Source organism: Bidens hawaiensis, unplaced genomic scaffold (assembly GCF_021521415.1).
Source record: "Bidens hawaiensis isolate Kalapana, Puna unplaced genomic scaffold, B.hawaiensis_p1.1 tig00010169_1, whole genome shotgun sequence".
Taxonomy (NCBI): Eukaryota; Viridiplantae; Streptophyta; class Magnoliopsida; order Asterales; family Asteraceae; genus Bidens; species Bidens hawaiensis.
This window is the reverse complement of record NW_027491772.1, coordinates 531443-603531: the sequence shown is the minus strand read 5'-3', so window position 1 is coordinate 603531 and position 72089 is coordinate 531443. Positions and strand designations below refer to the sequence as shown.

General features: G+C 35.4%; 5 protein-coding genes across 7 annotated transcripts; 1 reads left to right on the top strand and 4 right to left on the bottom strand.

Annotated features, from left to right (window-relative positions):
* Window positions 1-15538: 15538 nt before the first annotated feature.
* Window positions 15539-18926, bottom strand: LOC143534527 (disease resistance protein At4g27190-like). Its single transcript, XM_077028994.1, has one exon. The coding sequence runs from the start codon at window positions 18389-18391 to the stop codon at window positions 15539-15541; it is 2853 nt and encodes a 950-aa protein (XP_076885109.1). The 5' UTR covers window positions 18392-18926.
* Window positions 18927-22670: 3744 nt separating this feature from the next.
* LOC143534526 (putative disease resistance protein At4g27220) lies at window positions 22671-26624 on the bottom strand. Its single transcript, XM_077028993.1, has one exon. It carries the CDS (start codon window positions 26030-26032, stop codon window positions 22997-22999), a length of 3036 nt encoding a protein of 1011 aa, XP_076885108.1. The 5' UTR covers window positions 26033-26624; the 3' UTR covers window positions 22671-22996.
* Window positions 26625-39478: 12854 nt separating this feature from the next.
* Window positions 39479-39928, bottom strand: LOC143534519 (uncharacterized). The gene has a single exon (XM_077028986.1). It carries the CDS (start codon window positions 39926-39928, stop codon window positions 39479-39481), a length of 450 nt encoding a protein of 149 aa, XP_076885101.1.
* A 3368-nt stretch (window positions 39929-43296) lies between these two features.
* Window positions 43297-52780, top strand: LOC143534525 (uncharacterized). 3 transcript variants are annotated; one of them, XM_077028991.1, is made up of 20 exons: window positions 43297-43408; window positions 44551-44639; window positions 44754-44863; window positions 44965-45019; window positions 45650-45738; window positions 45917-45983; window positions 46084-46146; window positions 46228-46380; window positions 46471-46564; window positions 46657-46736; window positions 46821-46896; window positions 47431-47474; window positions 47638-47705; window positions 48371-48456; window positions 48556-48713; window positions 49394-50609; window positions 51382-51665; window positions 51963-52157; window positions 52250-52406; window positions 52503-52780. In XM_077028991.1, the coding sequence occupies exons 1-20, from the start codon at window positions 43297-43299 to the stop codon at window positions 52778-52780; spliced, it is 3474 nt and encodes a 1157-aa protein (XP_076885106.1). The 3 variants fall into 3 exon arrangements, with proteins under 3 accessions (XP_076885106.1, XP_076885105.1, XP_076885107.1); XM_077028990.1 differs by having other exon boundaries at window positions 48371-48713; XM_077028992.1 differs by lacking the exons at window positions 43297-43408; window positions 44551-44639; window positions 44754-44863; window positions 44965-45019 and having other exon boundaries at window positions 45690-45738; window positions 45917-45979; window positions 48371-48713.
* Window positions 52781-53415: 635 nt separating this feature from the next.
* LOC143534503 (polycomb group protein FIE1-like) lies at window positions 53416-58377 on the bottom strand. The gene is made up of 13 exons (XM_077028973.1): window positions 58201-58377; window positions 56276-56341; window positions 56027-56149; window positions 55877-55957; window positions 55709-55801; window positions 55528-55603; window positions 55198-55277; window positions 55040-55111; window positions 54716-54775; window positions 54312-54408; window positions 53924-53987; window positions 53776-53835; window positions 53416-53672 (listed from the first exon to the last, which is right to left on the bottom strand). The coding sequence occupies exons 1-13, from the start codon at window positions 58375-58377 to the stop codon at window positions 53609-53611; spliced, it is 1113 nt and encodes a 370-aa protein (XP_076885088.1). The 3' UTR covers window positions 53416-53608.
* Between the last annotated feature and the right edge of the window lie 13712 nt (window positions 58378-72089).

Below are 72089 nucleotides of genomic sequence, written 5' to 3'. Positions count from 1 at the left end.
AGTAAAAGCTATGAGACGACTTTACTTCCTATCACCTTTCGGTCTCTAAGAAGGTGCCTACCCGTTGAATTCAATCAATTAACACACCCAACTAAACCCTACGGTTGTACACCCCGCAAACAATCTGTAAACACAAAGTAAAGAATCAAACAAGCAAGGATCAATCAAAACTAATACAATTAATCAAAGCAAGGGGTTTATGAGTATAATTAATCAAATCACAGCCACTAAACACAACCTAATTCAATATTAAACCAAACTTTCATTAACAAATCAAGCCATGATGATCAAACAATCCATAAAACTCACTAAAGCCTAACAATATTCATTAACCTAGGTAGAACTAACAAGTTTAGCCTAACATAACTTTTGGACAGCAGCTATATCTTAATGTAAACACCATATTAATCATCACAAACATCATTAAAATCATTCAACAATCTATGATAATCAATAACAACCCAAACCCTAACTCAATTGCAAAAGAATTCAAGTTTAAAGTTCAAAATCAAAGAGTTATGAATACTAACAAGAACACAAGGTTTATTAATGTTATACTCAAGATTAGTGCAGAGATTAGTGATGAATATTAACCCTATTTGTTGTCCACAACTGTCTCTAATGATCTTCTTCTTCCTCTAGCCGCCACTAGCTTCCAAAACCCTTTTTTCTTTTCTTTTCTTGGCTGCAGATTGCGATCGGAACTATGGGGGCTGCTGATTTCGAGATTTAGGGCTGGTTAGGGTTTTTTTTTGTTGTTTATTATATTATAACACATATGGGCTTCACAAAATGGATATGGGTCGGTCCTTAAACTTGATTGTTCAATAATAGTGCATAAAAGGCCTCTAAATCTCTTTCAAAGCTCGGTTTCTTTCTCGTTAAACCCGTAACCTACAAAATACATATTAATGTAATATCATATTAAAACAAGTTAAAAACATTAAATATTATATAAATAAGTGATTAAAACAATGATAAATGGTGCGGAAAATAAGTGTGTTTTACAACACATCATAAAGGCCTCATATGTCTTCCAAATCCCGAACTTTTTCTCTTTTAAAACTTGTAACCTACAACAAATATTAAACTTTGTAAGATCATGCAAAAACAAGCCATAACTATTATTTATTATATGATTAAGCACTTAAAATATGATAAAAAAAGGTGCGGATAAAAAGTGTGTTTTACAACACATCATGCATCAAGGAAAATATGTCGAAGACATGCTAGAAAAGTGCGGCAACCCCTATGGCGAAAAGACCTCTTCTTTCATCTGATCTTGATGGGAATCCCGTAGATCAAACGTACTATCGGTCAATGATCGGATCCCTGATGTATCTCACTGACCTGATATCATGTTTAATGTCTGTCAATGCGCTTGTTTCCATGCTAATCCTAAACTTTCTCAATTAATTGCTGTTAAACGTATTTTTAGATATCTGAAAAGGCAATCGAAGTTAGGTCTTTGGTATCCCAAAAACTCAGATTTTGATTTATATGCTTTTGCTTATAGCAATTATGGTGGAGATGACATTGACAGGAAATCTACGCCTGCTAGATGTCAATTCTTGGGTGATCGACTTATTTCATGGTAGTGCAAGAAATAACAAACAGTGTCCACAATCACTGCTGAGGCTGAGTATGTTGTTGCGTCTGCCTGCTGCTCACAAGTTATCCGGATGCAACATCAATTGTTGGATTATGGTTTGAAATTTCCGGATACTCCAATCTTTTGTGATAACGATGCTGCTATTGCTATTGTTAAAAATCTTGTTCAGCGTTCAAAAACCAAGCACATTGACATCAAAGTTCATTTTATATATGACTGTTACGACCGAAAATTAATTCAACTTGAGCAAGTTCACGCTGATAATAATGTGACGGACTTATTTACAAAACCGTTCGGAACAACCAGAATTAATGTGCTTATATGGTTTCTTAAAATGATTCATTTCGATGATTGAGTCTTTTTTAGGTTAAATTTGAACATAAAATTTTTTCAGTTTTTTCTTTCTGGTAAAAAGTTTTGCACAGATTTAGGGGGGAGAAAATTCAAAAATTCAAAAAAGGGTGTGTGGGTTCTTATAAAATCTTATTAAAAAAAATCTTTATACTTTCGCTTAAAAATATGTCGGTTACTTAAGTTTGAAGACATATACTTGTGTATATTTGGTCCCGTTATCTACTTGTAGAAATACAGGATGGCCATTCACCTAAAGACTGAAAGTGATTGGAGCGATTATGGTGTGTTTTGTTTAAATTCTTTCGCTTAAAATAATGTTGGTTACTCAAAGTTCGAGGGACATGTATCTTTATATATGTTTGGTCCCGTTATCTACATGTAGACATACAGGATAGCCATTTACATGAAAGCATAAAGTGGCTGAGTTTAAAATTGTTTTCTGTAACACATTGTGGGAAGTGATATGATTATTCTGTTAAGTGCCTTTTAGAAGCTAAATATATTTTCAAATGAAAATTGATCCAACCTTTGGAATATGAGAGTAAAACTGCTTATGTGTGCCTAACGTGTGAAGTTACTAGGCTTAAAAGGCTTTTAAATAGTCATTGATTTGTAAGGTAGCTTTCCATGATGGGTAAAAGTTGAAGTGATATAAACTAAATCTGCTAAACTTACTGTGGAGAGTCATTTTGAAGATGTGTGCATGTCTCCATATATATCTCTCTGAATGATAGGCAGAAATGTAATTACCTAGTCATACACGAGCCCGTTATTGTCTTGATCACCAAAAATATTTTGTTTCTTAGTTTAAAAAAAATAATATATATATATATATGCATATATATACATATATATATATATAATATTGTGTTATTAAAAAGTTTAAAAGGTCAAACTAGAACTACAATGGTGAGGCATTCAAATAAGTCCTAAACACTTTGAATGTAAAGCATGTAAGTCCGGATGGCTTGTAATTCCAACGTTCAACCTTGAAGCTTAAAATTTTGTTTGTATAAGAAATAAATACTTTTGCTCAAGAGCTAGGGGTTGGAGTGAAATTGGGGTGATATGGAGAAAACCAAATAAGCTTTGAGAAGAGATAGGAGGCATCACATGTTCATAAGTGATGTATATCTAAGCTTTATGCCTAATTGAACCTTTATCATATCACTAATACAATGAAAATCATGCTAAGTATCTTAATACCCACTATCAACATGCCTCTCCATGTCATAATAATGTTGAAAATGAATCATTGTGAAAGCATCTTAATCAATATGATTCCATGTTCAGATCTTTTCTTAAAAGGCTGCTTGGTTATAGACACTGAAATCTGATCCCAAAAAAATTTTTTACAAGAAGACCCTTGGTTAAATCTTTTGTATTTTTATTTTTACTTGTGTTTTATCTTTATTTTTTTATTATTATTTCTTATTAGTTTTATTTTTACCTCATGCTTACTCTTGTCGAAACGAATGCTATAAGAGATTGTTTTTAAAACATGGATCAAGCCCATGATTGCGCTTATGAAAATCTGCTATGTGAAGATTGGGTTCTCGGCCAGTCATAATGTCCTATAAAGGGATTTGTGATGAAAATGGTTTAATACTGATGGTCTAGCCGGGTATACTCGTGTTCTCGGCCCATCAGGTTTTCCAGCACAGACATGTAGTTTTGAAGTTTAAAAGGCATTAGTGTGCATTATTGGTGTTATTATTCTGAATATGAAATCCTCTAATCCACTTAAATCCGAAAACTCCAAGTCTTTGATTCATACATCCTTGCCTTCATCAAAATTAGACTTGATCATCCAAATCGTTGGTTACTAAAGGTATATGAAACTTTGAGGAAATTGTTCTCGGCTCACTGTGGAAACTCTTTGGACGGAATAAACGTTTTGGGTTAATTAATTTATTAGACTATGATATCTGACTAGGAGGAATGTTTGTGATGATTGAATGTTGTGTGTTTAATTTGTTATGAGTTCTCTTGAAGTTGGAAACAATTGTGTTTTTGGTGTTCTAGGGAAGACGACACGATATTCAAGGCAGAACCCATGGTCTTCAGGTCGAGATCTACTGAGATCTCAAGATATAGGGTTCTCGGGGATGGTTGACCAAAAACCCTTGGTCAACCAAAGAACCCCGTGACCAGCTGAGATCCCAAGAGTTCTCGGTCAAAGTCTGACCGAGAACCCTTTTGGTTAACCGATAACTCTGGTTCTCGGCTGTACTGGGTCCCTTATGAGCAGTATTGGACAGAATACTTGACACTTGGACCGAAAAACTCTTATATTAGACAGAGAACTTAGTTCTTACATCGAAAACTACCTTTAATCTCTTAAAATTGACATTTCTTTATAAATAAGGACTCACATTATCTATATTTGTATTTCTGGTCCCTTTAACCAAGATGTCAATTATCCATATATTCTAAATAATAAGTGAATATCCAATTAAATGAGCATATTATTAACTTGACTCATTTGTTGCAGTTATGGTTGATCAAGCACCTCTGAAATTTGTTGATACCCACAACATAGCTGGATGTTTGTATGATCCATCTCTTATCCACTAGGAGTTCAAGTCAATGCTCGTGGGGCTTAATACATGCAAGATTTCTCACGCTTTACGAGAAACTCCTATCATTTGCAAGAAGATGATTGCTGATTATTAGAATCACGCTTCCATTAATCAGAGAGGTGTTGGGGAACTGTGGTGATTGAATCAAAGATCCAAAAGAAGCCTATTATTATCTCATAGGCTATTATTTGTGAGGTATTGCTGTTCGGTGATCAACCCGATTATCCAACAGAATACTCCACTGATGTTGTTGCTAAAATAGCTTTGAGTATGGGATATGAAGGATCCTACCCTCATCCATCAAGAAGCTAGGTTCTTGATTCACACATTCTTCACGTGTGTCTCGGGACCAAGGGGGGGGGGGTTGATGAAATAAGCCACATTTAGATGTCGGTTGTGGTTGCTTTGCTCATGGACTGGAACTACAGTTATTTCAAGTTTGTGTTTGATGAAATGATAAGTAACCTCAAGGGAAAGAAGAAGGAGATGTTCCTAATGTACCCGAGGTTTCTATAAATGATATTTGACTCTCACTATCCTGACCTCGTCAAATCTATAGAGATGCTTGATCTTAAGGCCATGGGTCCTAATACGTTTGGATTGATGAAGAAGTCAAGAAAGGGTGCTAAAGTGGTCTACAAAGGCTTCATAAATTGGTCAAGTTTGGAAGATTTGCTGAAACTGAGGCTACCACTGCTGGTGCTAGTCCCTCAAATGTTAATGAGCATGTGGCCCCTGCTCAGAGGTTCACGGCTGCTTATGAGTTGGTTTTTGATGTTGATGATGATGATGAGCCTGATAATTATCCATCACAACACATGGAGACTGAACACCAGGAAGAACGATCAGTACCTACTGCTGATCAAATAAAAGAGTTTGAGGCATATAAAGAAAAGCTCTAGTCAATTTCATTGAAGCCTCCTTAATCAGTCACTGCGACACATTATGGTGATATCGAAGAAGAACCAGCCACCGATCTCATTCTAAGAAAAAGGCGAAAGAAATATCTGAGACCGGATGTGCTGGTTACTAAAACTACACCAACCAATCAACCTAAAGATTCAAAGCCCAAAACAATTGAAGCTCAAGTTGATCAAGGTCCGTCTACTACTGATCAACAAACTCAAGAACAGACGTTAGATGACATTGCACAAGAATTTAAGTTTGAAGAGCATATTAAGTATATCAACGAACCACCGGGATCGTCTTAACCGACTGGTCAACAAAGCTCAAGCACCGCTAAGAAAATTGCTTATATCTTGGATATGCAAGATAAATATTTACAAGACAATTGAAAGGGATTGCTTTTTGAGGCTGAACCAGTTGATGTGCAATCCTTGAAACGTCCAGTCTTTGAACTTGAACAAGACTCTATGGTGAAGGATGTGCGAATCCAAGAGCTTGAGGCAAGTAATACTGAGAAAGACACATAGATACAAGAGCTCAGGCTAACATGGGTGGTCTTACTGCACTATATTTAGACCTTCAACAAAAACTGATTTAGAAATTTGGAGATGAATTTAAAAAGTGGTGATGACTGTGGTGCGAAGACAACTAATGGCAATCAAGGAAGTGGTTCTAGTGTGCGTCCAACTTCCAATATTGATGCTTCTGAGCCACTGGAACAATATCTTGCTGCTCCTCCAAATACATCCGAACAAGCTAAGAGGATCCAAAAGAAGATTTCAAATCAGAATGTGGAATCTTCCGATCACCTGAAAAATTCATTGTTGAATTCAAAAAGGGATTAAGTATGGTGATCGATCAGGCGTCATGTCATGGGGATTTGATATTGATAAATCTCTGTGGTGGGTGAAAAGGAGGTCTGGCAATACTGAATACTACAAGAAGATGAAAGACTTTGGGTCATGAACAAAAGTTGATCTAAGTGACTTGATCAACGCTCATTTTCACAACCCCAAAGAAGGCGGCCACCCCAAAGAAGACTTTTGGAACTTTCTAAGGAATCAAGTTGATCGAGGATTTCCATATATGACCACAGCCGAATCATTTTTAAGAAAGTCAAAGGGGTCCGAGATCCAAATACTGGGAAAACGATGGTTAATGTTATGTGGTCGGCAACTAAAAAGGCGACACACATTCTGCTCACCACTAGAATTCCTGATGGGGCGCTAGATGATAGGAAGTTTTGGACATACAATGGTGAAACTGCTATTGTCATAATTCGTTTAAAGAAAGGGAACTTTCATTTTGTCAATCCACGTGACTTATTGAAATTCGGTGAGAAGGATATCAAAACTCTTAGCAATTTTTAGATCATGGTTGAGCCGTTGTATGAGCCAACTGCTAAGGAGTATATAGGCATGGTTGGATCAATCATTCGCACAGGTTTGTGGGCTAGTACATACAAGGAAGCGGATGCAAATATACTTGAGCACGATTGATGTTGAAGATACAGACCAAGGGGGAGATTATATGGTTTGTACTTTGGTTTTGGGCTTACATTATGAACCGAGATCACATGGATCTCGGTGGGCTTTTGGGTAGTGTTTCGCTTGTGTGTAGTCTCTATATAAACCTTGTAACTAGGTTAACTTGGGGGTAGACGTCAGAAAGAGAGAAGAGAGAGAAGTATTGGTTGTTTTGTAACCTATTGTGCTTAAGCACCCGACGTGAATATACGTGTGTTTTAAAGCAACCTCATTGTGTTCTTATTGTGTTTTACTCACTTTATATTGAATATACTCGTGTTAGATTTCGCCTAACCATGAGTTTAGGTGATATCACATTGAAAGATCCGTTCACGGGACTTACATAAACCTTGCTCGATCCACCAAAATACTTGGTTTTAGCTTGGTTTAGTCAAGGTTTTGCTCTGATACAAACCTTGCTTGACTAGAAGAACAACCTTGCTTGATGAAGTGTAGTTTGATCGAACTAACACTTAGAAGACTTCTAGAAGATAACTTTGCTTGAAATCAATATACCTTGCTTGAATAAGTTCCTGGCTTACTCGAAGGGCCAAGCTTTCTCGTATTCCATACTTAGCCATTTCTGAGGAGGTTAAGATGATTCCAAGGTTCCTTTTGTCGAATCTTGATCCCAGAACTTTTGGGAAGCATACCCAACAAAATAACACTCATCGGCTTTCCCAGCCAACTTAGGAACAATATTGACACTTGTATGGACCAACGTGCATGGACATCCAAATGTTTTCTAGTAGTTGACTTGCGCCTTGGTCTTGTAATAGACTTCATAAGGAGATTTCTTCAAGAGCTTGTTAATTAGCACATGGTTTTGTATGAAGCATGCAGCATCTGCTTCGCCCTAGAAGAACAGTGGAAGCTTTGAATCTGAAAGCATGGTTCTAGCTGCCTCAATCAGTGTTTGGTTGCGATGTTCAGCAACCCCATTTTGTTGAGTAGTATACGGGGCACTGAATTGTTGGTCTTCCCTTTTGTATAACAAAAATATTCAATAGTTCTGTTGCAGAACTCGGTTCTATTATCACTTCTGATACACTTCACTTTCTTATCAGTCTGTTTCTCCACAAGAGTTATAAACTTGATTAGATATTATGCAGTTTCATCCTTGTGACCTAGAAGAAAAGTCCAGCTGAAACGAGAAAAATCATCAGTAACAAAGAGACAATGGGCTTTTCGACCGTTTCCAGGGTATGAATTAGACCAAAAGATCCATATGCAACAGCTGAAGAATGGAGTCAACCGAATTGATTGTTTTGGGCATGTTAGGAAGTTTGTGATGTTTGCATTTTGAACATGAAAGACATTTCTCGATGCATGAAAAGGTTTTAACATGTAAACCCCTCACATGCTCACCTTTGACCAATTTGTTCAATTTCTTAAAATTGACAAGACCTAGACGTCGATGCCAAAGTGATGAGTCATTCTCTGAGGCCTTAGATAATAAACATGAAGCAGTTTGATGATAGTACATACTACGCATGCCCGCTATATAAGCATCATTATGCCTCGGAGTATGCACCAGAACATTAGAACAGAACTGATTAAACTGATTGTTCACTTCCCTCTATTTTTGGTGCCAGTTCTTGCAACGTCTTGCAAGGTGAGATGGGTTACCACATACATAATAACATTTTCTTCTAGATACCATATAGAACTCATCAGAACTATGATACACTTGTTGTGGTGGGAAAGGTGATGCCTGGAAAGGAACATGAAAACCATATGATCTGTAACCTATATCATCAAAAGCATTTGTGTAAAATGAATCAACATATTTTGTTGATGAGGACCGTAGTAGTTATTATCAAAATGATTGTATAGTTGATAAGTTTTCCAATGATTAGTTGTTTGAGTAAATGAGTGTTTGCGAGGTGGAATATATTTACCTGAAGTACTTTCCCTTGCATTTTCAAAAAATTTCCTTTTGTTTAAGTTATCCTCAACTTTAGAATCTGTGGATGAACAAGTTATGTTCATCTCATTAACCAAATTTGTATTCATTTTACTTTTAACAAAAGTTTCATCATAAATAGTTTCACAATCACTATCTGAAACAAAACCGTCATTTTCATTTAAAGCATTTTGAGAAGTGATGACATCAACACTCTCACAAATTACATTATGTCAATATAATTTTCATGGATCCAAAGTATTATTATTACAGACCAAGTTGACAAATGATTGTTTTAGATTCATATTAGAATCGAAATTTGAATTAAAATGCTAATCTGTCCACAACTCATGTCCTTTTCCGCACACCGACCTGTTGAAGAAGATAAATCATCATTAGAACTAACTAATATAGGAATGGGATCAACAATTTTGGAGGCAGGAGGAACTAGTATCTTTGTTTTTAATACATGACCAATTCCATATACCATTCCGTCCTCTAGTGGGGTATTGAAACTACAATGGGAAGGTTAGTGTAGTTCTCTTTGAATGGTGGAGGAATTGCTGTGTGATCATAGCCTAAACCTGTTCTTTGTTTCACCCCAATTTGTGCCCCAATAATCCCATTCAGTTTATTAGAAGCCATTTCTAACTTATCCACAATTACCTTTCTTTGGGCAAGGTCTAGTTCTAGCTTTTCAATTTAGCATCCAGCTCAACTACTTGTCTTTCGTGAAACTCAGCTAGTTTATTAGACTGAAACAATTTTTCATTTAATTTGGCCATATCATTATTATGGGTTTTAATTCTAATGGAAAAAATCTTCTCAGCCTTTGTGTATTCATCATTCTGACATTTAATACTTACGTTTTCATCAGTCAATGCAGCATTGTGAGTTCTATATTTCTCTAGTTTATTAATACAAGCTTGAGAGCAGAGTTTGTTTACCCCGGAATTGTTAGAGAAGGTTTGGTATTCTTCTGCAGTAGAGCTTGACGACTGTTGATCTTCATTCACAAACGCCATCCCAGCGAAGGTAAATGGAGTTATCAGCTCACAGAATTGGCCATCCTCCAAATCTGGTTCAGTTGCAGCAACTGATAGAGTGACCATGTCCTTTGAGTTTAAGCTTGATCCACTGTTCCCTTTTGTTGGACTGCTTTGACCTATTCAGGGAACTCTTTGTTTTAAGGAGGTTCTCTGGTTAATTTGCCACTTCTCATTCTATCTACCACCTTCGTTGTCATAAACTTCTGTAATCTTGATGTCGTTTTTAGGCTTGGATGGATTTGTGCATTCCCTCGCGAAATGGAGGTAGAAGCTTTCCAGCAACGACTCCTCATGGCTTGGGCATGAAACAACGTGACATGTGATTCATCAACCTGAGAAGTAGGGTATGATGAGTTGTTTGCAGATTTCTTGATCTCATGAACTTTCAGTGCTTGTTCAACTGCCATGTCTGCTACTTCTAGAAAGGATTTTGAGCTGGATGGTGCTTGCTCACTTATAGTGGTTTTGAATGCAATATTCTTTGTTGGTTGAGCAGAAAATGTCTTCAACCCCATCAATGGATGAACGGTGGGATGAGCATGACTAAGGAAAGTTGTCGACACCTAATCCAGTAGATATTCCAGCATGCTTCAAAGAACTTATATGATTACCCATCTGAGCTTGTCATCCATTTCAAATAACTTTATGGTGGAAGTCAAGTCATATAGAGGTGTTATCGGCAAATTGGTTGTTCTTTTGATGGTGATGATGCTACTGTTCCAGGTGTAGGGTAAGAAGTTTAACAGCTTGTCATTGTCAATCCCAGCACTCTTCATCTTGGTGATCAAAGTTTCAAACATGTGGATGAGAAATACAACAGTTTCTCCTTATATATGATTAAACATATTAAATTTACCCTTCAACATTGAATTTTATTGTTTGTGGTTACCAAATTCCCTCAAATTTGTTAACCAATGCATCCCATAGACCTTTTGTAGTGTTGTGATCTCTTAAAGTTTGAGCGATTTCAAGTGAGAGGTTTACACACAAGACATCAAAAGCCTTCTGATTATCACTAAGCATCTTTTTTTCATCGTCGGTATAGGCGTTACGTGTTTGGGAACTGTCCATCAGCCGTATCACTAGTTGGAACGTGAGGACCATTCTCAATTGATCTAAGAAGAGCATAGTCAGTAATTCTTACAAAATTCATGAAACGCCACTTCAAATATAAAGTAGGTTTTTGTAGGTCCCTTGTTTGGATCTAACAACACAACACTAGTCTACTTGGATCAGCCTCTACACTAGCTAGCGGAAATCACTAGTGAGGACCGAGATCTCGAATCTTGTTTGATTGTGTTTATTTTTGTGAGAAAAGAAGAGAGGAATGAGTAGAGAGAGTTTGTAGATGGATAAGGTTAGTAAAAAGACAAAAAGGTTGGTTGTGCATGAGATACACACACTATAAATAGTGTGTGCTCATGCACTTTGATTGTATTATTCACGGCCCAATAGGCTCTAACATACATGGCCTTGGGCCAAACATACAAGGAAACAAATTCCAACTATATAACGTACATAAACGACACGTTACAATCAAATACGAAAGACTAATACAAAAAGGGCCTAACAGTTTTCAATGCCTCAGAATCCGTCGTCATCTTGCAAAACATTAATCATGTCAACAGTCAAGTAACAGTCTCCACAAAGAAGCTCTAAGTAAAACGGATTGAATTTGAAACAGATCGAATTAAATTTTGAATCAAATCAAATAGAAATTTGAATTGAATCGAATTGAAAAAGATATCGAATCGAATAGAAATTGGTTTTTGGATCTCGATTTGATTGGTTTTCAAACTTGATTCGACTAATTTTGTTGATTTGATTCGAATGGTTTGTGAATTTGATTCGAATGCTTTTTCCAAAAAGTAAAACTTCATTTTATGCACGGATTTTCACAAAAGTACACTTTAGACAAATATGGAAACTCAATAAATCTACCAAGAAATCCGATGAACACTTGTAGATCTTTAAACACAAACTTTTAAGCTTAACCTCACAATCTTCTTGAATACAAACACTTTCAAGAACACACTTTTTCAAACATGTGGCACATTTCTAGTGATTAGTCTTTTGTATTTGCAACATGTATTTTGTGTATATTATGTTTAATTTATCTTTGTATGTTTGGGCCAAGGCCATTTGTACTTGTAGCCCATTGGGCCTTTTATAATGAAATATGTGCATGAAAACACACACACCATATATTGTGTGTATCTCATAAACAAGAACAACCTTTTTGAAAATCTTATCCTTAACTCTCTCTTTATCTCTAACCCTCATGGCAATAAACATACGCATTCAAGATCCGAGATCTCTGTCCTAACTAGTTGTTTCCACCAACTAGTGTAGAGGTTGATCCAAGATAACTAGTAATAGTTGATGTGTTGTTAGATCCGGTCAAGGAACCTACAAAATCCGAATACCTTTTAACACTTTAACACTCTTATTTCAAGCTTGTAAATACTACTGTAACAACAAGTGAACCCAAAAAACCCACTTTAACACTTGAACACAAGTCTTAAACACACAAACAAGCCCAAAATCCAAGGTTGTGACCCAGGTAGTAGGGCCGAAAGCTCTGATACCAATTGTAGGTCCTTAGAACGGATCAAAAACAAGATTTCTTGAATCAATCTCACTTACTAGCTAGCTGAAATCACTAGTAAGCAACCGAGATATCAGATCTTGTTTGTGTTTGCGTATTTTCCCGAAATGGAAAGAAGAGGGAGTAGAGTGAGAGTTGGTGAGAGGATAAGATTTTGTTTTTCAAAAGGTTTTTTAGCATGTGCATGCTTCACCTTTTATAGGTGAAGAAATGTCATGCTCACTTCTATTATAAACAGCCCAATGGTCTTAGCATTACAAGGCCTCATGCCCAAACATACATTAAACAGACAGACAAGCTAACTATTTGTAGATCTTGGGTCACAATCTTAGATTTTGGTCTTGTTTGTGTTAAAAGATAGATTTTCAAGAGTTTTAGTGGGTTCAGGTTCATAAAAGTTCAAGAAAAGTGTTCAAAAGTTCATATAAAGTGTGTTCAAGATTCAAAGTTTCAAAAGTTTGTGTTTAAAGTACAAGAATTTTGGGTTAAAGTGGTGTTTGATCTTCATAAAATGGTGTTAAATGTGTGAAAACTTTGGGGTTTGTGTAGATCCATAAAGGGTCAAGTTGAAAGAAGTGGCATTCATCAAAAAGGTATTCTTGGAAAAAGGTGGCAGACTGTACTTTCCTAAAGTACAATTGTATTCGAATCAAACACTCAAGTGTTGATTCGAATGGAATCATCATTTTGTTCTAATACAGGTTGTAATCTTATCGAACTAAAGATTAATCGGATTGAATCAAGTCAGCATTCGAATTAAGTGTCCATTCAAATCGAATTATCATTCGATTCGAATACAACTAATGATCTAATCCTATCTCCTTAGCTTTCTAATTTAACCAGATTACATTCTAATCGAATACAATCCTATTCGAATCGAATACACATTAGATTTGAATAATCATTTGATTAGCTTATAATCTCATTCGATTAGATTCATCGATTAGATCAAATTATCAAATCATTCGATTGTTTCATACTTAATCATTTTTCAGAACTGGTTCATTCGAATACCTTGCATTCAATTACTTTACATTCGAATACTCATTGTGTACTTGTGTTTCAGTGTGTTTGTGTTTGATCTTAAAATTGTTTGAGCAATGGCCAACCGAAGTTCAGAAGTTAGTAATGAAGCCGTAAGGAGTTGTGTGATGTTTGAAAAGGAAGCTTGGACTACAACGAAGCCTCCAAAGCTAATGACTTGGGAAAGTGACTTTGAAGAATTCAAGTGGAGATTCCAAAACTACCTCAAGATCATTGATTATAATCTTCTTAGACCATTTGAGCAAGGTCCACATCAACCCACAGCCACCACTAATGGTGTTGATGTTCCAAAACGTGTAGCTGATTATAATGATGATGACAGAAGAATGCTCAATGAAGACAACAGGGCTTTTGGAGTTCTTACTGTGTGCCTCTCACATGAAATTGCACTAACCTTGAGAGACTACACCACAGCTATGGAGCATGAGAATACACACACTATGAATGCCGTGAGACTACAAATTGCACTAACAGGAGTTTGAGAATACACACACTATGTGCAACGACTTTGATCCCATGATCCCATTGGGCCTTTTATAATGAAATATGTGCATGAGAATACACACACTATATATGGTGTGTGTATCTCATACACAAGAACAACCTTTTTGCAAATCTTATCCTTAACTCTCTCTCTCTCTCTCTCTCTAACCTCATGGCAATAAACATACACATTCAAGATCCAAGATCTCGGTCCTAACTAGTTGTTTCCACCAACTAGTGTAGAGGTTGATCCAAGATAACTAGTAATAGTTGTTATGTTGTTAGATCCGGTCAAGGGACCTACAAAACCCGAATACCTTTTAAACACTTTAACACTCTTATTTCAAGCTTGTAAATACTACTGTAACAACAAGTGAACCCAAAAACACACTTTAACACTTGAACACAAGTCTTAAACACACAATCGAGACCAAAATCCAAGGATGTGACCCAAGTAGTAGAGCCGAAAGCTCTGATACCAATTGTAGGTTCTTAGAACGGATCAAACAACAAGAGTTCTTGAATCAATCTCACTTACTAGCTAGCTGAAAACACTAGTAAGCAACCGAGATATCGGATCTTGTTTGTGTTTGGGTATTTGCCCGAAATGGAAAGAAGACGGAGTAGAGTGAGAGTTGGTGAGAGGATAAGATTTTGTATTTCAAAAGGTTTTTTTAGCATGTGCATGCTTCACCTTCCATGCTCACTTCTGTTATAAACAGCCCAATTGGCTTAGCATTACAAAGCCTCATGCCCGAAAATACATTAAACAGACAGACAAGCTAACTAAATACAACGTGATCAGGCTAAACAAATACAAAAGACTAAATAACAAAACGGGGACCTAAATTAACAAACTAAACTTTCTAATCTGACACATTTAGTCCTCCAGCTTCTGCATGCTTAACAAATCAGACTAAACATCACAAACTATGAAGACTTATCAAAACAAGTCCCTATACTTATAAGAACAAAATATTGAGTAACATTTATCAGCTGACCATGAGTTGACTGGTCTTTAACATCTCACAATTATCTTATAGTTTCAGTTATGAGATAGTACCTATACTGTTTCTGGTTATGATGCAATATACAATTGTTTTGATCCCAGCTAAGAGATAGTACCTATATTGTTTAACGCCAAAGGGCTTTTGGCGTCTTTGGAGGTTGATGGTTCAAATCCCACATTAGATGGATTAAGTGATTTAGCAGTAGATTATTAGTTGTTTATTTGAAAAGAACCTATATTGTTTCGGCTTATTATGCAAGATACAGTTGTCGTGATCCTAGGAGAGAGGTTGGGAAAAAATGAAAGTATATTTATTCTAGCACGAAATTGGTATATGAAACTTAAATGTAGAACAAGTATGTTTTATTGATGCTTTTATGCATATTCTCATATCAATGCCAGCAACACATAGTAAAAAATAATCAACAAAAGGCAAAGACAACACTCTAAATAATTTTCTTACTTGTATTTTCTCTTTCTCGAGCAGTTCTTCTCCCTAGTACCTTGAAAGTGTTGCTGAAAAAAGTTCTTAGATTCATCATTATCCCATCTTAAACTATTCCACCACTTGATATCACCTTCAATCTTTTTCAGGCTGCATGAATTGGAGATTGAAAGAGGAAGTTTCTTCAACCCGGAGCAATGCAAAACTTTAATCTGCTGCAACACTGGTAAAACTGATGTGTCATCACAGATTGATCTCAAGTTAACCATGTTGCTTATCTCTAGTACCCTTAAATTAGGCAGAATTTCTTCGTGCTCCCTTGATTCAATGACGCAAGATAGATTTTCACAACTGCTCACCTTAATCTCTTCAAGCTTTTTAACATGACGAAGCATTGCATAAGATACCGCTTCTTTTAACATTGGACAATCCAAAACTTTTATTGTTGTCAAATTTATGAGGCATTTGCCTGTGGGAATTATCCCCTCAACTATAGCCTCTAAACTTTGTAAATGATCAAGAACCAGGTGTTGTAGATTGGGAAACATTTCCCTTGAACTTCTTTCCTTGCTTATTAAATGTGTAACCTCATTGGAATTTGATATGGTGAGTGATATCAATGATGATAGGCTCAGCCAGTGTCTTTGTGTCATGCCTACACACGTTAACAAATCCAGAGAACTTGTGTCGTGTAGAAGATCTTGAAGGTCTTCTTGCGGGAGATCAACTCCCATAAGAACCAATCGTTTGTCATTGTGTTTAGCAACATGATGGTTTGAGTCATGGCTCCATGGACTAACATGGATATCAAATCTTGTTAATTTCTTGAGCAAAAAAGATGCAGATTTAAGATATTTAACTGAGTCCAGTCTTATCTGAAGGGCCGATAGGTGTTCCATTGATAGTAACTCATCAAATGTTGCCTTTTGATTTGCACCCGCCTTTGGATTCCAGTTATAAGAACTACGATACATATCTAGAGTCTGGAGGCTTGATAACCCTGATATGCTTCCAGTTACTATTTTATTCAGAAAGGATGTGCAAGACAGGTTTAGTTCTCTTAAACAATGTAATTTTCCAAACCCATTAGGAAGAGCTTTTATTCTGGTTCTAGAAAGGTCAAGAACTAATAGTTTACCAAGAAATTTAAAGGAAGGTAGTGTTTCTATCAAACAGTCCCTCAGAAAGAGAGCACGCAATTCACTCAGGCAAAGAAAAGATGGGGGCAAAGAAGTAATTCGGGTTTTGCTTAAATTCAGTACTCTTAAAGACTTAAGATTGTGAAAAAACTCGTTTGGAATTTTCTGTATAGGATTATCTTGGAGAAGCAGGACACTTAGCTGTGAGCCTACAGGTAATACTGACAACTTTTTGATCCTGCAGCATATGAAAGAAACTCTTCTAGAAGACTCATTTGGCATCTGATACAATGGATAGCCAGATTGGGTGTGAAACCCATACACCAGTTCTTGACTCTTGGACAGAAGTATGGCTAAGTCGCGAAAAATGTCATGCATCTTCACAGTTCCTTCTGAATCTTGATCCAGTAGGCATGAGTCCTTCAGGCGTTCGACTAAAGCAATCCCATAGTCAAATGTTTCCTCTACAGGTTTGTTCTCAATGATTATGCCGTCAGACACCCAACATTGGATGAGTTCACGAACATCTATTGAGAAGCTTGCTGGGTATAAAGAACAAAACAGAAAACATTGCTTCAGAATCTTACTTGGTAAGGAATGATAACTTGTTGCTAGAGTCCCAAATATCTCTTTCTCAATGTTCTTGAACAAGGGTGATGAGCATCGCCACATAAGATGCGCGTTTCGCCACAATTCAATATGTGGTCTCTCCCTTAGAGAGTTCCCAAGAGTCTTGATTGCCAATGGCAGGCCATTGATACCTGCAACAATTTTCCTTGCTGGAGATTTTATACCGTCTAAATTAACTACAGGTCCTGCACTGTGAACGAAAAGATTCCAAGCATCTTCTTCGGTCATGAGTTTTAACTGAAAAAAGACATCAACGGCCATTTGTCTACACACATCACGAGATCGAGTGGTTAAAAGGATCTTACAGCAGGGATCCCTTGATGGTATACCCACAGCATCAAGATCGATCTTTTCCCAGACGTCATCAAGAATCAGGAGGATCTTCCTTCTCAGTTTCAGTCTTTCAAGAATTCTACTAGCTATCCTGTGAGTGGTGTCACCCACTTCCAGTTTTAGATGAATTCTCTTGGCAATCTGCGACTGGATTGCGCTTAAATCCAATGATCTAGAAACTTGAACCCATATGACAATATCATAAGAATTTGGAGAGGAAAAACAAAGCTCATTGCTCAAGTTCTTGACCAAAGCTGTCTTGCCTATGCCACCCTTCCCCCATACAGCAATCGTTCTGATATCATCCTGGTTTAGGATTTCCAAAAGTTGTTTCATATCCGATGCTGCTCTCTGTCCCACAAGAGGTGGCACTGCCATTTCCATAACGGATTTAATTGGGGAGCTTATTTCGCAGTGACTAGAATTTAGCTCTTTCACCAGCTCGAGTTTCTTTGCCACTGTCCAGCACTGCATTATCTTGGATCCCCTGCCATCAGCATATTCATCAACCATCTCTAGCAGTGGCCTCACATCATCTTCTGCTCGAGAAGCCTTCATCAACCATTCACTTACTTGTGGTTTTAAAACTTTTCCCTCCAGTTTAGCTAAGGTGACATCTTCTTCGATCACCATCTTTTTGCTTCTTAGGTATGCAATCTCTTCCCGGAGTTCATTAATTTTTTCTTCATATTTGGAAAGGGTTTTAATTTTTGAATAGACGAACTTAAAAATTGTTTTGGCGCCCTCAACGACAAGACCATCCATGGTGAGAAATGGGGGAATGACAGATTAAATATCAGCTTAACTATGTTTAAGCAATGAAAAAGAACGACTATATGAGGGAAAATTGTTTGGTATAAATTAGAAATCTACACATCGATTTTCGTTTTGATCGAAAAATACAAAAACAATGACCCTTCCTCCCTGTTGAAGTATTACTTCAATTCCTAGGAAATGCCTAAAAATGTTAGACGGCACGGAATAAAAGAAACATAATGTTTTAAACGATGGGAACGCTTGAATTCTTGTTCTTGTTTACGGAATGATAAATTCTAAATAGAAAACTCTGTAGATTCCAAGTAATTCTTTTTCTTGTTTACTCCACATGTAAACAAAAGGTGATAGATTCTATAATCCAAATTTTGACAACTTAACACTAGCTCTTACCCTTTCTATTCGCCATAACATAGTTTGAAGTTCCGAAAACAGTTATACGTTTTCCCCCAATTTCAGAAGAATCAATGGATTGAAATAATTAAATCGATTTAAACAATGATATTAAAAATATATGATAATGGAGATCATATGTGTAATGAATTTCAGAAAGAAAATTGCACAAATAACAAAAGTTGTTTAATTTTATAGTTCGGTTCTGCTCTGGAGGGAAAAATAACCCAGACTGAACCGTAATTTTAAGTTTAAACTAAAATTGCGGTTCAGTCTGGGTTATTTTTCCCTCCAAAGCCGAACCAAACTATAAAATTAAACAACTTTTGTTGAAGGCGGCTGAGAAATCAGATAGATAAAAAAGAAGATGAAGTAAATAAATAACCTAATTTATGTGGTGAAGTGGGTTATTTTAAAAATTAATGATGGGCCTTTTAATATTTACAACCCAATATTTCTGTTAAACATAAAGAAAAATTTAAATGGAAGGACCAAATTAATAGACGCTCTGAGTTGATATTAAAATATATTATTTCCTTTTACTTAGCTTATTTTTTATTAATTTCGTTTATAGCACCAAGTTTAACTGGTACATCTTACCACATAATATGGTACAACGTACCCCGTAGCGACCCAAAATGAGCCTACTCCCTCTCGTACCAAATTTAGGAACCTAGCGAATTGCAATCCCATTCCGTACCGGAGCGTACCACGAACCATGTGACTATGGTTTAAAGAAAACAAAACAAATCAGTTGTCAAACATTAGTTTGAATCATTTCATTATTAACAATTTCGGTCTGTTATAGATATATTTAAAAGTAGTGGTGACACAAATATTGTAAAACTCTATTGGTGCATGTAATTATTATGAAAAGAAAAACAAGCACTAACAAAATGCTGAGTTTTAGTGAACTGGCCCTCAATTTAGGATCCTCTACCTTAAGGAAAGAATCACTCACCTTGACTACTGAACGATAGCCTTCATGGTGATGAAGGTTTTATTGGCGATTTTAGTGTATCGGGACATTTTAGGTAGTTGGGATAAGAGAAAATGAGATAATATAATTTACGATATGAGTTGTGTCAAATAAATTACCAATGGTATGCAATTAACTTGTTGACAATACAGTTACAAATGATATTATTGTACATCACCTTGAACCTTGCAAGGTTCTTGATGGAATCAACTCTCCGAAACGTAAATGGAGAAGCCAAGAACCCAAAGGCGATTGAAGCGCTGAACTGCCATGTCCATCTGGTACTTGATGTCCATTTTCTTTTTCTTGAGATCCTTTTTGTTGATTTTGGGAATGTCTCATGTGAAATGAAGGAGGTAGAAGCTTTCCATGCAACAACTCCTCATGGATTGCCATAAAGGCATGAAACAGCGCGACATGTGATTCATCAACTTGAGAAGTACGGTATGATTTGCAGATTTTTAATCCCATGAGCTTTCAGTGTTTGTTCAAAAGCCTTGTCTACTACTTCTTGTTAGGAGTTTGAGCCTGATGGTGTTTGCTCACTTGCAGAGGTTTTGAATGCAGAATTCTGTGTTGGTTGAGAAGAAAACATCTTCACCCCATCAACCGGATGAATGGTGGGATGAGCTTGACTAAGGAAAGTTTATCCAGTAGAGATTCCCGCATGATTCAAAGAACTTATATGGTTACTCAATCTGAGCTTGTCATCCATTTAGAGTGGAAGTCAAGTCAGATAGAGGTGTTATTTGTGAATTCTTTGTTCTTTTGATGGTGATGATACTATTATTCCATGTGTAGGGTAAGGAGTTCAACAGCTTGTCATTGATTTCTATCTGATCATAGTCAATCACAGCACTCTTCATCTTGGTGATCAAAATTTCAAACCTGTGGATAAGAGATCCAACAGTTTCTCCTTGTATATGATTGAACATGTTGAATTCACCCTTCAACATTGCATTTGTACTGTTTCTCATCTCCACGTTCCCTTCAAATTTGTTAACCAATGCATCCCATAGACCTTTTGCAGTGGTGCGGTCTCTTAAAGTTTGAGCAATTTCAAGTGAAAGGCACACACTCAAGACACCATAGGCGTTCTAAACATCACTGAGCATCTTTTTGTCATCGTCGGTATAAGCCATTACAAGTTTGGGAACTCAGTGGTAGGAATGTGAGGATCATTCTCAATTGATTTGACTACAGCATAGTCAGTAATTCTTATATAGTTCTTGAAACGCCATTGAATTCCTCAAAGTTGTTATCCCACTTGAGCAGTTTTAATGGTTTGTTAGTGGTCCCGGCCTCATTTTCAAAGATAAGGTAGGTTTTCAATGCCTTAGGATCGGCCGTCATCTTGCAAATCAGTAATCAGATCAAACAATCCACTAACAGTTTCTGTCAAAATTTCTAAGTACAAACGGATCAAGTTTGAAAAGGAATAGAATTGAATTGGTAAACGGGTTGATCGAATAGGATTTGAATCGAATCAAATTGGAATTGAATCAAAAAGAATTGAAAAAAGCAGTAGAATCGAATAGAAACTCGATTTGATTGGTTTTAGATTTTGATTCGATTGGTTTCAAGACTCGATTCGGCTGATTTGTGGATTTCGATTCGAATGGTTTGTAACTCAATTCTATTTGTTTTTTCCAGCGAGTACAATTTTCACTTTATGCACAGTTTTCAGAAAATTACACTTTTTGTCTAATATGGAAACTCGATTAATCTACCAAGAAACCTACCTGATGAACACTTTGTAGATTTTACAATACAAACTTTCAAGCCTAACCACACAATCTTCTTGAATCCAAACATTTTTAAGAACCCAAGAACATAAGAACACACTTCTTTCAAACCCGAATACTTTTGTAACACTTTTTTCAAGCTTGCAAACACAGCTACAACAACAAGTGAACCCGTAGACCCACTTTGAGACTTGAACAAGTCTTCAACCACAAACAAGACCAAAATCAAAAGTTGTGACCCAAGAACTACAACTAGGAGAGCCGAAAGTTCTGATAATAATTGTAGGTCCTATTCACTGGTAAAACAACTAAGTTCTTGGATCAATCTCACAACTAGTCAGCGGAAATCACTAGTGGAGAACCAAGATCTCGGATCTTGTTTGGGTTTTGTTATTACTCCCGAAGTAGAAAGAAAGAAGTAATAGGGAGAGTTGGTGAGATGTGGATAAGATTATTTCAAAAGATTGTGGAGTGCATGGGTATGCTCTCTATTTATAGGAGAGACATCCCGTGCCTTTTTCTATTATTTCCTGCCTAATGGGCTCATTATAACATGGTCTCGGGCCTAAACATACATTTAAACAAACCAACAAGCTAACTAAATGCATCGTTAATTGACTAAATAAATACAAAAGACTATGAAACAAAATGGGGGACCTACATTTTTTAAAATGCTAATAGGGTAGACACAATATCATTCATCTATATATGTTTAACCGATAAGCTTTTTTATTCTTACGAAATCCACTTCAAGCTTAAAAGTGTCAATTTTGTTTTATGTCTAACAGGTCATTTAAGTAAATTCAGCTAAAATAAAACAACTTGCCATGTATAATCCAATTCATAGTAGAGCTATAGATAGGGGTTAGGGAACTTTAACTAAAATGAAATGGGCAAAAGAGCTTAAAAGAGTTGAACGTTTCTCAACTTCGAATATTGGTACATACAACCTCCTAAATGTGTTCATTCAAATATTCACATTATTTAAGTTTTTACATCTAATGCTTTGACATGTTACCAAACCCGTTTGACCCCTTGGTGTTGGCAGATCACCCGGGCTGTTGGCCAGACTTGATCTTTACACAACTTGATTGATTAAGAAAACAAAGATGAAACAGAACTGATATCAACAAGACTTTATTGATAAACTGTTTATACAACGTTATAACAATTGTTTTGACTCTTCACCATTGACACCTATTTATACACAACTAGAACCAATCCTAATCTGACATGTGTACTTGGAAGTTATAAACTTTCCATTTGACAATCAGGACCCTATACTTACATAAACATTCTAAATACATACTAAACATAGTGTGACTAATTACAACACGACCCCTAAACTTTGACACCCATGGATTAACGAAATTATTTGCCAACAGAGCCAAACTACCGAGTTCCAACGGTACTTGAAAATGACATGTGTCCGAACTTGGACATTAACAAGAAGAAAAGACAATGCTCTAAATGATGTTTTTACTTGTATTTTCTCTTTCTTGAGTTGTTATTCTCACTAGGGTGGGCTTGAAAGTGTTGCTGAAAGAAGTTCTTATCTTCATCAGCATCCCATCTTAAATCATTCCACCACTTGGCGTCACCTTCAATCTTTTTCAGGCTGCATGAATTGGAGATTGAAAGAGGAAGATTCTTTAACCCAAAGCAATGCAAAACTTTAATATACTGCAACACTGGGAAAACTGATGCACCGTCACTGATTGACCTCAACTTTACCATGTTGCCTATCTCTAATACCCTTAAATTAGGCAAACTTGCTTCATGCTCCCCTGATTCGATGATGCAAGACATGGTTTTACAACCGCTTACCTTAATTTCTTCTAGCTTTTTAGCATGACGAAGCATTGCATAAGAGACCGCTCCTTTTAACATTGGACAATCCGAAACTTTAATTGTTGTCAGATTTTTTAGGCATACACCTCTAGGGATTATCCCCTCAACAATAAACTTCAAATTTTGCAAATGATCAAGAACCAAGTGTTGCAGATTTGGAAACATTTCCTTTGAACTCCTTCCCATGCTTATTAAACATGTTATATCATTGCAATTTGATATAGTGAGTGATGTCAATGATGATAGGCTAAGCAACTGTCTTCGGGTCATGCCAACGCAAGTTAACACAACAAGAGAACTTGTGTTGTGTAGAAGATCCCGAAGATCTTCTTGCAGGAGATCAACTCCTCTAAGAACCAATCGCTTTTCATTTTGTTTGGCAACATGATGATTTGAGTCATGGCTCCATGGGCTAATCTGGATATCGAATCTTGTTAATTCCTTGAGCCACAAAGATGCAGATTCAAGACACCTAACCGAGTCCAATCTTATTTTAAGGACTGATAGGTGTTCGAGTGTTAATAGCTCATCAAATGTTGCTTTTCGATCTGCACCAGTCTTCGGATTCCAGTTATAAGAACTAAAAGACATATCTAGAGTTTGGAGACTCGTTAACCCTGATATGTTTCCGACTACTATTTTATTCAAAAAGGGTGTACGTGACAGGTTTAACTCTCTTAAACTATGTAAATTTCCAAACCCATTGGGGAGAGCTTTTATGTGAGTGCCGGAGAGGTCAAGAACTAGGAGTTTACAACAAGATTTAAAAGAAGGTAGCTTTTCTATAGGACAGTTTCTAAGAAAGAGAGAACGCAGCTCACACAGGCAAAGAAAAGACGCGGGCAAAGAAGTTATTTGAGTATCGCTTAGATTCAGTACCCTTAATGAGATAAAACTGTGAAAGAACTCATTTGGGATTTTCTGTAAAGGATTTCCTTGAAGAAAAAGGACTGTCAGATGGGAATAGATAGGAAAATCTGGCAACTTTTTGATCCTGCAACGTGTGAGAGAAACTCTTCTTGAAGACTCGTTTGGCATCTGATAAAATTGATGGCCGGATTGAGTGTGAAACCCAAACAACAGTTCTTGACTCTGGGATAGAAGTATGGCTAAGTCACGGAATATGTCATGCATCTTCACAGTTCCTTCTGAATCTTGATCCAGTAAACATGAGTCCTTTAGGCGTTCAATTAAAGCAAGCCCATAATCAAATGTTTCCTCTACTGTATGGTTCTCAATAATTAAACCATCAGACACCCAACATTGGATAAGTTCCCGAACATCTATTGAAAAGCCTGCTGGGTATAAAGAACAAAACAGAAAGCATTGCTTTAGAATCTTGCTTGGTAAGAAATAATAACTTGTAGCTAGAGTCCCAAATATCTCTTTCTCAATATTCTTGAACAAGGATGATGATGAGCATCGCCACATAAGATGCGCGTTTCGCCACAATTCGATCTGCGGTCTGTCCCTCATTGAGTTTCCAAGAGTCTTGATTGCCAATGGCAGCCCATTGAAACCCGCAACAATTTTCCTCGCAGGAGATTCTATATTATTTGAATCAAGTACAGGTCCAGCGCTATGAACAAAAAAATTCCAAGAATCTTCTTCACTCATAAGATTTAATGGAAAAGAAGCATCGACAGCCATGTGCCTGCACACATCACGGGATCGTGTGGTTAAAAGGATCTTGCAGCCGGGATCCCTTGATGGAATACCCACAGCATCAAGATCAATCTTTTCCCAGACATCATCAAGAATCAGGAGGATCTTCCTTCTCAGCTTCAATCTTTGAAGAATTCTGCTAGCTATCCTGTTAGTGGTGTCATCTGCGTCCACTTTTAAATGAATTCTCTTGGCAATCTGCAACTGAATTGTGCTCAAATCCGATGATCTGGAAACTTCAACCCAGATGACAATATCAAAAGAAGTTGTAGTGGAAATGCGCAACTCGTTGTTCAAGTTCTTGACCAAAGTTGTCTTCCCTATGCCTCCCTTCCCCCAGACGGCAATACTCCTGATACCATCCGTGTTCAGGATTTCCAAAAGTTGTTTCAAATCTGATGCCGCCTCCTGCCCCATAAGATGTGGCACGGCCATTTCTACCACTGATTTTATTGGAGAGCTTCTTTCACGGGCGACTGAATCAAAATTAATGGAATTCAGCTCTTTCACCAGGTTGAGTTTCGTTGCCACTGTCAAGCACTGCATCATCTTGGAAGCCATGCCATCAGTATGTTCATCAGCCATCTCTAGCAGTGGCCTTACATCGTCTTCTGCTCGAGAAACCTTATTCAACCAGTATATTACTTGCGGTTTCGGAACGTTTCCTTCCAGTTTAGCCAACTTGACATCTTCTTCAATTGCCGTCCTTTTACTTATGAGGCTTGCAATCTCTTCCCGGAGTTCCTCAATGTTTTTTTCATATTTGGAAAATGTTTTAATTCTTGAACAGATGAACTTAAAAACTGGTTTGCCAAAAGCTTCCATGGTGACTATTGGGGATGAACGGGAGTTAAATAAAAATATCAACTTAATTGTGTTTATGGTTACATATGAAGCTAGCAATCCAGGCCTTAACCAACGAAATGGAACGATTATATAAGGGACAGTGTTTGGTATAAATTTGAATTTAACTAAGGACACATAGATCTGACACATCATTTTGTTTTGAATGCAAAAACAAAAACATTGGCGTTTAGGATTATGTCTTCAATTCATAGGAAACATCTACAAGTGTTATATGTTAAAAGTCCACACAAATTTCTTCGATAAAGCATGATATATATGAAGGAAACCTATCGTTTTCACCGGCGGAATTGCTTGTATTCTTGTTCTTGTATGATCCGGATTCTATAAATGATGATGCTTTACAAAACAAAATTCGTATATTCCAAATGTTTACCAGCAAGAATGACAATATAGAAGGAACATGGATCCTTCCTCGCTTGATTCCTACCGCTGCAAACGACATTGAAAAAATAAATCCTTAGCTCGATACCTGAAAATGGCGATAACATTACTTTCCTCTGATTACAGAAAAATATGGATTATAATCAGTAAGTACAATAGTTAAATTAACATTTGACAATAGAAGATAATCGAAAACGAAAAGAAATCTAATATGTAATGCATTTCTGGGTGAAAACGGCACCGTTACTTGTATCACACGATTGAAATGACGTTGACAGCAAGTGACGACTAGAGCGCCATCATTGATATCACCGTAAGCAAAACTGCCGCAAGTCTGTGTTTGAAGCTTTGAATGGTTAAGCCATCTTTGTTTCGGAAAAGATGCACAAATTGCTGATGCTGTGCGTTGCTCATTCTCGGTATCGGACCAGCCTCATCTTCAACATGCATAATTTTCCATATTATGGTATATTGAGAATGACAATCATAATTTGATAATGATACAGAGAAAACAATATCACATGCCTATTCTATATACAATATTTTGGCAATAGTAAAGCCACATATTCAGCCAAGGTGTGATAAACGAGAATACCTAGTTATAAATGATAATCCCCATATTCACGGAAAAGGTGATAATAATTTTCATATGATGATAATAGTTTCCATTACTCCCTGTCAAATTAGGCGTGAAGATCTCAAATGCCAAATTTGTCGAGTAGTGTATGAAATTGTTCTGTTACCAATGGTTTTGTTAGGATGTCGGCAATCTGTGTTTTAGTGTCGATTTTCATTGGACGTATTTCTTGTGAGTCAACCCGTTCTCTAACAAAGTGGCAGTCCATCTTGACGTGCTTGGTTCGTTTGTGGAACACGAGGCTATTAGCAATATGATGGGCGCTTGGATGTCACAAATGAGGCATTCCAAGTATGGTGAGGACTGAGGTGCCATCTCATCTACAAAACTTCACTAACCTCAGCTTCGGCGGATGACCATGAGACCACATATTTTTTCTTAGACCGCCATGAAATGGGCGCTCCTCCCAAAGTAACAAATATATGGTTCGAGATCTTCTTGTGAACAGGCAACCAAGCTAATCAGAGTCACAATATGCAGTAAGATTGGTTCCGCCTTCTTTAGGGATCAAAATTCCTTGTCCAGGGGTTGCCTTGAGATATCGGAGAGATAAACGTTCGAGACTGGTGTGATAAATCAAACGACCGAACATAAATAATATAAAGATAAAATAAACAAACGACCTCTTTGTTGGAAAAAAGATTAATAGATTAAACGAACCGACCCCACCTAAGGTGAGCTCCCCTTGGGTGGGTGATTACACCATTAGAAACACACACATACAATAATACATAAAGCCCCGATTTATAGCTAAGCATAACATATTCTAGAAGCCTTATCCCATTGAAGCTGAAAGCGTGTGCCGAAGCCTTTGTATCGTGTCCGGTTTTCTCTCCGACATTAATTATTAACTTGACCCTAAATATATAATGGGTTTCGTAATTTGCTATCGCAAGTCACAATTTTTGGCCTTACAATCACCCCCTTGATATAAAAACTTTGCCAAACCGTGTCTCGCATTTTTGCAAATCAACTCGATAAACCGAAGCTTCTTCAATCCCTCACCTCAATGTATGATCCACCTAATTCACTCATAAAGGAGTTCTCGCTTCTTTATCCACCTCGGATATTTTTAGCAATATAGGTTACGACAAGCTCGACGAAATACCGGGACAACGATCAAGTGACAAAGCTTATATTTCCCTTTTAAGCGCCTTGAAAATAATAAAGAAATAATACGCATTGAACACGGTCCAAAAATGACAAAGCCCAATCGAATTTTACTTTCTTCATATTGGTCAACACGAAGAACAATGACATACTCGGCTTGAACTGTTTCCATAAGGCTTAGACAAAATAGATAGATTCAATGGGCTGACCAATTGTAAGCCCATACCCAGCAACCCAAGATATTTAATGAAAGGCTGCCCAATTCTTGAAACTTTTAAAAACCACTTCCTTTTATCAATTTAGATCAAAAGAGAAGGGATGTGATCCTCCCACACCACCCTCACATGCCTATACGGCTCGTATAGGCCTATACGGTCGTATAAGGTATACATGCCTGACAAAGGGATAAAAAACAGCTTTTTACAGCCTATACGACCGTATAGGCATTAAATGTCTCGTATTGCATTCAGACAAAACCATAAAAGCTATACGCTCGTATAGGGCTATACGACCGTATAGAAAATAAAAGCTATACGGTCGTATAGGGCTATACGACCGTATAGAAAACATTTGCAGAAACATTCAGGCTGCCTTAATCACTGCCGGAAAACGATTTTAAAAAACCTCAAATTTTGGGGTGCATTTTTATTTTAATGTATGTTGACTAGATGTTAAAAAAACCTCAAATTTTTATTATATGTAAGCAACAATTATGCCTAGGCAGTCTTGAGCTTTTGACGAGCTAAGCTTGACCTTAACATTTAACCCGTTAAGATAAATGAACCAAATACGACCCGTATAAATAACATATATTGTATATATGGTCATCATTTTTTTTAAAAAAAGTGTCTATAAACGAGCCAAATACGACCGTATAAATCACATATATTTTATATATGGTCATCATTTCTTTTTTTAAAAAAAGTGTCTATACGGCCGTATATGCCTATACGACCCGTATAGGCCTATACGAGGCACAATAAACGATGGACCTCTGACACGATTCAGGTCCTATACGACCGTTTAGCCCTATACGAGCCATATAGGACAAAAAATGGTGTATGAAGATCCAGAGTAGTGTGGGAGGATCCCTTGCTAAAGAGAATGTGTAAGAGAACAAAGCCAGCAGCCACCACTCAGCCGCCGCCATGTTAACCCTGCCGGAAAATAGATCACCGGTGACCGGTGAACCCTCTTAGGCCACACACCAATCACCACCATAATCTCCGCCTCCATATTCCATTCTATGACCATCTTGTTTACCCATATCATCAACCCTAGTGTTCATGTGATCTCTGCCGTCACCCACATTGAATCACCGATGACCGGTCACCTTCTGCCAGAAAAATGTATTCAACCACCGGTCACCATCTAGGCATCAACGTCATCTCCCAACACCATATTTACAAGACATCGAGAAAATGATGCCAGCTAGCTCCTTCACCGTTAACTGTCGCCACTCATTGTGGGCTCGCCGGAAACCTATTGTTGGTGACTGGCGCTAGAAACCAGATTCCGGCCACCACATTCGTCGCCGTTGCCTCCATACTCTCTTCCTTCTTTCGCCTTTCACCGCCACCACCACTAAACACGACGGCCAAAAAACGATTCGCCAGAAAAAGGAATCCGATCTATTCGAATCGATTCGAACGAACTCGGTTCGACTCAATTCACTGAACCGGCTGCCACCATCCTCCACCGCTAGCAGTTACCGGCAAACACCTCGGCCACATCTTCATCCTACAGTTGCCACGATCAAATATAACCGACACTCACGTAAATCGGAGTTCGATTTTTACATCTTCAACATCTGGAATCGTCGCCGAGAAGGACCGTAGGGTCACTAGATTTTTGGCGTATGGCAGAACGGTTCCTGATACGCCCGGATCCGGCACTTGTAGATCTCAAATATCCGGATCTACAAGGAGAAAACACGCTTATTTCCCAATTTATTTCCAACTTAATTTCCAGGAAACTTTATTTTCAAACTTCAACGGGTCTTTAACGTCTCGATTCGGATAATTGTGGAAATAGAACCCCAGTTTCAAGAGTGAATCATTTGATTCAAACCTGCTCTAATACACGAACGGATTTAACGCACGAATGGATTTTGCATTTGATAAACATTCGAGATGGGTGTGGTAAATCAAACGACCGAACATAAATAATATAAAGATAAAACGAACAATCTTGTTATCGGTAAAAAGATTAATAGATTAAACGAACCGACCCCATTTACACTATTAGAAACACACACTTACAATAATACATAAGCTTCTGTTTATAGCTAAACATAACATATTCTAGAAGCCTTATCCCATTAATGTTGAACGTGTGTGCCGAAGCCTTTGCTTCGTGTTTGGTTTTCTCGCCGACATAAATTATTAACTTGACCATAAATATATACCGGGTTTCGTAATTTGATATCGCAAGTCACCATTTTTGGCCTTACAGACTGCATAAACAATGTTGGGTCGTGTTGCTTGTAAATATAGGAGTTTCACTACCATTCCGTGATACAGGTGCACGTCAACCCGTGGCTCTTCATCAACTTTATCAAGTTTCAAGTTCTGCTCCATTGGAAATGATCTCGGTCGATACCCATCATGTCGTTTCCTTAAGAATATCAAGTGTGTACTTGAGTTGAGTTAGCACCATTCCTTCCTTTGTTCTAGCCACCTCAATCCCAAGAAAGAATTTTAAAATAGCAAGATCCTTAATGTTGAACCTTTTATTAAGAAAAGCCTTGGTTCCTTGTATTTTGTTCAATCATTTCTAACGATGATGATGTCGTCAACATAAACAATGCATCAATGAAAATATTTTTATCTTTAGAGACAAAAAGAGAATGATAGGCCCTGTTTTCTTATAACCAATTCGCAACAAATAGTTAGTGAATTTTGTGCACCGATTCTTAGGCCAGTTTAAGGCCATAAGTAGATTTCTTTAGCTTACAAATTTTGTTATCTTATGATCATCCAAAATCTTCGGGTGTCTTCATGCAAGTCTCCATGTAAAAGGCGTTGTTTACATCAAGTTGGTGTATGTCTCATCCTCGTTTCACGGAAACGGCTAGAAAAGTTCGAACGGTCACCAACTTTGAAACCGGAGCAAAAGTCTCATGAAAATATATCCCTTCCATTTGGGTAAAACCCCTATGCTACGAGGTGAACCTTGTACCTTTCAACTTCTCCATTTGGATTGTATTTGATTTTATAGACCCATTTTGAGTCAAACCCCATTTACCTTTTGGTAATTCTTCCAAAGCCCAAGTCTCATTTTGTTCGAGAGCTTGGATTTCCTTCTTCATGGCTTCTATCCATCTTGGGTATCAATAACCTGTTCATAATGTTTTGGCTCATTACCTGTGGTAATAGCCGACAAAAAATCCTTATGATTGTTAGTAAACTTACCGTAAGTTTAATATTTTTAATTTTTATTATATATAATGTATATCAAACTCTAATTCTTATTTCCCACCTTCCCTACCTCTTCTCATTTCTATCTTTTTTTCTTCCACACCCAGCCCCCCCCTCTTCATTCTCTTTTTTTCTTCCATTTCCATTAGATCTCGATTTAATACATTTTCCCATCTCTATTCCAAGTACCAAACGACCAGCAGGCAGCAACTCCACGGCTCCACCTCCTCATCTTCTCATCGTCAGTCTGTCACCACTCACCACGACACTACCTCCGGCCTTCGTCTCAGTCGTCATCAGTTTGGAAGAGTGCTTTTAATTCTAAATATGTTTGTTTAAGAAGATTGTTTACATTGAAACAATGGGTTGTGCTTATTTGAACAATGGATTGTGTGCTATTTGCTTGTTTGTTTGTATTTTGAAAATTTTGTGTTTAGTTTGATGGATTGAAAAATTTGGATTCTTGATATGTTGTAAATTTATATTTAAAATATTTTTTTTCAAATTTCATATATCCAACTCAGAGTCGGATAGTGAAATCCACTATCCAAAAGGTCCGGATATCCAAAATTCGTATAACAAACAACAAAGAGCATGTCACACTTATCACCGTTACAAAAACTACAGAAAGTCTATGTTTGAACATGGTTCTTTGGGCCGGACGGTGGATTTTGTAATTGTGCCATATTGGACCCTAACTTATAATGTGAGCTTTTATATCGACTTAATGCCATTTTCAAATAATGGCCCTTTTGGGATGGACCTTAGATTTCAACCTTCATAAACTATAAGTTTATAGCTATGCTTACATACTTTTCCCAATAATCTTCATCGAGAGAATACCATGGTAATATTTCATAAGAAAAAAGTTACAATGGTTACTTTTAAGTTCATCAAACGGCTGGTCAGCTAATGAGTTAAAACAATTATTTTTAAAAGATATCAATTTGATTCGGTTGAAATGATTTTTTTGGCATAAATTAGCTCGGGTTGAAACGTATTTTATGACAAAAGTATTAAACAAGTTCACGCACTAAATTTATTTTTATGGTGACTAGTGGGCGAAGACATTATGTAGGTACAACCATTATCATGTTGTTGTTGATCAGTTCTTCATGTATGTAATAGAAAACATGAATATTATGATAAACTTACAACTAAAACATACCTGTCACATCAGAGAGAGAAGCCATGGCTGATAACGATCCAGACGACATGATAGTCAGGTTGGTCGAGTTCCCCTTTAGGATGTATATTAGTGATGGGGATTAGGGTTCTTGAGAAAACCGAATAATATATGGAGATAGAGGGTCACGAAAATATTATGTGAGGTTTAGGGTTACGTTCAATGATGTTAAATAGTCTCTCATATATTTATGTATACCCAAGGGGAAACCCTTGATTAGCAAGAAAGGGTAATTTGGTCCATCAACAATTACCTAGCTAATAATAATAATGTATAATTAATTAACTTTGATCTATTATAATATAAATGATCATGAGGGCCATACATAAATATATATATATATATATATATATATATATATATCCATATATTTATTCTTACATTCTCCCACTTGGCCAAATAATCATTTATTATGAGTATTAGATTAGTCTGCAGATTTTAATACTCATTTTAGCTTTAAACTTAAACTGGAGCAGAGAAATACAATTATTGAATTGAACATCAGCTCAAGACCCCCATTAATCATACTACAGTCATTGTTTAAACCCTAAGTAGTTATGATCAAAATTTTATAAGTAAGCCCTTCAAATATTTGATTTGTATAATAATTTGTCTATATGTAAATATTTTATTAAATAAAATGTAAATAAGTACAATATGCAATTAAATAACGTCTTCAGTTCCATATTAGCAACATGTTCTTCAAAAACTTTAGGTGGGAAACCTTTAGTCATCGGATCCGCTAGCATATTATGTGTACTAATATACTTAATACAAAATTTATTTTCCTCAACTCGTTCAGGCACAAACAAATACTTTGTATCAAGATATAAACCAGCTCCGGTCGAACTGTTACTGTTCGAGAAATTAACGACAACTGAATTATCACAATAAAGCTTCAATGGTCTAGAAATGGAATTGACTAATTTGAGTCCAGAGATCAGATTTTTAAGCAACATTCCACGGCAGGTAGCATTATAAACAGCTATATATTCTGCCATCATAGTGGAAGTAGTCGTTAACTGTTGCTTATGACTCCTCCATGATATGGGCCCACCTGCTAACATAAAGATATACCCCGAAGTGGACTTCTTGTCATCTTTGCATTTAGCAAAGTCAAAATCGGAATAACCTACCACTTCTAAATTATCACTTCTTCTATAAGTCAGTTTGTAGTCTTTCGTCCTTTGAAGATATTGAAGCACCTTCTTAGCTGCTTTCCAGTGTTCAAGGCCAGGATTACTCTGATAACGGCTTAACATTCCAGAAATATAAGCAATATCTGGACGAGTACAAACTTGTGCATACATAAGGCTCCTGACTACTTATGCATAAGGTATCAATCTCATTTGCTCCTTTGCAACCTATGTTTTCGGACATTGGAATGCCCCGAAAACGTCTCCTTTAACTACTGGAGCTGCAGTTGGGTTACAATGTTGCATTTTGTAACGAGTAAGGACACAGTCAATGTAGGCCCTTTGAGATAATCCTAAGATCCCTCTGTGTCTGTTTCGGTGAATTTCGATGCCAATAACATAAGAAGCATCTCCGAGATCCTTCATGTCAAAGTTATGCGAGAGTAATCGCTTCGACTCATGTAACATGTCTAAACTATTACTTGCCAATAGAATATCATCTACATAAAGGACAAGTATAGTATACTTACTCCCACTCATTTTGAGGTAGGTGCATTGATCCACTTGATTCTTTGCAAAACCTTGTTTCTTCATGACTTCATCAAACTTTAGGTACCATTGACGTAATGCTTGTTTCAACCTATATATTGACTTCTTGAGCTTACGTACTAGACGTTCTTGACCTTCAGGTTTAAAACCTTCAGGCTGCTTCATGTACACCTATTCGTCTAAATTGTCATTAAGGAAAGCAGTTTTCACGTCCATCTGATGCAGCTCTAAATCAAAATGAGCTACTAGGGCCATAACAATCCTTAATGAATCTTTTCGAGAGACAGGTGAAAGGTCTCTTGATAGTCAATTCCCTCCTTTTGAGTGTAGCCCTTTGCAACCAATCTCGCTTTATAGCGTTCAACGTTCCCATTTGGATCAAGTTTTGTTTTGACCACCCATTTACATCCTACGGGTTTGACACCGTTGGGAAATTCTACCAAATCCCGAAACGTCATTTTTCCTCATGAGTCAAGCTCATCAATCATTGCTTTATTCCATTCAAAAGACTGATCACTGCTCATGGCTTCATTATAAGAGATAGGATCATTAAGTTTTCCGGCGTCAACTTCAGTCAAGTAGGTTACATAATCATCAAAGTTAGTAGGTCTTCTAGACCTGAATGACCTCCTGAGTTGATTAACGGGTTCAACATTGTCTTGGTTTTGAGTGTTTGATGTGCCTTCATTTTCTGTTATAACAGGTTCTGAGTATGGAGAATGTGGTGCAGAAGGTTCAATTGCATGGGGTACAAGAGAAATAACCGGAGTTACAATAATCGACGAGTCTTCCCCTGCATCTTGTATTTCTTGCAATTCTTCATAAGGATTAATACTGCTCCCACTGATCCTGTAATCCTCCAGGAACACCGCACGCTTGGTTTCAACAATACGAGTGACATGGGAAGGACAATGGAAACGATAACCCTTTGAATTTTCAGGATACCCGATAAAGAAACAGGTAAGAGTTTTAGGGTCAAGTTTCTTTAGGAAAGGGTTATAAAGTTTTGCTTCAGCAATACAGCCTCATACTTTCATATAATTAAGACTCGGTTTCCTTCCTGTCCAAAGTTCATAAGGAGTTTTAGGGACAGACTTAGAAGGAACTCTATTGAATATATGAACGGCTGCTTTTAAGGCTTCAGTCCAGAGAAATAGAGGTAAATTAGTGTTGGCTAACATACTGCGTACCACATCCATAAGGGTTCGATTTCTCCGTTCAGCGACCGCATTTTCTTGAGGAGTACCTGGCACGGTATATTGATTCACGATCCCAAAGCCCTTACAAAACTCATAAAATGGACCAAGGGCCTGACCCACATCAGTATGTCTTCCATAATCAGTATATCTACCATAATATTCACCTCCTCTATCTGATATGACAACTTTTATTTGACAATCTAATTGTTTTTCAACTTCAGTTTTATAATCTTTAAAAGTTATTACATATTCAGATTTTTCTTTAATGAGATACAGGTACATATATCGGGAATAATCATCAATGAAAGTGATAAATGAAGTATGTCTAGCTATGCCAGCAATGGGGTAAGGACCACTAATATCAGTATGAATGAGTTCTAATAAATTAGAGCTCCTAGTGGCACCTTTCTTATTTATTGATGTCATTTTGCCTTTAAGGCATTTGACACATGTTCCAAAATCGGTGAAATCGAGATGTGATAAGACTTCATTCTTCACGAGGCGGGCTAACCGGTCTCATAAGATGTGGCCTAAACGTTGATGCCACAACATAGAAGAAGTCTCTAAGTCTCGTTTCTCCTTAATCTTTGTGAGTGATTCATTAATATTATATATGACAACAAAGATTTAGAAAAATTAGCTAGTTCTAATCTATAAAGACCACCATCCAAAAAGCCATAACCAAACACTTGAGAATTTAAAGAAATAGTAAGTTTGCCATGACCATGAGAAACATCAAAACCGTTCATGTCTAACTTTGGACCTGATACAAGATTCCGAGTAATCTCAGGAATATATAAGGTATCATAAAGTTTAATACATAAACCAGTTTTCATTATTAATTGTAAAGTTCCCACAACCTTGACTTCAAGTTCTTTATCATTCCCAGTCTTAGTGTTCTTTGGTTTCTTTCCAGCTTCCGGGTTGAAAGGAATCCCTGAGTAGAATTGGTCACATGAACCATAGAACCAGAATCAAACCACCATGTATTAGCAGGAACAGTTAAATTATAGGACTCAAGTATCATAAAGAGACCATTACCTTTCTTAGCCAGCCACTCCTTAAAGTCTGAACAGTCCTTCTGCTTATGAATGTACTTCTTACAGAACTTGAAAAAAGGCTTTCCAGTGGAGTTCTGAGAGCTGGTTGAGGCACCTGTATTAGTCTTATGAACTTTAGCAAATTCCTTTATTGGATTAGTGTTCTTCCTCTTCTTGGAACTGGTGGCAAGGTAAGCAACTTCAGGTTTGTCCATTGTAAGGCCCCGTCACCGGTGGCCCTACTTTAGCGTTGGATTTACTCATAAACGCAGTTCTAAATATCAGAGTTAATTAAAACATTCGCGGAATTTAAAAACTTTCATAAAACATTTCATAACAAAACACGTCTTGTCTTAAAACATCATTTTGTCTTTCAAAATAAACGAAACATTAAACTTAAACGTCTTGAGTCTTTCGATGCCAGCCTCTTATTCAGTGCCACGTGTCTCCTCAAGCGAGCTGCCTCATCCTACTCACCTGCGTGCATACTAAAAGTCAGCTACGCTGAGTGAGTTCTAGTTAATCAAGCAACTTATCATACAACCACTTCATACAATATATACGTATCCGAAGACACATAGTCCACTGTCTAACATGCCACTGTTTAACCACTTAATTACCCCTATAGCTTAGCCTCTTAATTACCCCTACAGCTTAGCCACTTATGCCACTTTATGCCATTTGATGCCACCTTAATAACGAAGTCACGTATAGGCTTACCCTACCACGTACTATCGTCATGCCACTAACACTCTTACTAGACTCTGCCACTTCTATCACACTCTACCTCTACTTGTCTACAGCACTCTTTATACCAATACAATATTTACATAATAAGCAAGTCGCATCATAGAATACATACACACTAACAACCACTTGACAATCACTCTCCTTGACGATACGTGCAATATCCGAAGATCGTTCACGTACCGACAAGCATTACATAATAGCTACTTGTATAACATCTATACACTTACCACTTAAGGTAAGTGTATTCATACTTTCGCATCTAACCTGCTTAACTTACCACTTAGCCTCTTATTTACACCTACCACCTTGCCACTTTGCCACTTTAATAACGTATAACGTTATGCCACTTTGCCACTTAATAACGTATAACGTTATGCCACTTTGCCACTTTAATAACGTAAAACGTTATGCCACTTTGCCACTTTAATAACGAAGGCACGTATAGGCTTACTCTACCACGTACTATCGTTATGCTACTAACACTCTTACTAGACTCTTGCCACTTCTAACACGTTCTACCTCTACTTGTCTACAACACGCTTCATATCATTTACATAATAAGCATGTCACATCAACAATCATACACACATAATAACGATGGCACGTACAGGCTTTCCCTATCACGCGCTCACGTTATGCCACTAACACCCTTGCTAGACTCTTGCCACTTTTAACACACTCTACCTCTACCTGCCTATATCACACTTCATATCAGTTCGGTATTTACGTAATAAACCAGTCACATCATAACATTCGTACACACTATCAACCACTTGGAATTTACTATCCTTGGCGATACGTGAAATATCCAAAGATCGTTCACGTACCGCCAAGCATTATAAAATATATACCTCGTATAACATCTATAGCATACACTTACCACTTAAGGTAAGTGTATTCACACTTCACATCGAGTATGCACACAGCCCCGAAAACATAACAAGGAATGGGGCTAGAAACTCACCTGAACTCTGCTTCTTCCTCTGATAGTTGTAAATCCTTTCTTTAACTGAGCTCGGCTGACTGTATAAGTTACACGTATCAATACTCGCCTGATCTAATCTGGTGGCCTAGTATTAGCTTACTTTTACTTATTGTTTTAATCTATTCTCTAATCGAACTTGACTTTAGGCGAAGTTAAACCTTAGGCAAACTTAGCTTTAGGCGAAGTTAAACCTTAGGCGAACTTGGCTTTAGGCGAAGTTGTCATCAGGCGAACTTGGCTTTAGGCGAAGTTGTCATCTGGCGAACTTGGCTTTAGGCGAAGTTGTCATCAGGCGAACTTGGCTTTAGGCGAAGTTGTCATCAGGCGAACTTAGATTGCAGGCGAAGTTGTCATCAGGCGAACTTAGCTTGCAGGCGAAGTTCATCAGGCGAACTTAGCTTGCAGGCGAAGTTGTCGTCTGCAGCTACTGTTTGTTCTTAAATCCCTTAATCACTTTCGTTTCTTAACCAAATAACTCGATTTAGGTACCCACGGGATCGTCTGACCAGCGCCTACAAACCCCAACCATCAAATCGACCTAAGATCGATGTTTAAAGGGTGCGATTTAGGCATATAGGTTACGGGTTCTTTTTATCAATCGATTAACCCATCAAATCATAACCATTTTCAGTAAGATTAGCTTTGTTGGATTCGTTTTTACCATACAAACTCAGATCTATCATTTCTCAAATCAAACCGAACCTATACGAACGATTTCTAATATAAACGTACCTTGAACGAGTCGAACTACGAACACGGTTAAGCCTTGATGTTGTTTTGGTCCGTCACGACGTTCCAGCACCAACAAGCTCGGGTTTTCGCCTTCGGATCTTGGTTCGGGTCGTGTGTGTTTTGGGTGTGTGTGTGTATGGAATAGGTGAGAATGAGGATTAAATGGTGGTTAATGGTATTTATATTTAGGGATCATGGGCTTAAGCCCATGGACTCTCCTTCCTTCTTTCATAACCCAAGTCCATAACCCATATCCATTACCCAACACTAGCCCAACCCATACTAACTCCTACTCTATTTATTTATTTCCCGATAATCCGAGTAAACTTTCCCTCTATTATTAAGTAATATAAATAATATCATTTTGGAAATTTCGGGATGTTACATCCATCTTCATACGCTCTTCCTCTTACACGCACATTGCAATCAACTCACTCATAGTCCATTTGTGCTTCTAGGTGTTGTAATTGATCTTGAAAGCTTCATAGGCAGCTAAATAAGAGGTCATGATGAAGTGCACCAGAAAACCATCATTGATCTTCATGTCTAATCCCTTCAGCTTATGGGCCATGTCGTTGATCATCATAATGTGCCCACGAATGCCACTACTTCCATCATACTTAGTAGTCACCAGCTTGAGAATAAGAGTACTGGTATGCGCCTTAGACGTTCCTTTGAATTGTTCCTCCACAGAAGCCAAATATGTTTTAGCATTTCCAGAGTCTAGAATGGATCCTCTTATGGGCATGCTAATGGAGTTTTTCATAAGCATTAGAGACATGCGGTTACATCTCTTCCATTTTTCGAACAATAAGTGCTGAGCAGGAGTGCTTTCAGCGATTAGTGCCGGAGGTTCATCCTTGTTTAAAGCAAAATCGAAATCCAGGAAGGTGAGATTAAGCATAAGAGAGTCCTTTCAGGCAGCAAAGTTATCTCTAGTTAATGATGCGATTCCACCATTCGGAGTTGTTATTGGAATTTATATGAGAATGTTAAGATACTAAACTAGAAGAAACTTAGAGTGAACTAGGGGCAATTTAAACTAATGCATGCATAGATAAGAACTGTTTAAATTATGAAGCTGTGATAATAAATGTCTATTGTTAACATCAAAATAATAGACTAATATAATTAATAAAATTCTACTTAAATAAAAGATAAATCACCTTTGGGCAGAATTAATTGTGCAAAATAATTGTAACACATCATCTTTAGGCATAAGTGAGACAACCATTTTAATTATGCACGAGCTAGTTTTTCTTTGATATAGATGTATTGCATCACCTTTAGGCAGAAGTGATACATTTAAATCATGTTTAAGCAAAACTAACACAGCTTGTATTTAGACTTGAATAATATGTTAGATGTATCACGTCACCTTTGGACAGAAGTATACATCATCATTTATTCAAGTTAAGCCTTTTATATGTTTTGTAAAAAATTAAGTAACATGTATGTTTATATTATAAGTATTTACAAAACATTGGTTTAGTTAATATCAAACAAACTATTAGCGCGGATCAAACTACTAGGGCAGAATTGTACATCATCATTTATTCAAGTTAAGCCTTTTAGTGTACTGTTCACAAAAAAAAAAATTAGTCTCGGGAAATTAGTGTTCTAGTTTGATGCATTTTCTGGTTTTAGTGTTTTCGGAAACTCAGTGTTCTCCGAAAACTGTTTAAACCGTAAACACATACACCCATAAGTTGATGAACAGTTAATCATGTTTGATCTGAATTCTTAGGGATTGTTTGTTTATCCAAGATTTGATTATTTTCAAAGTAATTCTTTTATTAAGTTTACATAATTCGAAATATCTTGGTTTAAATCTTAAAAAAATTTTAGTGAAACATTATAACAATCCAGATCTTGAACTAGATTATATCGGGTTTTCGAAAAACTGTCATAACACGAAGATCATTATTTTATCAGATTTCGAAATCCTTCAGTTTATATCAGATACGAGTTTTAAAACTGAAAAATTGTTATGGTTTCTTATATTCGGGTTTTAATAATGATAATAAAATAAAACGAATTAATAAAATAACCGAAAATTGTTAGGGTTTATCAGATTTTAGTCCATGTCTTCCGGTTTAGATCCTGAGTTAATGGAAGACATGAAGAACTGATTAATCAACATCGCTCTTTTGATCAGTTCTTCATGTATATATGTAATAGAAAACATGAATATTATGATAAACCTACAACTAAAACATATCTGTCACAGCAGAGAGAGAAGCCACAATTGATGAGAACGATCCAGACGACGTGATAGTTAGCTTGGATGTATATTAGTGATGGGGATTAGGGTTCTTGAGAAAACCGAATAATATATGGAGATAGAGGGTCACGGAAATATTATGTGAGGTTTAGGATTATGTTCAATGATGTTAATTATTCTCTCCATATATTTATATACACTCAAGGGGAAACCCTTGATTAGCAAGAAAAGGTAATTTGGTCCATCAATAATTACCTAGCTAATAATAATAAGGCATAATTAATTAACTTTGATCTATTATAATATAAATGATCATGAGGGTCATACATAAATAAATAAATATATATATATATATATATATATATATATATATATATATATATATTCTTACTCTCAACCTAAGATATGTGAATCTTGCACCAAAGCGACCGTAGAAAAAATATTATTGGCCCCAACTCTAGACATTTCGCACCGCAGGAGCATTGGGCAAAGGCAAGTTAGTTGTAGCTGGTTCACCATACTAAAAATCTAATATCATAACTACAATCATATTTGAAAAAAGAAATTAATAATAATAATAAAAGACAAATAAACAAACAATACATTGGAATAATGAAATATTCTAGCAGTAAAGCTTTTTCCTGTCAATATGTTGAGTAAACATAGAATAAAGTGTTTGCACGAGATACTAAGAGAGAAAGATAGACACTAATATTCAAATAAAGGTTAGCGTTGTGGCTTGCAAAGTGGGTTTTAATTTTGATTAAACTATGTATAGTGGTCGGTCCGTAGAGTTGCAACCCGTAAAGGTTAGATACGTGCCTTAAACAAATTTATTAGTTGAATTTATTCAAATGCATTTTCATATTATATAATTTAGTTGAACGTTATTTTCTCTCTAATTTTGTATGTTACCTTCAAGAACTAATTAGATCATATTTCGAGAAAAATTAACTATGTGAAACTGTTTGTGTAGAATTTGGTGAGAAAAAGCATTTGAGGAGGAATGATTTATCGACCCGGATAACAAAAGATAAAGTCATTCGGTTTTAGTGCTACATGAAAAACGTAAGTCAGAAAAAAGGCATAGAGTTATATGATATTGTAGCAGCCATAAAATAGATTCCCTTACTAAATTAAATAAGTTCAAATTTTGAAGAGATAAATATATTATTTTTAAACAAAGTTCTTTAAATAAGAAAACGAATGACAATTGTTAGATGTAAAAAAAAAACTTTCTTATTTTTTATATTTTTCTTTCTATATATAGGAGTTTAAAAGATCGCACATTCGCCAAAGCCTTAAGAACTCGATTAACACTAGAATCTAGCCAAGGATGATAAAAGTTACTTTGTATAAAGACTTCGTACTTTCATTTGGTTTCTCATGTGATTCCAAACATAAACTACCTCTGAATTAATAAATAGTTAAGCTATAAACATGCTGAATGATTTATAGACTATTTTTAATCAGTCATGTCTCTTAATCTCTTATATTGATTCAACACTAAATTACCAAACAGGTCCTTACATTTACTTGCATCTAAAGATAAGGTTGAAAGTTAAATGACTAAAAATATTTATGTGTATATAAAGCATTTTACGTTTGCTTGTAGTATGTGCATGTAATGTATATATGTGTGGGCCTTTAGGAGAGGAGTGAAGTTGCACTAATTTTGACATCATGTGGTGGCGTTGATAGTCAAAAGACAATGGTCGTGCAACAATAGGCTAGTGTCCCGATGGTTGAGTGTTTTGTGTCTTATGTCTAAGGGTTAATGGATTTCACTAAGTACAATAATAACGATGATGATGTATACAAGTCCTTTGTGAACAAATTGTAACTTTTTAAAGAAAAAGAATTATTTAAAGAAAAAGAAAAGCAGTATAAAAGGAATGACTTTTACTTTTAAAAGACGCCGGCAAACAGATCATATTTGATCCTGGCAGTCAAAATAATAATAATAATAATAATAATAATAATAAGATCCACTTCAATTCCACCACCGCCGTTGATCTCACATCTCCGGCAGCTTAAATATTATTATTATGGAATCGATACTGGCTCGAGCGTTGGAGTATACGCTCAAGTACTGGCTCAAATCCTTCACCAGAGATCAGTTCAAGTTACAAGGACGCACCGTTCAGCTCTCCAATTTAGGTCTTTCTATTATTCATTTCGAAGCAAATGTGTACAACTTGTAGTGATTGTTTTGAGCTTTTGATGCTTCGATTCGAGAATTATGTTTTGGATTAGTAGTTTTAGTACTTAGATCCGTGAATTAGGTATTCTGTTACTAGTTTTGGTGAATTAGCGGCTGTAATTCTGTATAAATGAAGTGATGGATTTGATTTGGACGCAAATGTGCAGAAGTTGTATTGATAGTTTTGAACTTTTGATGCGTCGATTCAAGAACTCCGTATAGGTTTGGTAGTTTTGGTGATTTAGATGCAATAATTCCGTATAACTGAAGTTATGGAGTTGATTTTGTCAGCTCTCCAAGTTAAGTTAGCATTATTCTGTATTGTGCTACTAGTTTTGGTGCGTTTGATGCAGTAATTTTGTATAACTGAATTGACGGATTTGGTTTTGTCAGTTCTCCAATTTAGGTTAGCATTATTACGTATTCTGTTACTAGTTTTGGCGCTTTAGATTGACGGCTTTGATTTTGTCAGCTTGCCAGTTTATGTTAGCATTATATCAACTTGCTTGAATTGGATGCAAATGTGCACAAACTATATTGCTAATTTTAAGCTCTTGTTGCTTCGATCCAAGAATTTCGTATTAGATTAGGAGTGATTAGTAGGTTTAATACCTCGATGCAAGAATTCGATTTTCTGTTACTCGTTTTGGTGTTTTAGATGCAATGATTCGGTGTAATTTAATGACTGTTTCGATTTTATCAGCTCTTCAATTTAGGCTATCATATTATGAAGTAAATGCGCAAAAGTTGTTTTGATAGTTTTGCACTTTTGATGCTTCGATCCGAGAATGTATTAGATTAGTAGTGCTGTTACTAGGTTTGGTGCTTTAGAGGCAGTAATTCTGTATAACTGAAGTGACGGATTTGGTTTCGTCAGTTCATAAATTTAGGTTAGCATTTTATCAGCTTGCTTGATTTGGACACAAATGTGCAAAATTTGTATTGATTGTTTTGAACTTTTGATGCTTTGATTCGAGAATTCTGTATTGGATTAGTAGTTTTAGCACTTTAATCCATGGATTCGGTATTCTGTTACTAGTTTTGGTTCTTTAAATGCAATAGTTTTGTATAATTGAAGTGACGAATTTAATTTTGGTAGATATAAATGGTGATGCTCTGCACGCAAGTCTCGGATTGCCTCCTGCGTTGAATGTGACCACTGCAAAAGTCGGAAAGTTAGAGATTATAGTATGTAACCTGCTGTTTATATTAAATTCAATAACTTACAAATATAGCTCGCTAGATTTTGTTTTATAGACACATACATGTATCTAATTAAATTCTGATTGCGGTGTTTTCAAGCTCCCTTATTTCAGCAATGTCCAAGTTGAGCCAATTGTTGTGCAAATCGATAAGCTTGATTTGGTATTGGAGGAAAATGATGATTTGGATGCATATGCAAGTACAGAGAGGTAATGGTTAGTTTGATATGAGTATATGATTTTAGCGTATTTTAATTAGAGCAGCAATATCATTTTCATAATTTAATTATGCCAATGTTTACATCTAGAAGTGCACAAACGCCATCTAGTCCTGCAAAAGGTAGTGGATATGGATTTACTGACAAGGTTAGTCTCTTTCTATGGAGCTGTTTTGGGCTCTTTAATGTGGTTGCTGGCCAATTGTCTTTGTCTGTCAGACATTCTTAATTGTAGTATTATATAAACAATAAGCATGATTTCAAGCAAAGGCTTGCATAGAAGTTAACTATCCACAAGTTAAAAGAAAATAGTGTTTTAGTTGCATGGAGCTGCACAAAATACTGTATGTTGAGAATGTTATTCGAACTCTGTTAAGCTTACAACCACTGTTTCATGAAACTTACGTTTTTAGTCTCAGTAAGGATGTTTTGGTTTAAATTTGTGGGTGGTTAGTTTGCACTTTGCAGAGCTCATTCTTGTAAGATGCTACTTTCTTCTAGCCAGTTTGAATTGTACATATATCTTTGTACTTTATTACTGTGGTATTGAATATCACATTTTTTTTTGTTTTTATTCTCTACTAGTTTTTCATGATTAGAACTAGGTATTCAACAATTATAGACTACGGTTTTTGAGTTTTTATGATAGTGGCAAGCAGGATTTCATTTGTGTAGGATCCTTGACTAGTCACCACGATTAATTGCTTTAATGATAGCTTTTAACTATTTCTTTTAAGACTTTTGTGGATTCCACCGCTGAAATTTTAAATTTTATCAGATTGCAGATGGAATGACATTGGAGGTACGTACTGTTAATCTTTTACTCGAAACTCATGGAGGTGCTAGACGGCGTGGAGGAGCAACTTGGTACGTTTTTGGTACATTCAACTCATTCACATTTCTTTTAGCATCTTGGTTTTTGTCAATTTTGGCGCTTTGTGCATGCTTACATAGTTTATGTACACTAGTTAGATAATCCTCGTTAAAACACAATCCCAAACACCCTCTAACAAATCATCATGAATTTATATTTTCTTGCTTACAGGGCATCACCAATGGCATCCATTACTATTCGCAATCTCTTGCTTTATACCACAAATGAGAACTGGCAGGTTAACTTATAAACCTGTACACAGTATTATTAATTTTATCTTTATTTTAGGTATATTGCTTTTATACATCAAATTACTAACTGGGGGTCACTTGTTGCAGGTTGTAAACCTTAAGGAAGCCAGGGACTTCTCCAATGACAAGAAGTTTATCTATGTTTTCAAAGTAAATCTTCATTGTTATCTTCTTTTCGAGATGGTTTTATCTTTATTATATGCTACTGATACTTACTTTTTTGGTCATCAGAAGCTTGAATGGGAGCATCTATCAATCGACCTCTTGCCTCATCCTGACATGTTTGCAGCTTTTGCTGAAGGCGCTTTTAAGGATGATGATGGTGCTAAGCGAGTTTTTTTTGGCGGGGAGCGGTTTCTTGAAGGAATATCTGGAGAAGCTTATGTAATACAAACTTAATCCTTTTAGTTGGTTATATTTCAACTTTGGTGTGAACTAATAATTTTCTTAATTGCATATATTATATATAATCAGATTACCATACAAAGAACAGAGCTTAATAGTCCATTAGGTTTGGAACTCCAGTTACATATTACTGAAGCAGTGTGCCCGGCTTTGAGTGAGCCAGGTCAGTATATGGTTTCTTGATTATGCTTGTAAATTAGTTACTGTGTTCTGAATCTTCTGCATTACAATAACTTACTATGAGTCTATGAGCAGGATTACGAGCTCTTCTTCGCTTCTTTACGGGATTGTATGTCTGTCTAAATAGAGGAGATGTGAATCCAAATGCTCAAGAGGTTTGATTTCTTTTATTATTATCGTCACTTGGTTTTGGAGCACTATTATATCTGACGGCTATAAGCAACTCGCTCTTTTGGCAGCGATCAGCAGAAGCTGCAGGGCGTACACTGGTCTCTATTATGGTGGACCATATATTTTTTTGCCTTAAGGATACTGGTTTGTGACTTCTTACATAATATGTAACCCATTTGATTTGAGGATTTTTTTTTCTTTTCTATCACAGACAATTATATATAGTTGTATAGGAATAGTGGGGCTTTTAATCATCCTTTAGATGGATATAGTAGAGGTGGCAAATGGGGCAGATTGACCGTTGGGTAATGGGTCAAAGCGTGTTCGAGTCAAAGTGAGTTTGGTTGGGTTGACCATACTACCTTTTGACGTTTTTCACAATTCTTTCATTATAGAGTGTCAAGTATGATTTAAAGAGGTTTTATGCAATAAAAATACACTTTGGGTGACTCCCTTTCATTTGACCAGTTTTTTTTTTTTTTTTTTTTTTTTTTGCTTTAGTATCCATCCATTTGAGTACTCAGAGATCACACGCAACCCAAACCGACCCATGAATAACAGAATAAGTGAATAGGTTAAATTGCTACTTCTAATATAATTAGTTCTAGTTCAAAATTTGAAACAAAAAAGGCGTATATAATTATCAATGGCTGCTAATGATCCTATTTGTACTTGCAGATTTCCGGTTAGAACTTTTGATGCAGTCACTTTTCTTTTCTCGAGTAGGCCTCAATGACACTAAAAAAAGATTGTGTGTATTGCAGTTTGTTTATAATTTTATATCCCTCATAGATCGCCTTGCTGTCTAGCCTTTTTAGCTTGTATATAAGTGGGAATAAATCTTTTCTTTTAGATTCAAATGATGATTTAGTTTGGCCTTTGCAGGCAAGTCTTTCTGATGGAGAAATCACCAAATGCTTAACTCGGGTGATGATAGGTGGTCTGTTTTTGCGGTATGCTGCATTCACTTAAATCTTTTACATTTATAATTTACATGTGCGTGCTATATGATGTTAATTACTACCAGTCATTTAGTGATTCTTTCGGATGTTATGCATCTTTTGCATATTTGCACTATATGTGGCAAAATTTCCATATACATATATATATGTGTGTGTGTGTGTGTGTGTGTGTAGGGAGAGTGGGAGATAATGATCATGAGAAAACTTCAAGAAACCACATTTAAACGACATTTTTTTTCCTTTTCTTTGTATCTTATTAATCTTTGCAAAATTATTTAAAAAAAAACTAAACAAAAACAAAAAAAACTACATGTAGTTAGCGAGTTACATACATGTAAGTCGTAAGCTTACATATATGTACCTCTTATCATATGAAATACATATATGTATGTAACTTCGCAGGCTACATATTTTTTTTACAATACTAACCTTATAATTAAAAGAAGTGAATAATAATAATAATAATAATAATAATAATAATAATTGATTGGTTGGTTTGCTCATAACTTTGTAGTTGTCTCATGAACCCTCCCCCGTATACATGTTTGTGTGTGTATGCATATATGTATATCCACTATGTTTTGTTTTGCATTAGTTATTCATATTCTTATCAACGTATCAGCTTTATAATGGTACTTAGTGCTTATAAAATTCAGGGACACTTTCTCTAGCCCACCATGTGCATTAGTGCAACCATCAATGCAGGATACTACAGATGAGCCACTTCACATCCCAGATTTTGGTAATAGTTTAATTCCAAAATTTTATAAGCTATTAATATGCAAAACCTTTTATAGCTTGTTATTAAGATCTATTTATTCAATTAATATTTTGTTTTTAGGAAAAGATTTCTGTCCTCCAATATATCCCTTAGGGGATCAACAATGGAAAGTAAATGACCATGCTCCACTCATATCCCTCCATAGTCTCCAGTTTATTCCCTCACCTAACCCCCCATCCTTCTCTTCACAAACTGTTATCGACTGCCAGCCTCTTATGGTACTGCATTTTAATTCGTTACATTAAAATTAAAATGACAACTTTAAGTCACTTAGTTAGGATTTAGGAATGAGTCAACCTGGGCTGTGTTTTATCTCAAGTTAGTGAAAGGGTGATTAAAATTGTTCAAAGTCTATCTCTAACGCATACTACCTATTAACTCATTTTTATTTAAACAATCAAACACATAGTTTCTTACTCCAATAATTTTGTTTTGCAATTAACGCTATTATTCATAAAAATTATAAGAAAAATGAGAAAAAGGTAGGAGTGTTCATGGATCGGTTTTGAGTGCAAACTGAAAATTTGGATTTTGAGTTTTTGAAAACCGTTAATTTCGGTTTTACCATTTGGGATTGAAAATTTTGGGACGAAAACCATTGGCCCAAAACAATGTTATCTGGGTATAAAGGTTTTTGTTATTTAATGACTAATTGGTTATTATATATTTGGGCTAAAATATTTTGGTTACACTATTTATTAATTTTTTAACTCACTTATTATTCAAAATTAAAAATGAAAATTCATACATTTGGTTCGATTCGGTTTCAATCATGTGCAAAACTAAACCGAAAATTTGGTTTTTACAAACACATAAAACCAAATCATCAGTTCTGTTTCCGTTTGGTTTTTCGGCACGGATCAGCTTCACGTTTTGAAATGCCATCATTCATTTCCAGATACATCTTCAAGAAGATTCTTGTCTAAGCATATCATCCTTACTAGCTGATGGAATTTTGGTCAACAATGGTGACATTTCACCCGACTTCTCGGTCAACTCACTTGACTTCAAAGTCAAAGGATTAGACATCACTGTTCCACTGGTCAACGAGAGCTCCTTCACTGGAGCAAGGCTTCATATTGAAAACCTATACTTTCAAGATTCCCCTTCCCTACGCCTCAAACTACTCAATCTTGAAAAAGATCCCGCATGCTTCTGTTTATGGAAAGGTCAACCCATTGACTCCAGTCAAAAGAAATGGACAAGTGGTGCTTCGCTTATAAACATGTCTCTAGAAACACATAATGATAATAATAGTTCTAAAAAAGTTAACGGGTCCCGCTCACACTCTTCAGACTTATGGAGGTGTGTGGAGATGAAAGGGGTGTGTGTCCAGGTGGCTATGGTAACCGCAGACGGAAGCCCATTAACGGACGTACCTCCACCCGGAGGTGTTGTTAGGGTTGGAGTTGCGTGTGAACAGTATCTCTCAAACACCTCGGTTGAACAATTATTCTTTGTGTTGGATCTTTATACGTATTTTGGTACAGTCAGCGAGAAAATGGCGATGGTGGGAAAAGATAAACGAAAAAAGTCGATTAAACGTGAGTTGTCGGATGGAAGTTTGATTGAAAAGGTTCCTGGTGATACGGCTGTTAGCTTATCGGTTAAGGATCTAAAGCTAACGTTTCTAGAAACTTCTAATTTGGATATTCAAGGAATGCCTTTGGTTCAGTTTGTTGGTGATGATTTGTTCATGGAAGTTACTCATAGGACCTTGGGTGGGGCCATGGCTATTTCATCAAATTTAAGGTGGGACCGGGTCCAGGTGGACTGTACAGAAACTGAGGGTAACTCGATAAATGCAAATGGTAAACTGAGAGCTGTATTTTGGGTGCAAAATGGAAGGAAGATTCCATTTTTGGATTTACGTATGGTGCATGTTATTCCGTATAATGCACAGGATACCGAGTGTCATAGTTTGAGTGTGTCGGCATGTGTAGCGGGTGTGCGTCTGGCAGGTGGAATGAACTATGCTGAAGCTTTGCTTCACCGGTTTGGAATTCTGGGCCCAGATGGTGGGCCAGGGGTTGGGCTTTCTAAGGGCTTGGAGCATTTATCATCTGGCCCGTTTTCAAAGCTTTTCAAAGGTTCACCTCTGCTAGATAGTAAAAGTAAGTTTCTCGCTATTGGTGGCAGTTTTGACCCTTTGATTTATTAATAGATCGATTTAAGTTTGGGTAAAAAAATTTATAAGTTCTCTTGTTTATAAATATTGCATTATCAAACTGTGTAAAAAATTAAAATAATAATAATTAGCGAGCAATGAGCTGGCTTGACTTTTTCCGAGCCGAGTTCAAGTTCGACTTTTTAGCTTGCTAAAATATGCGAACCGAGCTCATCGGCTGTGTAAAAAACTAATAATAGTTTTAATAATAATAATAAGTTCTCTTGTTTATAAATTTTGTATTATCAAACTGTGTTAAAAGTTATAATAATAATAATAATAATAATAATAATAATAATAATAATAATAATTAACGAGCTGGCTTGACTTTTTACGAGCCGAGCTCGAGTTCGACTTTTTAGCTTGTTAAAATAAACGAACCGAGCTCAGCTGGCTGGTTTGAGTTCGAACTCGAGTCCAACCTGGCTCGGCTCGTTTACAGCCCAACTTTGGTGAATAAGTCGATTTTAGTTGTGTTTATCTCAAACGGGCCTACAAAAATATTAAGCTAAAAGGAGAAGGATCAAACGGGTTAAAGTCAGCCAAAGATCTAGATTATTATTGTCATAGTAATACTATAATCTTTAAAAAAAAAACTGACCCCTTTTTGACCCGTCACACGACCCACCTGAATTCCCCCTTCTGGTTTCAATACATTCATCTAATTAACTTGTCAGAGAAGTTACTCTTACAATATTTTTCATTTATTTTGTTTTCAGGTGAAAGCATAGAGGAAGATAAGAATAGTGGTTACTTGCAGTTGGGTCCACCGGATGATGTGGACGTATCACTAGAATTAAATGACTGGTTATTTGCATTAGAGGGTGCTGACATGGCAGAAAAATGGCGGTTCTGTAACTCAGAAGATTCTTACCGAGAAGAAAGTTGCTGGCACACAACTTTTGACAGTTTAAAAGTCAAAGCAAACAGCGGCAAGAAACACTCAGTCAATAACAAAAAGATATTGCCTGGAGCATTGAAGTATCCTGTTGAATCAGTAACGGTGAGCATTTTCTTCATTACTTGTATTTAACTCTGTTTATAACTTTATTCATGAATATTAATATATTATAGTGTTTATAACAAGTTTTTATACATGCTAAAACACATAAAAGCAAATGACATTGGTTTGATTCCAGTTTTGGTTAACAACTTATTTTAGGACATAAAAATGTTAAAATCTCTAAAAAAGGTTTTGATCTAAGGTAATTAACTTAGATGGTTTTTACGTGTCATGTTAAAAAGCCACGTCAGCACTAGTAACACATCATCATTCTTACATTACTATATGTTCATGTAGGTTGGTGTTGAAGGCTTGAAGACATTAAAACCCCAGATTCAAAAAGTAACTGCAACCTCAAATGGGCACAAGCAAACTGTAGAGTCACATGGTGGGGTTGATCTTGAAGCCGACATAGTATTAAATGAAGATGATGGTGCCAACGGCACGATCAAATGGGTAGTTGAAAGTTTAAAGTTTTCTGTGAAGCAACCGGTAACGACATCTTAACTTGCTTTCAAGATTAATTTTGGTCATTTAGAGTTTAGAAAGATGGTCGGTTTTATGATAATATTGGTACCGTGCAGGTTGAAGCAGTTGTAACCAAGGATGAACTACAACGTGTTGCTCAATTATGCAAGTCAGAAGTCGATTCCATGGGGCGAATAACTGCTGGTGTTTTGCGTGTGTTAAAGTTGGAAGGGTCAGTTGGTCAGACAGCAATGAATCAACTAAGCAACCTCGGTAATTATTATTGTTATACTTGATAATCGGTAAACCTTGTGTGTGAATGATTATTCTATGTAGAACTCATACAACTGAAAATTTTGAAATTTGCAGGAAGTGAAGGGTTTGAAAATATCTTCTCATGCAAAGATAGTAACGGTTTGATTCCCTCTTCACTTTTGGCTCCAAATAACCGACAACCTTCTTCACCCGATCCAACATTAACTTCACTCGAGGCTGCATTATTAGATTCACAATCTAAGTGTGCAGCTCTTGTGGCGGAATTAAGCAGTTCTGAATCTTCAAAACAACACCTTGATAGTGTAGAACAACTTGCCCGGAAACTGGAGAGTATGCAGAAACTGTTATCGGAGTTGCAGACTCGGGTGTAGTTTATAATAGTTTTGCCTTCTATGTTATTGATAATATGGCTCATATTTCCTATGTATTCTTTAATGTATATAGTGATATATACATATTTACCGGTGTAAGCTGGTTGGAAATTTTGTGCGAAATTTGTTGAGTTGTGTAAAATTTATTCCTTTTTGCACCTGCGTTCTAACTAGAGCTAACAATTTATGACACATCGTGCTCACAACGGGACCTGATACGACATTGTTTGTTTATGGATTGTAAACCACTCAACACTGTAAGCACATGGTAAAAACATGGCAATACTAGTTTTAAAACTTGTAGTTTTATAATTATCTGAATATATTTTAAAAATTATGTAAAACTCACCATTCACATCTAGTTTAACCCTTGCATAGTGCTTTTTGCTTTGTGTTTTAAGGATTGGATTTACATGCTCTCAACTTCACTCATAGCTTTCACTCATTAGCCCGAAACACTCCTAACTAACGAAATATTTAACACCACTTCCAACCCACTTTGAGTTCTTCTGTCAACAAATAAACTTAAGCAGGTAATGTCATTCGTTAATTGAACGTATTCAGCTTGAGGTTCAATAACCATGTTAAACTGTTTGGTGCTAGTGTTTATGTAAATGACTAAACGTTCGATGTTCGGGTTAAGTTTTAATAACCGTGTTAAACAGATATTAAGTTGCACAGCTACATTTGCATACGATAAAGCTCCCAAACACAAAAAAGTACACTTAAATAAAAAGAACGAAAAAATAAAATACCACCTCATCACGAAAACAAACAACATTGCTTAAAAGCTATACAGGTACACCATGGCCAGTTAACAAATACAAGCTACGCGGTTGCAACGGTATCCCAGCGCCAGATGGTACCATCCTCACAGCAACTCAGAATTGTGCTGAGACAGATTTTATAAAAGTGTTCAAATGAGTACCCACTATAATTAACATTATTAACAAAACTAAATTATAACGATTAAACGGTCGCATGGATATACCTACCTTCCATCAAATGACATGGCAGTTTGCCTGATGGGAGATTTGGACTGAACATGAGATAACCTGACACGAAGCGGCAATAACATCAAGCGTTGAATCGGTTTCACACAAAAAAGTTAAATAATGAGATGATGCTAAATAGTAATCAAACCTAGCAATTAGAGACGGTGGGCTCGTCTGCAATTCCCATACATAGATTTTTCCTTCCCTGTTCCCTGGCATCAACATTTTTGTCTGTTTTTAGATTCATATAATAACAAACATAGGTGGTAGAATACTAAATATACAACACCAAATATATCATATTAGTAATAAATAAGTTTTCTTTATGCATTGAAGGCAAATTTTTATTTCTGGCCCGTTACCCGTTACCTTTTAGCTACATTCTTTTGACCCATTAGAGATGGTACAACCAAAAACAATGTATCGGTTTGATAGCTATTTCAGAAACATGGCCCGGGATTCACATAAACCGTAGTTTTATTTAAATTATTATACATACCATGAATAACATTTATGCATTAAGCGAAGTGTCATACCTATAGCTGCTGAATTGTAATGAAAATCACATGAAAGCTTTATAAACCAGATGTCACAATCGGGGACAGGATATTTCTGAAGAATATCCACCGTGCCCTGAAAAGATAATTATCATATAAATCACTATACGACTATTGAGCCATGTGTGGCTTAGTTTAACGGTATAATTTCATATATCCACTCAAAATTTGGTGTTATAATCCTATTTACTAAATAAAAATATATAATATCAATATACCCATTTTCAAATTTATTACATATACCCTTTCCCTTAAACATGCATTAGAATACGAGAATTTGAAGTGTAAAAAGAAAAAAGAAGAGTATAATGGTCATATTATAAACAGTATTACAAATGTGATGCAAAATAAACTATTTAAAAACTAATGAAGAGATATCAAACCTCTCCTGGAGACTGCTCTTTCATCTTTGGCTCCCACAATATGAACTCGTTGTCAACACTCTTAAAGAAATACAAATAAAAATGAATTATAATAGGATTATAAATTGAGAAAAACATGCTATTTTCTCCAATTTAAATTTACATACAACCATATGTTCCTTTCCTAAAAGGAGAAAGAAATAATAATAGAATAGTAACATGAGAGCTAGAATCATAACCAAAAATAAATATGATGTAAAATTAAAATTGTCATTTTTTAATTTTTTTAAACAAGGCAACACAGAAAAAACATGTGGACGCAGCAAATTTGTATGAGTCATTCACCTTAGATAGTATGAAATCACCAAGCCACCTATTGCAGTCGACATAGTTTGTATGTATTGAAGCGATTAACACCTGAATAAGTTGAATTCAGTTTAAAGCATGTTTGAAAGTAAAGAAAAAGCCAAGTGCAAATGAAGATAAAATTAAATAGTTCTAACCGGAAACTGCACATATTTTGTAGGAAATTGCGAAGGAAGTCCCTCCCATGTAAAAGATCTCTCAACATATGTCCAAAACTCTGCAAGAACCTCAATCATAATTACAATGTTTGACATTTTTATTAATGGATGCCTCGATTTGGGTTATGTTTAATCTTAAACGAGTGAAACATGTTCAGGCTTGCCTAAAGTCTATTGTTAATGCATGCACATTAAATTGTTTTATTCAAAGACTGAGATTGTCACTATACAATGGTGTTTGTCCAAAAATCATAATAACGGTTTTAATATTTAAAATGAACAAAACATTTTTCCAATAACAAATTGTACCTTTCATTGACCAGATCTTTACGGTGTTATCCATCCCACAACTGGCAATACGATATATATCTGAAGGGTGGAAATCCTGAAATAAAAATAAAAATCAATCCAATTCTACCTTTCTTACATGTTAGTAATAGAATAAACAAAAGTATTAAAAAATGCATATGCCACTGCAGTTTAAACTAACCACACTTAATACTTCATTGCGATGGCCACCAGCTCCCGCAAATATCAAAATGCATATTCCAGTTTCAACATTCCACAACCGAACAGATTCATCCTATTCAACTCATTAAGTTTTAAAAAATTGCATACTAAAAGGCACCTAAAATAATAAATTTTAAACGAGACTTACTTTACTTGCAGAAAGCACTAGAGAAGGTTTAAGTGGCTGTGTTCTAATTTCGTTTATTGAGTCTCCATGACCAACAAAACTCTGCAGCATATATCAATTATTAAAAACTATAAAATAGATAACTAAAAAATTAAAAAAAATGAAGCTAACCTTGTGTATCCTTTCATGGCCGGCATCAATGACACGGATTATACCATTGATTCCTCCGGCTACTAGCAAAGGTGTCCCGTCAGCATCACAAGCCCAACTCACAGTGTAGAAAGACTCCTCCTTCTGATCTAATATGTACAGAGATATACAGAACTCGTTCATATATGTTTATTATTTAGGTTTCTGCCAATAATAAAATCGAATGCTCAAAATAATACGAGTGATTAACAGAAAAAAGTTTCATCTTACGTCATCATCAATGTAGGACTGAAGTACAGCAATTACACCACCTTCAAGGCATTGATATACAGTGACCTAGAAAGTAGAAACATCTTCATTTAGTCAAAACAGAAGACAATAAAATTAACAAGCAAATTCACATCAAATTGTCAACGTTATGCACATAGTATATATAGCAAGGCGATACTTATACAAAGATTGAACAAAATCCATCATGTACCCTTGGTTTCAAAATGCGTGAAGCGCACGTATGTGAGGTGTTTGAAATTAATATTTAAACTTGTTAGCTTTTAAAGACTAAAAAAAGGGCTTAAAATATATAATTTCAAGAACAAAAGCTCTAGTACCACCAAAGAAGTTTTATGTATAACCAATATAAGTACTCTATGTGTACAGGTAGCGCATGCATAGGTACAAGTAATCTATGTAGACTCTCACAGTCTCACTTTAACTCAGAAATGTGCACATCAGAGCGCACCACGCGCATGGCGCATTGTGCGATTTAGAGGGCATCATCCTCATATCAGAGAATAGCAGCGCATTGTGCATTTTTAAACCAAGCATGTACCTACCCCACATTTTGGGGCATTGAAAAAAATCTATAAAGATGTATATCTTTTTCTATGTTCACTTGCATGTTTTACAGGGATATTGAGTAGTTTAGTCTATTTAGTAATTAATTAAGTTATCTGTGAGCATTTTTAGTCATCAACTGTTTTTCTTGTTTTCAAAGAAGAAATACAATTATCTATTTGCTAATTATAGATAAAGTAGAAGAAATTCACAACACATAATAGGTTTATACATGGAGCATACTGATAATTCACATCAAACGGTCAACATTATGCATAAAAATATATGTATGTATACATACACATCTACAGAGAGAGAGAGAGAGATACATAACATGAAGATGTCCCAAGTTTGTAAAAATGAGAAATCTATCAACATGTATTTTCAATTCACTTGCAATTTTATAGGGATTAGTCTGTTTGGTAATTACTTATGTTATCATTAAAGGCATTCATACATTTAATGAGTTTCTTCGTCTTTTTCCAAGAAGAAATACAGTTACTAGTACAAAGATGCTACTCAATAATTATTTCCCATATACACTCTCTTTGCACATGATTCACACACACACAAACACACATATACATACATAGATGTTCTGGTAAAAGACAAATTGATATATACTGATAAATGACCATCCGATAGCATGTTTAAACTTTAAAATTGTTTCAGTTTTGGGGGAACATGTTGCAATTCCCAACTTTTGTACCTAGAAAACCTATGCATACACATATCCTAATCATGGAGCCTTTTCAAATAATACACACACTCACATACTGCATTTATGCATGTTTTTGCTGAAAGACTAACATGTTGATATATACTGATAAATAACTGCATAAACACATTCTCAAAAATATAATATTCTTCCAACTGAAACCTAATTACTTTCTGCACATTTGACAAACATAAAATCATCCACAATTCCAATCTCTATAAAAAAAACCCATAATAAAAAAATATAAAAAAACTCTAATTTAGCAAATAATCATATGAATTAACCACAATCTCATTCCCCAACCTCTATAAAAAAACTTAATAGAAAACAAAATATTAAAAACAAACTCTAATTTAGCAAATAATCATGTGAATCAACCACAATCTCATTCCCCAACCTCTATAAAAAAAACTTAATAGAAACAAAATAACAAAATATTAAAAAAAAAACTCTAATTTAGCAAATAATCATGAACTAACCACAAGTTCATTCTCCAACCTCTATAAAAAAAACCCTAATTTACCAAATTTCATTCTCCAACCTCTATAAAAAATAAAAAAATAAAAAAAAAACCCTAATTTACAAAATAATCATAAACCCTAACTGACCAAATAAAGCACACTGTAATTAATGAATTAGTTACCCGATTACCGCCAACGGTTGAGAAGACATTGTAATAACGAGAATCAATGAAATTGAAGACGACAGCGTAAATGGGACGCTTGCCTTCCTGTAACCTGTTGGTGACTCTGTAATCTCTCTTCCTCGTCGGAGTCAAACCTCCCACCGCCGCCTCACTTCCGATCACAGTCTTCGCCATTCCAATTATATTTATTTATTTAGGGCTTCAAAAGAGTAAGGAAACACTGTCAAGTATTTATACCCTTCAGGTTTTAATATAATGACGTAATATATCACATCTTATAATCTTAATTAATGAATCAGTTGCTGATGGTCCCAACTTTTAACATATTTGTTCTCAAGCATTCGCGACTAACAGAATTCTAACACCATTAATTGCATGTTACCGGAAAATCATTTTTTGCAGGAAAACTCAACATTTTTGTCCCTAACATCTTTGTATCGGACATTTAGGAAATTTTTTTAATAAAAGCCCCAATATTGAGGTCGCCGAAACTCTAGAACCATCATCGGAAAAGGTTGGTGGTGGTGGCGGTGTTCAGGTGGTGTATTCTGAAAAAAATGTGACTTTTCCAACCAAAAACGTTTTTCCGGCGACCTGCAACTAATGGTGTTAGAATTTCGTTAGTCGCGGACCGTTGAGGACGAATACGTTAATAATTTGGACCGTCAGCAGCAAATTCGTTACTTGGGATCGATAGCGACCAAAAGTCGATAGTTGGGACTAATATACAAAAACCAATATTCCTTTATTTTTGTATAAACATGGGAAAGATAATGTACAGATTTAAAAACGTGCTATCAAGCACTTTTGTAAAATATTTTAATCGTTGGTTAGGCGGTAAGGTGGGGACTAGAGATTAATCTGAATTTATTGGGACTAATCATGATTAACCAGTGGTTAGTCAGGATTTTTACAACAATTGTATCAATTAGTGTAATTATGTTATTGCATTGTAATATAATTATAATATGTTGCATATATAATTATAATACTTGATTTGCATAATTAACACGCTGATTTAATTTGTATTTGACTCAAACTCTTTATTGCTAGTATTATTACTAATTATTATTATTACTAATGGTAATAAGTAAGAGTTTTAGTGTTGCAAGCAATGTTTTTAGACCCACTTGAACGTTGACCTGGACGCCTTACCGGGTCAAAGGTCGATCGGTGTTTGACCCGGATAACGTCATAAATAATTTAAATATATTTGTGTATGTATATAATTTATATACATATAAAATATAATGATAACAATAAATAATAATAATAACAAACTTTAATGTTTATCTTTGCATTATAGCTTGCTTTTTAATTAGAATGAATTACATATATCCCCTTGTATATATACTCAATTCACAAACTCAAATTACATATATTTCCTTCATTAAAATATTATAGATTAAGACAAAAATATCGTTTTTTAAACCTACAAAGAACAAAGTGGATATCTTCATCCTCATCAACAACCCCTCTTCATCACATCTAATCTACAGTTTTGATCAGCGACATCTCCAGACCATAACCATCACGAACCACCCGGGACAACCATGATTTTCCGGAATCAATTCAACACATTTAAATGGCTGGAGTCTTACATTTCAATGCTTCAAAAACCAAATGGTTTGTTGATAAGATTCAATATCAAAATCTACTCTCTTGAATGTCCACCAACATACAGTCTAAGCCATCTCCTTCGTTTTTCCGGTGAAGGGGAGGAGAGGTGCGTATGTTTCCGTTTTCCCGGGGAGGAGAGGCGTGGCAGAGAAGATGATGTGTGTGACCACAAGAAAGGATGAACAACCCATCTTGGGGTTTTTACCCGTATTTCCGGCGAGTAAGTAATGGCGGCAGTATTCCGGCAAGGTGGCACCGAATCTATCTTTGTAGAGGTATTGATAATAAAAAGAAAAATAAAGGGTAAAGTAGTCATTTTATGATTTATTAATTATAAAATACGAGTAAATTAAAGTGGGTATATATGATATTTTTGGGTTTTAGAAAGGGGATGTATGTAAATTAAGATTTAGGGCTGGATATATATGTAATTTGTGAACTTAGGTGCTATTTGTTTTTTAGAGGTAAAATTTATGCAATGTGCGGATCACATCTGCAGACATATGTAGCAGAAGAGGTTGACCAAACCTCTGCAGTCTGCAACAAGAAGACTGTTTGTTTTTTAACATCTGCAGACTGCTAAAATAAACTGAAATTTAAATAAACTGCAAACCTCGGCTTTTGTGAGGAGGACGTATGTGGACCGTGAACCTCATGCAGCTTTGTCTAGAGTCGGCGAATGGAGTCGAATGCAGGAGAGGGGGACATTCGTATATCTTTCCGTTCTTGGTTGAGATCATTGCAAATGATCTAACAGTGAAATTAGGAAGAGACCCAAGTTTGTTGTTTTGTTTTATCACTAAAACCTAAAGAGTAAATAACTAGATAAATAAAATTGTGGTTGTTTTTGATTTCTTAAAATATCAATAAGAAAAATGTTCACACAAAAAACAAATGCCTTGGCAAATGAAGTAAACTAAACGCAGTGCAATTAATCTAGTTTTATAACATAAACAATAACAATAATAACGATAACAATAACAACACTATGTCAACATTACACGAATCATCAAACTCAATATTATCTTCTTCTCGTGCAGCCGAAACCGGTTTGAATCGATTCGCAGGCTTACACACATAACCGGGATTCGTATTCGTAACCGATTGATGTTTAATTCTCGAATTGACAACTAGATCGTTACCGTTATTCTCCATGGAATCCATAGCATCGAAATAGAGCCACGTGGACAAAACAGCATGTTGCTTCTCGGCGCGGTAACGCTGTCGGAGTTTCTGTGGTGGAGGAGTGGAGTGGTGGTGGTTAACAAACACTTACCAAACGAGACTTTATGCTCGTATACGTTCATTAAGAAAATGAATATGTTCACAAACGGTTCACGAACATAAGCTAACTTCCCACCGAATAGTTCACAAACTATTCACTGAACGTTTGGTTTGTTTACAACCCTAATTAAAGTGATTTGTTATGTCTCTTTTTTTTCGAAATTGTTAAAGCATATTGATATAAAAAAGGAGTTAATACCAATAAGGACTGATACAATTAAAAGATGGTATTCACTGAACGTTTGGTTTGTTTACAACCCTAATTAAAGTGATTTGTTATGTCTCTTTTTTTTCCGAAATGGTTAAAGCATATTGATATAAAAAAGAGTTAATACCAATAAGGACTGATACAATTAAAAGATGGTATTAAGCATATTGATATAAAAATGAGTTAATACCAATAAGGACTGATACAATTAAAAGATGGTATTATTGAGAGACAGGGACATATCTATGTTGTGTTTTAGTCTTTCTTTTCACTAAACACAGCATAGATCTGTCTCTGATTCACAATAATACCGTCTTTTAATTGTTTTAATCCTTAATCTTTATTGGTATTTTTTTTATCAAATATACTCTAACCATCTCAAAAAAAAATCAAACATAATTAATCACTTTAATTTAGTACCTTAACCATTTTAGATGATGCATATACTTGGATGCTACGTATTCCTGGTGGCTTATGAGCTCTAGCCTTCGTTGGGTGTTTTAATTAGTTTTTTTTATATCATTGCAGAACTCTAATCTTCCATAAAAAGCACACAAACTAATACCGAACAATCTTATTTAGGGCTGTTGTATAACAAGAATAGCGAGCTAACGCGCTAATAACATGCTATAAACAAGAGGGAATAAAGAGGAAGATCATATCATCTATGTGTACAACAAACCAGTAGATTGAGACATGTACACACACTAGATTTTATCTCCAGTATTACGGGAGTTGTTTTATATTATTCGTTTATAATATTTATATATTTTTTTTGGATTTTAATTTTATTTATTGTAAGAAAGTTAATAATATACTTGATGTTTGATAATGAAAGAGTTTCGCAAATAAATGAAATGTTATAACCTCGTTAATTATATACCGTGTTTTTTATTTTATTCAAAATTACTAGTTGTGCCCTTCTGGTTTGAAAAATGACATAATACATTATATACTAATATAACATGTTCTTTACCAAAAATGAATTACAAAGTAAAGCAATTAAAGTTAGGGTTGTAAATGAACCGAATGAATGCGAACAAGGCTTTGTTCATGTTCGTTGTTTAGGAAATAATATTGTGTTCACGAATACTTACTTAATAAGATTTTATGTTCGTGTCCGTTCATTAAGGAAATGAATGTGTTCACGAACATACACGAACTTCATGCCGAACAGTTCACAAACTATTCACTGAACGTTTGGTCTGTTTACAACCCTAATTAAAGTGATTAATTATGTTTTTTTTTTGTTTCAAAATGGTTAAAGTGTATTTGATAAAAAAAAGTTGATACCAACAAGGACCGAAATAATTAAAAGACGGTATTATTGAGAATCAGAGACGGATCTATGTTATGTTCAGTGAAAAGAAAGACCTTATTTATACTTAGCACACATTTATATAAAAATGTCTAGTTTTAGATATAGAAATACATCACTACATAAAGTGATTAATTGTATTACTTATATTTAGTTCACTTTATATAAAATGTATGGTTTTAGATTTAGCCCTACATAGAGTGAGCGAAAATTATGAAAATAAAAAGTTAATTATATTTCTCAGGAGCTTAAAAAACACGATCCAAATTATGTAGCGCTATATGCATGTATCTAAAATTAGACGTCTTTATATAAACGTGAGCTAAGTATAATTGAGGTTTTCTCATCTCTAAACACAACATAAATCTGTCTCTGATTCTCAATAACCGTCTTTTAACTGTTTCATTATTGATATCAACTTGTTTATCAAATATACGTTAGCCATCTCAAACAAAAAATATCAAACATAATCACTTTAAGTTAGTGCCTTAATCGCAGGTTAAATGATGCACATAGTTGGATGCTACATATTCCTGATGGCTTATGAATTATAGCCGCCGTTGGGTGTTTTGATTAGCTTTTTACTGTGCTGCTGAACTCCAGTCTTTCAACAAAAACACACAAGTCGATACGAAACAAATTTGTTTAGGGTGTTGTATAATAAGAAGAAGAACGAGCTAAAGATCTGATAACGTGCTATAAACAAGAGAGAGTAGAGATGAAGATCATATCATTCATGTGTACATTTAACCATTACATTGAAACATATATATTTAGCAGCATACATCATGAAACTGAAAATATAATAAATATCTTATTTAATTATCCTAGTGGGATGTAATGAGGATTGATGTCTGTCATTAAACCATAAGATTAGTTCTATAACAGTGTCTACATTCTTTTGATATTTTTAAACAACTTTTTCCAAATTTTAAACTATGTAGTTTTTATAAAATATTGAATACATCAACAATTTCTAAACAAAAAAGTAGTCGTTGGTTAGACTTTATCCTTGAAAATTTATATATTTTTTCTTTTATGGAATCACCAAACCTTTTATCCTTGATCATGATTTAGCCATTGGGATATTTCGAATAGGCTCCGTCGTCTAATAAGACATCTCATATTTCCCTTTCCTTTTGACACTTGATATGGTCCATATTAATTAATATGAGGCATATTGGTCTACCAAATAGACAAAAAATTGGCCATTGTCAGTTTTGTCTGATGGTTTTGCCAATATGCACCATATTGGTTAATATGAACCATATAATTTTTGGTCAATGTTGAAGTTGCTTATATGGTGAGAACTACTATATGGTCTTAGAGGAAAGATGCAATATGATGCATATACCGCTTATAAGTACACCTAATATGCCGCATATTGTCCATTATGACCTATATAGTTTTATGATTATTATTATTTTTTAATATTAATTTTTATTTGAACTATGTGGAACATGTAATATGAAGAGGGTGATCCTTATACGTATATGATTATATAGTTTTTTTATTTTTATATTTTTTTAAATACCAATTTTATTTAAAAGGGAGAGACGGTATAATGCATATCCTTTTATACTATTAAAACAAATGAGTTCTTAAACAAATGGCATGTTGTTATCGGTCATTCGCTATTGTTTCCATATATATAATGAGTTCTAAAATTTTCTTCATAATTAAATAATTCAAAATTAATATAAATTACAGAATTTAATAACACGGACCCGTTTTTCAATCTCAAAATCCGTTACCGTGTGACCAGTTCCTTTTACTTTTCTTCTCATGTCGTCATGTGTTTTTTGGTTATTATAGGATTGGATCAGTGGTGTTTTTTTATACTGCAGATTAAGTATAGAGACAGAGTTAGTGGTTTGTTTCTCCTATTTGCAAAGCAACTTCGTGGACCGAATGACTTTACAATAAGGTTTGTTATTTTTTAAAAGTGATTAATCGCTCATTTTGTATTTAAACATTTTTTAAGAAGTTAATAATAGATAATCTTAATGTGTAGTTCATGTCGAATTTGCTCTATTACTATGTTATTATGTGTGGATTATTGAAACAATGTTTACTTCAAAGATCTTTAAGAAAGACTTATTTTTCATGGATTTTGATTACAAATTGTAAATATCAAGACTTAAATATTACACTTGCATAGGTGATGCTTGCAACAATTCATCAAAGGATGCCTCACGGTGTCACATGTATCAGATCGTGAAGGTTAGTTTATTTAAAATTTGTTGTATATAACCACAGTGTGACAATTTATATGCAAATTATGCAGGTATTGTGTTGTTTTTTCGTCATTTTGATGGATTATGGTGTTTTCATAGGATCTGTATGACAAATTCAATAATGTATTCCTGAAATTAACAATATCAAGTTGTTCGATTCAATCGTAAATTAGTCTTCTTCATGTTTAAAACCCTATACTTTTTGCATGGTTTAAGACGGAACGATATCGATATGCATCACACAAGCATGTTCAGTTGATGATATGTTTATTTTTGACAACTTAACGATCTGCATTTTTTCTATCGAAATGCTTTTACATCTTGTTTGTTCTTAGCTAATTGTTATTTTGATTGTTGCATTTAGGTGAAGTAAAAGAATGTCGCACAAAAAGAAGAAGCATGGTTCACTTGGATTTCTTTTCTAGGAAGCGTGCTGCTCTCCACAGAGGAAAAGGTATACATTATTATTTTCATTTATTTATTGAGATTTGTTTTTTTTTGTTTTGTCAAGTTTTATTTGACCACTTTAATGAATATATTAACGAATGTGAACAAACGGTCTTAAACAAACGTATACTAGCGAACATAAATGAAAGTAAACAAATGAACATAGATTAACAAATGCTCATTTGTTTATTGAATAACTGAACTTCCCGATTGGTTCGCTTACATGCCTATTTAAAATAGGTCAAACGGGTAAAATATATAAAATTAGCTTGAAAAGAAATGGGTTAAATGGGTCAAATCGGTTACTTTAAAAATTTTAAAGTAGCTTGAACTGTGCTTCTAAGTTAAAATATGTAAAATCTTCTCTATATCAATATATACAAAACATCAATTATATAAATTATATAATTTGTATTTTTGACATACTAAATATTCACAAGAGTTTTAAAATCTTACATAATAACTGTTTTTTATCAACCTGACTTTTAAAACTTCAAATTACAGGTTGCCTGTCCCAAAGCCCGGGCAACTTCTTGGTTTGGCAGGAACAAGTGGAATTGGAAAGTCTACGACTCTCAAAATTTTGACGGGAAAACTGAAACTGAATTTGGGGAGATTTAATGTAAATCCATTTTACGGTTTGATTATTTTTGTTAACTTTAGTATTAATAATTTCTTCAATATTTTTCCAGAACCCTCCAGGTTTGCGAGAAATTTTAGCTTACTTCCGAAGATTTATCAGGTGGAGCGGTTTGCGGTAGCAGTTGTTGCTATACAAAATGCTGATGTTTATATTTTTGATGAGCTCTCAAGTTTTGTTGATGTCAAACAAAGACTTAAAGCTGCTCAAGTTATCAGATCGTTGCTTAGACCTAACAGGTTTTTTTTACAATTGTTCTCTTGGTTTTTAGGTTTGGGTAAAAGTCAAAACGGGTTCAGGTTGATACGGGTCAAAATGGGTCATGTTTACGATTGCCACACAAATTTTTTGTCTGTTTTAACAATTTTTACACAATAAGTAATGCCGCGGGTGAGTGCATGGGTTGGTTTGGACTAAAACGAAACAAACAAGTGGAAAGTCAGTTTTGAGTTTTTGAAAACTGTTTAGTTTGGGTTGTTTTGGATTTACCATTTGGGCTTGAATATTTTGGGCTGTAAAAAATAATCGACCAAAAATAATGAATTTGGGCCTAAATCGTATGACAAGTTAATGGTTAGTTCATTATTATCCATTTGGACTAAAATAAATTGTTACACTATTTATTAAGTTCTTTTAAATTACTTTAACACTCAAAATTAAATAAAAAATTCCATACATTCGGTTCGTTTTTTTGTTACATGCAAGCCGAACCGTTAGTTGTTGTTCATGGTCAGTTATTTTAGTTATAGATCGGTCTTTTCGGTTTCATACACCCCTATAATGTGGAATATGATAACACAATATACAATAATAATCCAAAGCTTTGAATAAAAATTGCACACGGTACTGTATGCATTTAAATCAGACTTTGGGTGAAACACTCTCTTTATAGTCAAAAGTTTTCGGTTTGACCCTTTTGAGATAGAATGCAACTTGAATCGTCCATTTATAAGATATTAGTTTAATAATCATCTCTGTTTATGACCTTAATACTCTTGATACTAATGATATAATTCCAATTCAAATTCAGCTTGTGCGTGATTATCTATTAGAAAACATTTGTTTTTTTTTTCATTTCACGGATGTTAAGCCTATCAACAGGGACGATCTTACTGGTATAGTTTTTAAATTTACACTCAAGGATCATTTCTATAGTGTGTGTGGTGCTATTTTCTTACCTTGACTGTGAATCAATTGTAACTGCAGAGATGATTACATTTGTTTGAGTTTCATCCTACTCATTGTAGATCACACTAGCTTATAGCATGTCAAAAGGATCCATTGGTCTCATTGAATGCATCAGTTGCCATTATTTGATAAACATTCTAAATTGTAAGTTTTTTTGTCATATTTATGCTTCTTTTTTACCTTTTTACAGTTTTGTAGAACATGAAGCACTTGGTTGTAAATCATTTTTAACTAACAAATAATATACTTTGCTTTTGATATAAAATTTGGAAGGGATTCAAGATATATATTATTCGTGATTACATGACCCATAACATTTGTGATATTTCCCTTTTTGCCATGTTTTGATGATTCTGTTTTTCATCTATTGCACTTTTGAACAAAAAGATTGAATTAAAAAAACTTGACCAGCATGTTTAATTTGACTTTTATAATTGCTTATTAGCTTCATATAAAAGTAGAACAATTACCGAGGGTATATTAGAGATTTAATTAATAGTATTCTGGTAATGAGCAATTACATTTTTTGAAATTAGATGAGTTTTGCAGCTGTGGAACATCATCTCAGGCCTGTTTTCAATCTATGTGGGGTATTGCAGCTCACTTTTAGCTATGTGATCATATGAAATATTCAATCTTCGATAGATTTGAATGTTGTTTGAGTGGTGATGCGAGTTCTTTGTATAGATAGAAGTAATATGTATTGTATGTTTTCGAAGTACATTTTGCACTTATAGCTAAATTTTTTTTACCATCTCTTGTATTAGCTTCATATATCTTTTTTTTTTTTTTCATTTCACGGGTGAAGTGTAGGGTTTTTGCATATGGTCAAATGCATTTAGTTTTATTAGGAGTGAAGAGTGTAGACGGTGTTAAAATGCTTATTTTAGATAGACAATGTAAATTTACAAACAAAAAACGTATATGGTTTATAAGAAAAAGTTTTAGTAGCTTATGAAGAGAATGTTTTAAACTTTTAAATTTTGTTTGCAAACATTCTACTATGCAACGCCATGTTTGTAACTTTTTGTCTTTTATTACTTTAGTTTGTATTAATATGAATTGTTTTTACAAATCATATTGTCGTTTCAAAAAACAGATTAAAATTTTTTCCTATCGTTTGAAATTATATATCCGTTTGCTTGACTATTTCTATATTTCCACCCGTGTTGTACACAGGTCAATAACCTAGTGATCCTTATATGAACAACTAATATGTATCACATTGCCCAATATGATCCATACAATTTTTTATATTAATTTTCTTTTTAAATATATATTTTATTTTAACGATATAAAAGAGCCATTATGATGCATATGATCCTTATATGGAGACTTGATATGCATCATATTGGCCAATATGAACCATATATAGTTTTTTTAAATATCAATTTTATAAAAAAAGAAGAGGGTGCTACATATAAGCCTTATATAGATCCATTAACAAATATTTATTTACCCACTCCTTTTCAGCAAAGCGCTTCTCGCGGTTCCATAAAATATTTTATTCAATGTGGAACCTGCAAAAATACTTGTACACGTTCGGGGAAAACTTTATTACGCACGTTCATGAGTGTTAGGTCTTTGTCTGTTATAATGACACGGGCTCAATACACTCTTCTAATATAGAATTGATCATCTCCAATACCCATATGTAGTTTTCTTCCTTTTCTTTCAAAACAAACGCATGAGCGACAACTTTTTATACCACCACACAACACATCAACGTTTTAAGGGTACTGAGGCAACTACGGATGTGGGTGCGGGTGAGGCGGGGGCGGTGGTATATCATGATCAATAGGAATGTTAGCATGAGCCCCGCCTACACGTGGAAGTACTTTGTGATAAACTGAGATCACCGACAACAATGGCACTAGAACTAAAATCTGGTTGTCCCTAAAGCGAAAACGAAGGGGCCCACTGAACATGCACGTACAACGCATGCTCACCACCAATTTTCAATCAAACCACTTCGTTTTGATATGCGACGACAACTTTAAGCCCCCCTCCGGAAAGAGACCCAAAGAGCGGGCGATAATGGTGGTGTCCTACGCCCCGCCGTACAACGGCCCTCGCCGATGCCGATGAAAGGTTCTCGCAAAGTGATATGCCAAACACCACGAGAGGATGCACGACCTCCAATAGAGGAGACACTTTAAGAAAAACATATCACAGTCGTGCATAACTAACGACTGAAGTCCCGTGGTACAATGGATGTAGTAATGTGGCTGTGTAAACTTATTTTTAAAAAGCGAGAGGCGAAGAAAAACGATAGGGTTTAAAACAGGAACGTGAAGCGCCAAACATAAAAGCGAGAGTTTTTTGCACGCGAGGCGAACATATTTATATAAGTTTATATATGTATATATCATTGGTTATAGCATCCCGACCTAAAATGTAGCTATATTTAAGCATTATATATGATTTAATATATAAACTACCTACACAAAACCTAAAAAGCATATTGTACAACGTTTAGATGCTTAAAAACCACTTGCGTGTGAAAGGTGAGCGCCTCAACCTCGCTTCAGGTCGTTTTTTGCCTAAAAATCTCTCTTCAGGCCCGCCTTTTAAACATTGCTCGCCTTGACTATACTAAGGCTAAGCCTTAGGTCGCCTCTCACCTCGGCTCAACTCAGGCGCGCTTTTTTAAACCGTGTGTAAGTATCGATAGAGGGCATCTGTAATGGTGCTGACTTTTCCAGTGAATTTACCAAAAGGAATCTCGACAATCACCATCCAAAAACTAACAAGGGTCTGCCTATTGTAGATTGTGACCCCTTTTGTGTAAAGTGGCAACACTGTCTCCGGCTCAGTGTACAAGTAGGGTTGTAAATGAGCCGAGTCAAGTCGAGCCAGGGTTTGCTCGAGCTCGAGCTCGAACTTAATCGAGTTGGCTCGAGCTCGGCTCGTTTTCTTTATCGAGCTGAAAAACCAAGCTCGAGCTCGGCTCGTTGAAAGCTCTAGCCGAGCTCGACCTCGTCGAGTCGGACTCAAACTTTTTAATTTTTATTTATTGTATTTTTATTTTTTATTTTACAAATTTTGATATACATAAAAGACAAAAATTATAATTTTAACATACATATTATAAGAAATTTATAAGCTAGTGAATTTATAACTTTATACTTTTCACTTTTGTTATTTTTTTATACGGTTTTAGGGATCGAGTGACATAATATATGTATAATTTTTATTTATTTATTTCTTGGTATGCTATTATGATATATAAATATTAAAATTTAGAGTTTACTCTAAACGAGCCAACGAGCCGAGTTAACAAGTCGAGCCAATACCGATCCATGAGCCGAGAAAACCCTGGCCTGAGCTCGGCTCGTTTAGGAATCGAGCCGAGTCGAGCCGAGCTCATTTAGAATACAACTTTTTTCGAGCCGAGCTTTTTTCGAGCTATATTCGAGCGAGCCGCGGGCTTTTTAAATAGCTCTATGTACAAGCCGCTATGCTTGCGAAGGCGGTAAGTGACATCTCATGCCAATGTCCCACCAAATGAAACCAAACTTTTATGAACGGATCGTCCAACTCCTCTAGACGATCGGCCATTCATTCCTGTGTGTTTTGAGCGTTTTGAGCGTGTGTTTGGGTGCCTATAGGGAAGAGGCAATATGATGCATATAGATTTTTTCCTCTCTAAATATTCAGCTTTATTTGAACTTTGGAGTTGTATGAATTGGCAAAATGATGCATACGGACACATCATATAGAGACCTGTTATGCATCATATTGGTCAATATGATGCATATAGGAATTTTTTTAAATCAACTTTATATGAATTTTGGGGTTACATGAGAAGACAATATGATGCACATCAACATTATAGGGGCCATTGATATGCATCATATCATACAATATGATACATATAGATTTTTAACAAATATCAATTTCATATATATTTGATTTTATATAAGAGGCAATTTGATGCATATCATCCTTATAGGACCCTTCATATGCTCCATATAGCCCAATACGATGCATATCAAAGGTGCATATAAGGTTGATTTGCATAAGCCTCTTCCTTATACGAAATCAAATATATATATATATATATATATATATATAATTGATAGTTATAAAAAAAGCCCCCATATGCATCATATTGCTCAATATGATGAATATCAAGAGTCCATTTAAGGCTTATATGCATCATATTGGCTCGCCATTTAGTTAACTTCAACATTGGCCAAATGATGACAATATGGTCCATATCGACCAATATGGGCCATATAGCCTAAGCCGTCAGACCAACTCTAACATTTGCCAGTTTTGTCGGTTTGATATGGACCAATATGCTCCATATTGACCAATATCACGACCTGAATAATATAAAAAAAATAAAACTTTTTAATATATAATCACATAAATTTTACACTTTTTATACAGAACACTATTATTCTTCTCTCCAAATCTTTCCCACGCTACATAAATTTATAATAAATAAAAAAAAATCATGGAATCATTACAAGAAATGTTTTCCTATTCGGATTTAGAAGACGAGTTGATAGTTTCGGCGGTTCGAGTGGGGACCCAACTTTTACTTGAACATGATCAAACCTCACAACCGCTTAAATGAACACCTCCACTCGAAGAAGATTGTGAAGCCGCTCATAACTGTTTAGTTAAAGATTATTTTGCCGACTACGCATTGTATGATCTTAAAAAATCTTGACGCTGTTTGCAACAACATATTGTTTGGGAAGAATGGAGCATCTTTTGACAATGTTGTAGCTGCAGCTAAGGATGCTAATGCGCATGACTTCGTTGTTAAGTTCCCGGATGGGTACGAAACTAAGGTGCGTTTTTTCATAGTTAAAATGAACGTAGTTTTTTTAGTAATTACGTTCTTAAAATTAAAAACAACATAGTTTTCTGGTAACAGGTTCTCACAGCTAAAAGGAACATACTTTCCTGTAGGGTTGTGCATAGGCC

Coding starts and splice junctions, on each gene's coding strand:
- LOC143534527 (XM_077028994.1), bottom strand. CDS start 18,391: ATGGATGGTCTTGTCGTTGAGGGCGCCAAAACAATTTTTAAGTTCGTC.
- LOC143534526 (XM_077028993.1), bottom strand. CDS start 26,032: ATGATGTGTCAGATCTATGTGTCCTTAGTTAAATTCAAATTTATACCA.
- LOC143534519 (XM_077028986.1), bottom strand. CDS start 39,928: ATGCTTAATCTCACCTTCCTGGATTTCGATTTTGCTTTAAACAAGGAT.
- LOC143534525 (XM_077028990.1), top strand. CDS start 43,297: ATGGAATCGATACTGGCTCGAGCGTTGGAGTATACGCTCAAGTACTGG. Junction 46,737..46,820: donor TGAATCCAAATGCTCAAGAG/GTTTGATTTCTT, acceptor CTCTTTTGGCAG/CGATCAGCAGAAGCTGCAGG. Junction 47,475..47,637: donor AGTCACTTTTCTTTTCTCGA/GTAGGCCTCAAT, acceptor TGGCCTTTGCAG/GCAAGTCTTTCTGATGGAGA.
- LOC143534503 (XM_077028973.1), bottom strand. CDS start 58,377: ATGGCGAAGACTGTGATCGGAAGTGAGGCGGCGGTGGGAGGTTTGACT. Junction 55,278..55,527: donor AAAGATCTGGTCAATGAAAG/GTACAATTTGTT, acceptor AGGTTCTTGCAG/AGTTTTGGACATATGTTGAG. Junction 53,988..54,311: donor TTACAATTCAGCAGCTATAG/GTATGACACTTC, acceptor TGTTGATGCCAG/GGAACAGGGAAGGAAAAATC.